This window comes from Loxodonta africana, chromosome 8, assembly GCF_030014295.1.
Source record: "Loxodonta africana isolate mLoxAfr1 chromosome 8, mLoxAfr1.hap2, whole genome shotgun sequence".
In the NCBI taxonomy this organism is placed as follows: Eukaryota; Metazoa; Chordata; class Mammalia; order Proboscidea; family Elephantidae; genus Loxodonta; species Loxodonta africana.
In genome coordinates, this window is record NC_087349.1 from 133,236,026 (window position 1) to 133,308,114 (window position 72,089).

A 72,089-nucleotide genomic window follows, 5' to 3' on the forward strand; every position below is an offset into this window, starting at 1 on the left:
ATTCTCTAGAATAAACCACATATTAGGTCATAAAGCAAGCCTTAGCAGAATCCAAAACACTGAAATATTACAAAGCATCTTTTCTGACCATAAGGCCATAAAAGTGGAAATCAATAACAGGAAAAGCAGGGAAAAGAAATCAAACACTTGGAAACTGAACAATACTCTGCTCAAAAAAGACTGGATTATAGAAGACATTAAGGATGGAATAAAGATATTCAGAGAATCCAATGAGAATGAAAATACTTCCTATCAGAACATTTGGGACACAGCAAAAGCAGTGCTCAGAGGCCAATTTATATCAATAAATGCACACAAATGAAAAGAAGAAAGGACCAAATCAAAGAATTATCCCCACAACTTAAATAGAAAGAGAGCAGCAAAAGAAACCCACAGGTACCAGAAGAAAACAAATAATAAAAATTAGAGCTGAACTAAATGAAATAGAAAACAGAAAAACAATTGAAAGAATTGACAAGACCAAAAGCTGTTTTTTTTAAAAATCAACAAAAATTGATAAACCACTGGCCAAACTGACAAAAGAAAAACAGGAGAGGGAGGAAATAACCCAAATAAGAAATGAGATGGATGATATTACAACAGACCCAACTGAAATTAAAAGAATCATATCAGATTACTATGAAAAACTATACTCAAATTTGAAAACCTAGAAGAAATGGATGAATTCCTAGAAATACACTACCTACCTAAACTAACACAAACAGAGGTAGAACAACTAAATAGACCCATAACAAAAGAAGACATTGAAAAGGTAATCAAAAAACTCCCAACAAAAAAAAGGCCTGGTCCGGACGGCTTCACTGCAGAGTTCTACAAAACTTTCAGAGAAGCGTTAACACCACTACTTCTAAAGGTAAGTCAGAGCATACAAAAAGACGGAATACTGCCAAACTCATTCTATGAAGCCACCATATCCCTGACAACAAAAACAGCTGAAGAACCACAAGAAAAGAAAATTATAAACCTATATCCCTCATGAATGTAGTTGCAAAAATCCTCAACAAAGTTCTAGCCAATAGAATTCAACAACATATCAAAAAAATAATTTACCATGACCAAGCGGGATTCATACCAGGTATGCAGGGATGGTTCTACATTAGAAAAACAATTAATGTAATCCACCACATAAATAAAAGACAAGAATCACATGACTTTATCAATTGATGCAGAAAAGGCATTTGACAAAGTTCAACACTCTCTTCATGATAAAAACTCTCAGCAAAATAGGAATAGAAGGAAAGTTTCTCAACATAATAAAGGGCATTTATACAAAGCCAACAGCCAACAACACCCTAAATGGAGAGAGACTGAAAACATTCCCACTGGGATCGGGAAACAGACAAGGATGCCCTTTATCACCACTCTTATTCAACATTGTGCTGGAAGTCCTAGCCAGAGCAATTAGGCTAGATAAAGAAATAAAGAGCATCCAGATTGGCAAGGAAGAAGTAAAAGTATCTGTATTTGCAGATGACTTGATCTTATACACAGAAAACCCTAAGGAATCTTCCAGAAAACAACTGAAACTAATAGAAGAGTTCAGCAGAGTATCAGGATACAAGATAAACATACAAAAATCAGTTGGATCCCTCTACACCAACAAAAAGAACATCGAAGAGGAAATCACCAAACCAGTGGCATTTACAGTAGCCCCCAAGAAGATAAAATACTTAGGAATAAATCTTACCAGACATGTAAAAGACTTATACAAAGAAAACTACAGTACACTTCTGCAAGAAACCAAAAGAGACTTACATAAGTGGAAGAACATAACTTGCTCATGGACAGGAAGACTTAACATTACAAAAATGTCTATTCTACCAAAAGCAATCTATACATTTAATGCAATCAATCCAAATCCCAACGACATTCCTTTAATGAGATGGAGAAACAAATCACCAGCTTCATATGGAAGGGAAAGAGGCCCTGGATAGATAAGGCATTACTGAAAAAGAAGAACAAAGTGGGAGGCTGTACTTTACCTGATTTTAGAACCTGTTATACTGCCACAGTAGTCAAAACAGCCTGGCACTGGTACAACAACAGGCACATAGACCAATGGAACAGAATTGAGAATCCAGACATAATCCAACCACATATGAGCAGTTGATATTTGACAGTCCCCAAAACCGTTAAATGGGGAAAAGACAGTCTTTTTAACAAATGGTGCTGGGATAACTGGATATTCATCTGCAAAAAGATGAAACAAGATCCATACCTCACTCCATGCACAAAAACTAACTCAAAATGGACCAAAGACCTAAATTTAAAATCTAAAATGATAATGATCATGGAAGAAAAAATAGGGACACTGGTAGAGCCCTAATACATGGCATAAAGAGTATACAGAACATTATAAAGAATGTAAAAGAAAAACTAGATAACTGGGAGCTCCTAAAAATCAAACACCTATGCTCATCCAAAGACTTCACCAAAAGAGTAAAAAGATTACCTACAGACTGGGAAAAAGTTTTTAGGTATGTCATTTCTGATCAGTGCCTGATCTCTAAAATCTACATGATACTGCAAAAACTCAACTGCAAAAAGACAAATAACCCAATTAAAAAATGGGCATAAGATATGAATACATACTTCACTAAAGAAGACATTGAGGTAGCTAACAGATATATGAAGAAATGTTCACAATCATTAGCCATTAGAGAAATGCAGATGAAAACTACAATGAGATTTCATCTCACTCCAACAAGGCTGGCATTAATCCAAAAAAACACAAAATAATAAATGTTGGAGAGGTTGTGGAGAGATTGAAACACTTATACACTGTTGGTGGGAATGTAAAATGGTACAATCACTTTGGAAATCAATTTGGCGCTTCCTTAAAAAGCTAGAAATAGAACTACCACACTATCCAGCAATCCCACTCCTTGGAATATATCCTAGAGAACTAAGAGCCTTTACATAACAGATACATGCACCTCCATGTTTATTGCAGCACTGTTTACAATAGCAAAAAGACAGAAGCAACCAAGGTGCCCATCAACAGATGAAAGGATAAATTATGTTATATTCACACAATGGAATACTATGCATCGATAAAGAACAGTGAGGAATCTGTGAAAGATTTCATAACATGGAGGAACCTGGAAGGTATTATGCTGAGTGAAATTAGTCAGTTGCAAAAGGACAAATATTGTACAAGACCACTATTATAAGAGCTCGAGAAACAGTTTAAACTGAGAAGAAAACAGTCTTTTGTGGTTACGAGAGAGGGGAGGGAGGGAGGGTGGGAGAGGGCCATTCACTAATTAGATAGTAGATAAGAACTACTTTAGGTGAAGGGAAAGACAGCACACAATACAGGGGAGGTCAGCACAACTGGACTAAACCAAAAGCAAAGAAGTTTCCTGAATAAAGTAAATGCTTTGAAGGCCAGTGTAGCAGGGGCAGGGGTCTGGGGACCATGGTTTCAGGGAACATCTAAGTCAATTGGCATAGTAAAATCTACTAAGAAAACATTCTGCATCCCACTTTGAAGAGTGGCATCTGGGTTCTCAATCCACCTGAATCAAAGGAGAATGAAGAACACCAAGGACACAAGGCAATTACGAGCCCAAGAGACAGAAAGGCCATATGAACCAGAAATTACATCATCCTGAGACCAGAAGAACCAGATGGTGCCCGACTACAACCAACGACTGCCTTGACAGCGAACACAACAGAGAACCCCTGAGGGAGCAGGAGAGCAGTGGGATGCAGACCCCAAATTCTCATAAGACCAGACTTAATGGTCTGACTGAGACTAGAAAAACCCCCATGGTCATGGCCCCCAGACCTTCTGTTGTCCCAGGACAGGAACCATTCCTGAAGGCAACTCTTCAGACATGGATTGGACTGGACAATGGGTTGGAGAGGGATGCTGATGAAGAGTGAGCTTCTTGGATCAGGTGGACACTTGACACTATGTTGGCATCTCCTGCCTGGAGGGGAGATGAGAGGGTGGAGGGGGTTAGAAGCTGGCGAAAAGGACACGGGGAGAGAGAGTGGAGGGAGGGAGTGGGCTGTCTCATTAGGGGAAGAGTAATTGGGGGTGTGTAGCAAGGTGTACATGGGTTTTTGTGCGAGACACTGACTTGATTTGTAAACTTTCACTTAAAGCACAATAAAAAGTATTAAAAAATTACAAGTCAAGATGATTAAATTCATTTTGAATTTGTAATGCATTTCTTGTTTGATAGCATTTCGATTCCTAGTCAAGTTTAGGAAAGTAATTTCCCCATGTATGTTTGTTGAAGATTCTTCTTTTTCATGGAGATTTTTCAAACGTCATCCTCATGGCTTCTTGCTGACGCCAGGCAAGGATGCCTTCTGCAGTTTTATCTCATAACTAATTGCTCACTGATACTGTTGAAAAATGAAGATACTGTTTTATCGGGTTTGGAGCAAGTTCAGTGCTTCTCTGAGGAGGTCAGCGGAGGTATCTATGGTCTTTTCAGTCAGTTCATATGCATGTGAAAGCTGAACAGTAAAAAAACAAGACAGAAGAATAATGGATGCATTCGAACTATGCTGGCAAAGAATATTGAATATACTGTGGACTGTCAGAAGAGCGAACAAATCAGTCTGGGAAGTAGAATGGTCCTTAGAAGCAAGGATGGCAAGTTTGCAAAGCTCACTTTGTGCACATCATCAGGAAATGCTAATCTCTAGAAAATGAAATCCTGTTTGGTAGAGGGTCAGTGAAATCAAGGGAAACACACAGGAGATGGACTGATAGAACAGTTACGACGTACTCAATCATATTAAAAATCATGGATTGGCAATGTTTCGTTCTCTCATACATAAGGTAGCTGTAGTAGGAGCCAGCTAGAGGGCAACTAGCAGAGCCAAATAGTTACATTGGCCTGGAAAGTCCAATTTTGCATTCAGTTCTGGGCATCCATCAGGTACATAAGGCAGTGGGAATCAGTGTGGCTACGTGTGATCCTGGGTTTGGCAGAGCTGACTATGGAGTAGAAGGAGCTTGGGCCAGGTTGTGGTGTAGGACCTTGTGAGCTGGGTCAGAAGCTTGAGCTGTCTGTCCAGGGAGGCTTCAGCATAGGGGCATAGTCTGCCCCCAAATCAGGAATATGGGGCTCTCAGCTATTACCACGATGGCTCCCAGGGTGTCATCAGGTCTCAGCTCCAATGTCTCCTCCTAGTGATTCACCTTATTTTATCACTACCTAAAATACTACCTAAAATGATTTTTTCCATTTGTCTCCTTTTAATTGTTATCTGCACCTTGTACCTCCAAGACTCTTGAGCTCCAGAAGGTCAGACTTGGTTGATTTGTATGTAACTGCAGTCCTGGAACACCACCTGGCCCAATGATGTGCCCTGTAATTACTCCTCATGTAATGAATGAAAACATGAGACAACAGACACGTTAGTTATTCCATTTTCTTTTTTTGCCTTTTTGCATTGTTTTCTTTTGTTTTGATATATCTGGAACCTAGCTTTTTCCCTTTCTCTTTATATTGTCTACCTTCCTTTCTATTGTTTTAATTGATGTTGCTTTGTAGGATTGGTGTGTGTATGACTATGATGCTGCCAGCTGGTTGGTCTATGCATGGTTGTGAGGCTGTCAGTTGGCTGGGTGTGCTTTCCTCTTAATCACGGGTATGGTGGATCACACACACAATCTAGTCCTATGTCACTGGGCACATCTGAGTTGCCTTAGAGAGCTTCTTAACGGTGGACAAACCAGTCTTTCCCCAATGCAAGGTACCAGGTGTGGGGTGGTCTCAGTTCTTTCACAGCTCTTGAGGAATAACACATTTGCTCTGCATTGTCATGAGCTACTATTGCAACCCCTGATGTGCAGGATGGCGTGCAGGGAGGGGCGGACAGGATAGGATGTGGAGGCCCACACAGCAGGGCAGGGCATAGGTCTAGCTCGGACAAGGGTGGTCCACAGCACAGGGCACAGAATAACTTTCCTGTGGTTCCCTGGATTTAAAGCTATGTCACACCTTTACTTCACCCTCTCTGGGGTGATCCATCAGTGGCCATGTACTGTCCACCTGGTACTTTCTTTCCAAGGTTGTTTTCACAGGATTTCTGCCAACAGTTGTGCTTTCCTTGAGGTTACTTACCTGGGTTCTCCACTCCAGCCTGGTGCTGAGTGCCATCCTAAAGACGGCCACATTGCACCACGCCAGTAGGCAGGGTGTTATCGATACTTGAATCTCTGTTTTTCATTAGCTCTGTTCTATCTCTTTTTTCCAGTCAATTCTCAGTCTGTTTCTTCAGCTCTTTATTTGATGTTCTGGGATCCAGGGTCGTTACTATGTCTGTTTTACTTAGCTTCTTAAGTCTTTGTTGTCCGTGGTCGTTATGGTGTGCGTACCTAAAATACCACCTCGACTGGAACTCTTTGGATGTTGGTTTTTCATAACTGCCCTTAATCATGTTGAGGGACGTTCCTTTTATTCCTATCTTGTTAAGAGTTTTTATTAAGAAAAGGAGCTGAATTTTATCCAGTGCTTTTTCTGCATCAATTGAGATGATCATGTAATTTTTTCCTTTGTTTTATTAATGTAGTGTATTACATTGACTGACTTTCTAATGTTGAACCAACCTTGCATTTCTAGTTCAGGTGACTTTTCAAACTGCCAGTTCTAGGAATGGTTCATCCTGTTTCAAAGCTCACCTCCACTATCTATCCCAGTGAAGGGTTCCGGGGAGAGAAGAGCAGAATCAATAGGCCTGAGTGTAGAAGGAGCATGGCACTGGAGGAAGAAGCCTAGGGCTAAAGCCTGGAGAATGGAGTGAGTCATCAAGAAGACCAAGGAGGCAGGAGATCATATATGGCCTCATAGGGCTGGGCAAGGGTTTGGATGCAAAATTAACATTACTGAATGTTTAACAATTTATACCTCTCCCTAAATCCTTCATTCTCCTCCAGCTAAAGCCTCATTGCCCTCTAGAGCAAAACTCCTTTAAAGTATTGGTTTCATTCCCCTGTTACCACTATCCCTGAAATCCCTTTCAATCATGCTTTTGTCCCACCCCTTCACCTGCTCTTCAGGGTCACCAGTGACCTCCTATTGACAAGACCAAGAGTCACTTCTCAGTTCACATATTCTTTGACCTTGACAGCATCTGACATGCTTCATCACTCCCTTTTCCTCCTAGCATCCTTTCCTTCACTCTCCAGATCTTCCTCCTACCCCACTGACCTCCTTCACAGACTCCTGTGCTTAATCTTCCTCTCTCCCTGTGGGTGGAGGGCTCCACGGCTCCACCTTCAGACCCTTTCTCTTTCTTTAATGCAAGCACTCTAGGTGATGTCATTGAGGCTTACAGTTTGAAAAACCACCTACAGATGCAACACAACCCTGGATGCTTGAACTTCAGACACAAAAACAAAGCCTCCTCCCAACAGGCTTTACCATTGCACTCAATGGAACTCAGACGCTCAAGCAAAAACTTTTAAGATTCTTTCTCTACACACACACACACACACACACACACACACACACACATCTGATCCCTGAGCAATTCCTGCCAGCTCTACTTTCACTTTAGGTCCAGAAAACGACCACTCTTAGCCACCCACACTGGATTCTTTCAGTGGACTTGTAACTGGTCTCTCCCTGTTCTGCTTCTGACCTCCTCTGGTCTGGTTTTAACACAGAAGTCAGCGATATGCTCTTACAATATAACTCAGAGCGTTTACTTTTATAATCTTACAATGAATGAACAAGTCCTTCCTAAGCAAGACAAAATAATATTTAACTACATTTTTAAAAGAACTATATATTAAGCCAAATGCAAATAACAATTGAGAGAGAAAATTGTAATAAGTTGTCAAATAGTTAATTTCCTTAATTTCGGAAAAACTTAAACAAAAGAGAATCAAAATTAGAAAAATGGACAATGTGGTGCATAAGTAAAATAAAATTCATTGCCTTTGATAGGCAGAATAATACCCCCCCTTTTTCCCATATCAATGTACTAATCCCTGATACCTGTGACTATGTTGTTATGTGAATGGCAAAGGGGGATTAAGGTTGCAGAGAGAACAAAGGTTGTCGATCAACTGAACTTGAGGGGAGATCAACCTAGTAAACCCAAGCGTGATCACAAGGGTAGTTATAAGCAAAAGAGGGAGGCAGGAGAGAAAGTCAGAGTGAGGTGATATGAGAAAGACTTAACCTCACATTGCCAGCTTTAAGTATGGATGGAGTCAAGAGCCAAGGACCTGGGCAGGCTCTAGAATTTGGAAAAGGCAAAGACATGGATTCTTTTCTTGAGCCTCCTGAAGGAATGCAGCCATGGGGACACCTTGATTTTGCCCAGTGAGACTCATTTCAGATCTGATCTCCAAGACTGTGACTCATAGACTTGTATTGTTTTAATCCACCAAGTTTGAGTTCACTTGTTACAGCAGCCATAAGAAATGGGTACAGACACCGACATGGAAAGATGTTCAACCTCACTCACCATGAAAGACATGCAAACTTAATCAAAGAGATGATCAGTGTTTTCCTCTTTTGTTTACTACATTGATATTAAAGAAATATATATATATATCAACATGGTCATTTGGTGGCAAAATAATATTGTGGCACCTTATTGGTGAAATAGTGAGCTCAAACTTTTAGAGGGGTGTTTGGTAATATACATAACAGTATTACATGTACTCATCTTCTGACCCAATAGATTGCTAGGAAAACATGTGCAGGATTTTTTTTTTCCCAAGCAGCTTTATGGAATTACAATTGACATACAAGAAACTGCACATATTTCAAGTGTAAAATTTCATCAAGTTATAAAAACTGTGAAATCATCTCCACAATCACTATAGTGAACATACCCATCACCTTCAAAAGTTACCTTGTTCCCTTTATAATCCCACCTTTCTGTCCCTCCAACCCCTCCCACCACTACCTATGGATTAATTTGCATTTTCTTGAGTTTTTAAATATACATTTTTTAAAACAAAATAGCTTAGTATGTAGTTTTATGTGTTTAGCTTTGTTCACTCAGAATATGATTCATTCATTCTGTAATGCACAAGGTGTCTTAATGGCAGAATTATTACTAATGGAAAAACAGTATAAACCTAAATGTAAAGCAGTAGGATTAATCAAATGAATTATGGCTGCCTACAAGAGAATATCCTGTAGCCACCAAAAAACAAGTAAATTGGACGGACAGTTTCTGATTAATAAGAAGAGTCTCAGGATTTATTAAGCAGAGAACAAGCAGTATAGAATAATGTGTATATTATAATCTTTTTGTGTGTGTATATTATAATCTTTTTGTGTGTGTGTGTGTAGTTTCCTCAAGGAGAATCATACTTGTATGCCTGGGGAAATACACAAGAAAGTGTGAGAAATAATTGATTATCTTTGGGGAAATGGACAGTGGAGAAAGATTATTACTTGAAACGTTTTAAACCTAGCAATGAGTGAGATCAAATCATGTTCTATGTGTTTGGCCCTTAAAGTAGGGCAAGAGAGGTTATCTTTGTGGTGATATTTTGTTCCATTTTTGCCCTCTTTAAGCTTTCCTCTGATGCATGGGGTCGCCATGAGTCAGCACTGATTGGAAGATAATGGGTGTTTGATTTTATGAAGACAACAATAAGATGTTCTTCCTGGTCAAGTGTGCTAATCATCCCCTCCAGCCTCTCCTCTGATGATCCCTTCTGATCCCCTCCAACTCCTCCCTTCTCCTCTGGGCAGCCAGCTCAGTGGGAGCTGGCAGCTGGCCTGACCATTTGTGGTGTCAGTCATTTGTGTCACCTGGACCCTTTGTGAGTTGGCATCTGACAGCACTGAGGACTGGGGTCAGGCAGCTGGCAGGCTTTGTAGGCGATTGGCAGTGGTGGGTGGTGGACGCGTGCAGTGGATTTGAGATTGGTGGAAGGTTACAGAGCTAGTGAAGAGCTTGAACGACTCTTTCTCGGTGAGTTGCTGGAGCTCTGTCCGTGGGATCTCCAAGAGTATGACCTGGGTCCTGGAGGCCCCCGTTTACTGCCTAGGGTTCTAGATTGGGAACTCTCGGGGGGGGGGTCCCAATTTATGTACAATGTCCTGGCTGCCTTTCTTTGGGGGCCTTGGGAAGATTCTGGAGCCCGAGTAGACTGAGTTTGGTTCTGAGAGATGCCCTCGGGGTGCAGCCTGGGGTCCTGCCTAGAGTTCAAATAGGAGTCATGTAAGTTACATAAGGTGTGGGCTGTAGGCAGTGGAATAGGTTCATTGGCCCCCCCAAAAAAGAAAAATTTGCCCAAGAGACTCTAAATTGTCCTCTAAGGCACTTTGTAGTTCATTTTCTTTGAGAGTCATTCTTCCCTCTTTTTGTTTTATCCAGCGACGTGTTGTTGCGGTGGAAGAGTGGTTCTTTCGTTTGCTTCAGCAAAAACATTTTGTAACATCTGCGGATTCTTTTCGGATTGCGCTATACACATAGAGTTTAGAAAATGGCTCCCTTGGGACGTGTGGTCATCATCAGACGGACGGGGATAGATGGTACTCATTTTCCTTTGAGCCGAAATTCCTGCCTATTTGGAAGGTAAGAGCTGTTGTGCCTGCGGACGTTGTCCACTTTAGAAAGGTGGCAACAGCCTCTTAACAGTGAACAGACTGAAAGTCCTTCTTTCCCTCAGATTCCCTGGGTACTTCCTCCATACCTTTGTTAACTTGTCGTAGCTGTTTATTACCAAATGGGATTTTGAAAATAATTTTTGTGTAGTTCTTTTTTAAAACCAAACACAAGTTTTTAAGTTCCTTTAATAGACTCTTCAGATGAAGAAAGATGTAGGTGACCCCCAAATTTTACTGTGTTCATCTAAAATCATCTGCCATTGGCCACGAAGGGTCACTATAGAGCAACTAAGGAAGGCGGCTGCTCTTGACTGCTCTTTTGGGAAAAATGAAAACACGAGGGAAAATCCTGCTGCTTGTTTTTGGGAAGGCTTCCTATTTAATTGCCTTTCTGCTTTGGTGGTGCTAATAACGCAATGCTCACGATCAGATTTTCTTGACGGAATTTCAATTGCTAGATTATGTCACACGTGACTTGATTTTAAAATTTTGGGGGTATTTTTATTTATAAAACAAAATTTCTAACTATTGGTTCTTTACAATCCTAGAGAATAGCAATTCTTCACTCTCAGCATCTCAACACACCAACATTGTGCTTGTGTGTACTGTTAATAGTGGTAGTTACATAAGCATTTGCAGTTTTTGCTTTCTTTTAAGTTGGTTTATACTTGATGTCTCACATTTTTACTTCCCTCAAGCGGGAAAAAAAAGTAGTTGTCTTAGAGCTGGTACCATAGAGATTACACATAACTCTGGGAAACCAAGGGGAGAAATGGCTGTGATTGTTTATAGCTCTCTTGCTCACATCATTCTATTTGCTTCCAGGACTCCCACAGGAGCCTTCTTACTGATTTCCCTTACAGTCCCCTTTGGCTTCTATTGTCCATTTTCTGTACTGCAGCCAGAGGTTTTTTTTTTATTTATTTCAATTTTGGTGTTTGTTATGTCCTTGATGAAACTCCTCAGACACTTCCATTAATGAATAAGATCCAAAATACTCTGGTGGCAGTAGAGCTTAACTGTGAAAGGGGGTGTGGGAGGTTGGGTTCAGACTGCCTAAGTGAGATCCCTTGTTCAAACAGCTGGGCAACTAGGATAAGTTTCTTCATTTACTTAACATCCTCAGTTCCCTAGCCATGAAAAGGGATAATAGTACTAACTTCACTGGGTTATGGCGATTGAGAGGGAAGTTGCCTAATAAAAACTATTTGCATCTTGTAAGTGCATACCCTTGATTCTTCATTTATCCGGGACAGTCCTGGTTTTGCCTGGTGTTCCCACATAACATCCACAATTATTACCAGCACCCCTTCATTCTTTAACACTTTCCAGTGTGGACAAATGATAAGGTTACCTTTCCTGTAGAATCCTCCCTGGCCTGGCCCCTGACTCCCATTCGGGCCTTGCAGTGCCACCAAAGATACACCAGGATCCTGGTGCTTCTAGACCGTTTGGACTTCATCACTGTGTCTGCCCAAGTTTTCTACATGAGTGACCCCTTTCTATTATTCACATTTCAATTTAAATGTCAAGTCAGATGAACCGTTTAATGACCATTGCTCTTGTCTTTCATAGAACCACAGCACTGGTGCTGAGCGCTTGTGCTTTGTCTCTCCCACTAGACTGAGCTCCTCAAGGGCAAGGACTATCTTACTTAATTCATCATTATGGTGTTGTGTCTGACCGACACTGGTGATCAGTATTTAGCACCCTCACCAGTGTTGAGTCGAAATGAGTACTGGAGTATGTGTGTACTGCAATCAGCATCTAGCAGTGCTTCTCAAACAAGGACAATTTTGACATTTGCCAGTGACTGGAGACATTTTTTGATGTCACAATAGAGGTGGGATGTCCCACTAGCATCAACTACTATAGGTCCGGGATGAGGCTGAACACCCTGCAATGCACTGCCTGCACCTCAAACAAAGAACTATCTGGCCTAAAATGTCAACAGTGCAAGGTTGAGCGACAATGATATGCAGTGATTCTAGCTTGAAATCTCCTGACAATCAAATTCTCAGTTCTAATCAGATAGTCTATTTTTTGCCAGAATGTTTCAATACCTAAAAATCAAAGTCTCTCCTTTGCCTTGAAGTAGGTGTTTACTTTCTATAGTTCCCTTTCTCTTCAAAAGAAAAATAAAACACACTTTAGACTCGAATGGCAGTAATTTTAGTTATATACATCAGTGATTATATTTTTATACAAGATTTTATTTTTTTTTCTTTTAATAATATTTGTGTAGTCTGTGAAAGTTTACACAGAAAATTAGGATCCCATTTAAAAATCTCTACACAATTTTTTCAGTGACATTGGTTACATTTTTCACTCCGGGTCAGCTTTCTCAGTATTTCCATTCAGGCTGTCCCGTTCCCAGAAATCTAGTTGCACTGTCCCCGTACTTTCTCCTCTTTACTTTCGGTCTCATACAGATGAGTTCTGTAAAGGAGCACACTGCTCGCAGGTGATGGTGATCATTTTATGAGCCAATCTGTTATTTAGCTAAAAGTTGACCTCACAGAATTGTTTTGATTCACGTTTTAAAGAGTATCTCAGGGCGACAGTCTCATGGAATCCTGCAGTCTCAACTGGTCTAGTAAGTCTGGGCTTTTTAAGAATTTGAGTTCTGTTTCACATTTTGCTCCCATTTTATCAGGATCCAACTACTGTATTCCTGATAGAATGGTTGGTAGCCGGGCAACATCTAGTTCTACGGCTATCAGGGTACTTGAGGCCCTGGTTCGCATAGATTATTAGATCTGTAGACTAGTTTCTTCTCTGAGTCTTTGGTTTCCTTCTTCTCTTTTAATCCAGACATGTAATGACCAATAGTTGTATCGTAGATTGCTACTCTCAAGCTTTTAAGACTCCAGATGCCACACACCAAACTAGGCTGTTGAACATAAACTTTATGTACTACATTATGACAATTGGATGAGTTGGCCCATGAAACTACAGTCCTAAGTCTTCACACTCCTTAAACTAATCCAAAGAGGCATTTGGTGACGTCTAAGAAGTCTCCGTGTTTGTGCCCCCATGTGCTTTTTTGTATATATGAATATATATGGATGCATACAGTTAAATATACATATATACACCTGCATATAGATATATATACAAGGAGCCCTAATGGCGCAATGAGTCAGAATCAACTCGATGACAACATTTTTTTGTTTTCCTTTCTGGTGGTGCAGTGGTCAAGCACTCAGAGGCTAACCAAAAAGTCATCAGTTTGAAACACCAGCCACTGTGTGCCACGGAAACCCTAAGGGGCACTTCTACTCTGTCCTGTAGGGTCGCTATGAGTTGGAATCGACTCAACAGTAGTGGGTTTGGTTTTTGGTTTTGGATACTCATGAGGGATATTGGTCTGTAATTTTGTTTTTTTGTGTTGTCTTCACTTGGCTTTGGTATCAGGGTGATGGTGGATTCATAGAATGAGTTAGGGAGTATTCCTTTCTCTTCTATGTTTTTGAAGTGCTTCAGTAGAATTGGTGTCAACTTTTCTCTGAATGTTTGGTAAAATTCCCTGGTGAAGCCGTCTGATCCTGGGCTGTTTTTCATTGGGAGTTCTTTCATGAGATCTTTAATCTCTTCTGTTATGGATTTGTTTAGCTTTTCTCTCTTTGTTTGTGTTAGTTTAGGTAGATAGTATGTTTCCAGGAATTTTTCCATTTCTTCTAGGTTTTCAAATTTCTTGGAGTACAATTTTTTTTTTTTTAATAGTATCTTGTTTATCTCAGATCTGCTGAAATGTCTCCATTTCACTTTTTTTTTCCCCCTTTGGTTGTTTGCGTCTTTTTTCTTCCTTTATCAGTCTAGCCAGTGCTTTATGAATGTTATTGATCCTTTCAAAGAACCAACTTCTGGTCCTGTTGATTCCTTCCTTTGCTTTTCCGTATTCTATTTTGAGTATTTCTGCTCTGACTTTTATTATTTTCTTTCTTTTGGTAGCTTTGGTCTTCTTTTGTTCTTGCATTTCCATTTTTTCCAGTGTTCTCGTTAAGTTACTGGTTTGGGGTCTTCTTTTGTAATGTAGGCCTTTATTGCTATGAGTTTCCTTCTGAGCACTGCTTTTGGTATGTTCCAAAGGTTTTGGTATGTTGTGTTTTCATTTTCCTCTGATTCAAAGTATTTTTTTTATTTTATTTTTGACTTCTTCTGTGACTCAATAGTTTTTTAGTAGTGTGTAATTTAGTTTCCATCATATATTTGTTTTATTTTATTTTTTTCTGTTCTTCCTGGTTTTGATTTCTACCTTCATACCATATGGTCAGAGAAGGTGCTTTGTATGATTTCAGTTTTTTTTTTTTTTAATTTATTGAATTTTCCTTTGTGTCCTAAGATATTATATACTTTGGAGACTGTTCCATGTGCATTGAAGAAGTATGTTTATTATAATGCTGTTGGGTAGTGTGTTCCATATATTTAGGTCCAATTGGTTAATACTGTTATTTAGGTTTTATATATCTTTACTTATTTTCTTCTTAGAAGTTCCATTTATCATCGACAGTGGTATATTACAACCGCCTATTATTACTGCAGAACTATTTAGTTCTGTAAAAGTTTGCTTTATAAATTTTGGGGCTCTGATGTTGGGTGCATAAATCTTGATAATTGTTATGTCTTCTTGGTGAATTGACCCTTGTATCATTGTGTAGTGCTCTTCCTTGTCCTTTATAATAGATTTTGACTTAAAGTATATTTTGTCAGGTATTAATATTGTCACTTCTCTCTTTTGATTGCTATTTTCTTGGCATTTTTTTTTCCATCCTTTCAGATTTAACCTATTCATGCCTTTGTCCCTAATGGATGTCTCTTTTAGGCATCATATTGATGAGTCAGTTTTTTTTTTTAAATCCATTCTGCCATGCTCTTTCTTAACTAGTGCATTTAGTATGCTTATCGATAGGGATGAATTTGCTGTAGCCATTTTATTATACTATTTTGTGTATTATTGGTTTCTTTACCTTCTTTTTTTTTTTTTACTTTCGGTGCCAAGTTCTTTGTGTATAGATTTTCTGTTTCTTTCATTTGTTACTGTTGATTTTTTATTGGCTATGTCTTTTGTGTTTTTCTCCTACGTTTTGGTGAGGTTTACATTTAACATCTTACAACAGCCTGTTTTACCTTGAAATTACCTTAACTTCCTCATCAGTTCTATAACTGCACCAGTCATTCCACCTTTTGTTTGGATGTTGCTGTCAGTTTCAGCTTTGCATCTCAGATTCCCTGCGGTCGCCGTTTAATTTCATTTTACTGCCGTGATGTCTTCATACGTCTTGGTGTCAGAGTGATGCTGTCATGTACCTTTACCTTAGGTTGTTGTGTGTTTGCTGGAGCCATCTTTTTCTGTCTCCTCATGTGATTTGCAATTGATTGCTGTCCTTGAAGCATTAAAGGTTTTATTATATATAGATAGGTACATAGATAGATATGTATCATACGTATGTTTATTTGACTTTGTTGTTTGGTTCACTGGTTTAATGTATCTGGAGCTTGGCCGCTTCTTCTTCCCTTGAGTTGCTTCCTTTTTATTTGTATTGTTTTAATTGTTGTTGCTTTGTATTCCTAGTCTATGTATGGCTTTGGTGCTATCCGTTGGCTGGGTGTGCTTTCCTCTCACTTATGAGTATGGTGTGTTGCACACAGCTGGGGATGCTATGTTGTTAGGCAAGTATGTCTTCCCTTAGAGGACAGCGTGGAGGTACGAGAGCAGGTCCCTTCCCTGATGTGAGGCACTAGGGGTCAGGTGGTCAGGATCCCTTCACAGCTCATGAGGGATTACTTGTTCTCTCCACTTTGGCACGAATGGTGTGTCTCCTTGAGAACAGGATGAGCCCTGGGCAGGGGCAGAGGAATGGGGGCAAGGACCTGTGCGGGCAGGCCAAACAGGGGTGTATACCAATCTAGTAGAAGCATATAGGGGGTGGGTCAGTGGGGTATGCAAAAGAAGATGGGAAGGGGTGGGGGCAAAGGGCACCAGGACCATGTGGCCGGGCCAAGCAGGGGTGGGGAGGCTGGTGGGAGAGACATGGAGACTCAGGCAGGGGGAAAATTGCTCAAAGGGAGAGAAGGGCAATGGCTGGAGGTCATTTGGGGAGGGTGTTGCTAGTTGTTACTCTGTGGATTACTATTCAAAGGGCATCTCCAGCAAAAATGGATGGGCACCTCTGCTGAGCAGCAATACCAGCCTGAGTTCCTAGTTCCCTCCTTTCTCTGCACTCACCAGGGACACTGGATCTTTCCTTCTCCCTCGTGTTGTTTCCCTTTGCCCCCTGCAGATATGCTCTCCCTGTCCTACCTATTCCTTGTCCTGGGGCTCCAATGATTCAGACTACTGCAGTTTGCTCCAGTAGCACTTACTTGTATTTCCCTAACGTTAAAGTTATGGCGCTCCTGTGCATTGGCCTCTTGGGCTTTGTTGGCCCCAGGACAAGTTCTGCTTACCTGCTTACCGTGTTTCCTTCCAAGTTTGTAAATGTCTCTGACTCTGGGAAGTTGTCTGTCTGGGATTCTTACCTGGGGACGATGAACGCTGCCATCCTAAAATGGCCACCCTGTGCCAAATCGGCAGGCAGGTCACATAGGATGCATGATTCTCTGCATTCCCACTGATTTCTATCCCTCCTTCCGACTGTCGTTCCATCTGATTGTTCAGCCCTCCATTTCATGTTCCAGAGTCCAAAGTTATTTTTGTCTCTTTTGCTTAGTTTTTCAAGTCTTTGTTGTAGGGGGATGTTATGGTGCATCTAGCTGAGCTGTTATGCTTAACCAAAACTTCCACAATATTTGAAATTTAAAAGGCAATTCATAAGTGTAGAGTCATATGAAATGGGCAGGAAGGGATATTCTTTGACTCCAGAGATAGATACTGAGAACAGACAGGGGATCGTGTAGTTTGTTGCAACTTAGTTTATAAATCAAGAGATCGGTAACAGGAGCACCAGAAAATCAAAGAACACTGATTGCTAATAAACTCTGGGTTAGTTTATGTATAGGCTTAGGAATACTACTTTCTGGTGCTTTGTACTGATATTAGCCCTTTATCGAAAGATAAATTCAATCTAGATAATGCTTTTTTACTGCATGCCAATTAATGTTTTTATGATGAAGAGATTCCTGAATCTGTCATCTCAAACAGTGTAGTATTAAAACCTCAGTAAAATGCTCACACATAATGAGCATTTGCTATGTGCAGGCAAATGATTCACATTGACCTTCAAACACCATCAGGCTAATGCTAAAGTAATACCTTTTTTAGAGAAGAAACTGAGGCATAAAGAAAAAAAGCATTTTGGGGATGATTAGATATTGAAACATGCAATGGTTTATAGATCAAAAAGCAGGTAGAGTAGTAACATTTATTAAATTGATCATTCTCCAAACTGAATTAAATTACTCCTTCATTTATGGGTCATAAACATGGCTGTTTTAATCAAATGATTAAGGTTTGTATTCTAGTATATTCTATTATCATAGTTTTTAGTTACTCTAAGTCTTAAATACCTATAATAGTTGTTTAAATAAAAGTTGTAAACATTGCCAAAGGTGAAGTTTATTTACATTGTCCAATTTGTTGTAGCTTAATGTCATTACACTTTGGGATCAACAACACTAGTCAAGTGCTTTTTTATTTTGAAAATTTGAGGTAGTTTTTTTTTTTTTTTCAAAGGTGCAACAGCCCAAAGAAGTCTTCCTTTTCTTTTCCTTTTTTTTTCTTTTTAATTAAGGGGGACAGAGTGTGACATCCGTATACAGCTTCCCATGGTGTCAAAACAACATTGTAAAATTGAGATGCGACAGCAGGGGGTAAGTATTTTTTCTAAGTTGTTTTAACTTTTTTTTTTACTTTTTACCTATTTATTAGTTGCATGTTTCTCCTTTTTCCACTTGTAGGCACTCCTGATTAATTTAAGTGATAGCATTCCTACGCAGTTAAATGGAGCCTACGTTAATCATCCCATAGTACTAAAAAACGGAGATATAATAACAATTGTCGATCGATCTTTCAGGTAGGTAAAACTAATTGGGTTTACAATTAACAGCACATTCTGATTAATCATCAACTAGTTGCAAAGTTCAACTGTGATCTTTCTTTAATGCTGATGATTGTCAGAGTGTTTCTTATTGTCATTCTCAACAATTTCTTAATCTATGGCATACGGATTTAGGAGGTGTGAAAATTGAGCCTTAAATGTGATCTTAATTCAAGGATTTGAGCACACAGGTCTATGCCAAAGAAGGGCAATCTGGTCCTTAGGGAGCTTGTTATTTATTTGAAAAGACTGACTGGATGTGAAGCTCTATGAGTATTTTTGTGTCTTGATAGTAAAATACATGCATAGGAGAGGGCACAAAACAAACTGTATAGCTCAGTTTTCATGAAGTGAGCACCCAAGTGATCATCACTCATCATGAAATAGAGGAGTTCCAGAAGCTTCTTTAATTGTGTATTCTAATCTCTACTTCTTCCCTTCGCCAAGTAAACCACCATTATGGTTTACGAAGTCATAAAAGTTTTTGGTCCTTTACTACCTAAGCATGCATCTCTAAATATGACAGTTTGTCACTCTTTATTAAACTCCATCTAAATGAAATAATATATTTCATGTGTTCTATGTGTTTGAAAAGAATTTGTATTGTACAGTTATCGTGTGTTTGAAAAGAATGTGTATTGTACAGTTATTGTGTGTAGTGTCCTGTCCACATAAGTCCATTACATTCAAACCTTCTATTTTACTCTTTTTCCTCATGTTTATTAATTACTCTCAAAGGAATGTTGAAATCTCCTACTATGGTTGCTACTTTGTTAATGCCAAAATTCTTCACCTTTCATTTCCTTGGGCATAATAAACTTAGTTATTTTAAAGACTGCACCATATTACACTACCTGGATCCTAATGTTTCTTTAGTCTATTGTTTATACCTCCAGAGACAAAACAGTCCCAAAGCTGGTCTAAATTACCAAACTTTCCATTACAGACACACCAAATATATAGGGTGCAACTGTCCTAATCTACAAATCTCCCTGTATCTGTGGTCGAATATCTGCCTTTCCTCTTAAAATGAATTATCTAGGTGCCTTTCTTAAGACAACCTTCCCCTTATTTGTAGATCGGTTCTCTTTGCCTACTGAGATCCTCACTCTTGGAGGAGAAAAAACACAACTCTAGTGATTTTTCCATGTACTGGGTCTGTTCCAATGTTGTTCAGACAGATTATAGCCCTCATTCCCTAGAGCCTATATTCAGTCCAAGAGTGTCCAAGTCATGATTTCCTTTTATGGAAAACTCCATAAAATAGTTTATTAAGATAACCATCACATTGCCAAGTCCAACAGTTAATTTTACATTCTCATCTTGACTACGTCTAACTCAGTTGGTTACTTCTTTCTTTTGAAACTCTTCCTTTGACTCTCACACTCTGTGATTCCCCCGTTACTGGCTATTCCCTAGCTGTTTCCTTCTTTTAGTGCTTTGAAGCTCAGTTCTTGCATCTCTTCTGCTTTCTTTCACAGTCTTTTCTCATGTGATCTCAGTCTCTCAGCAGCACTCTGAACTTCAACCCCCATCTCCAATGTTACATCAAGATGCCTAAGGGGCATGTGAAATATGTAGTCAAAAACCAAAGTCCTGATATCTTCTGTCTCCTGCAATGTTCCCCATATCAGCAAAAGGGCAATTCAATTTTTATTTAAAACCCATAAAGCCATTCTCTTCTTGTCTCATATGTAACATTTTTCACTAAGTGCTAAAGGCTCTACCTCAAAGTATATCTGGAAATAGACCACCATTCATATCCTACATTTCTACCCTCAAACAGGTATCTCCATCTCCAAGCTCCTTAGAATTGTTTCTCTGCTTCTGCCCACACAACCAGAATTATCCTTCTAAATGCAAGTCACATGATTCCTATACCTCTAATTGCTTCCCATCTCACTTAGAGTAAAATCCCATCTCTTTTCCATGCCTTAGGATTCTGGATCAGTTGCCTCCTGCTGACCTCCTTGACCACATCCTTTTTTTCCCCCTTTACAGTAGCCACCAGTCTTGCTAGTTTACCTTCCAAACTAGAAGTAACACGATTATAGTTGCTCTTAATCTCTACTAGATTCACCCACTGATGGTGCCGAGGATATTGTTGAATCATACCCAGTCTAATCAGTGTTCAGAGATTACTCTGGGTCCCCATCCTCTGACAAGGGTGTTCCAAAAGAGACATGAGGCAATGTAGATCTAAGTGTTTATTGTAAACACACTAACTACATTTGCTTCCATCAACAAGGTAATATCTGGAACAAAGTCTTAAGTTTGTTCCTTGACCTTGACACTAACCAGATATGGAAATTTTAACCACAGGACATAACATTTTCATCTGAGGCTCAGTCTGTCATTCTTTGCACTCCAGGTTTGAATGTGGACATGTTCCTGGAGGAAGCAACACAACTGAATATCTGGAACAAAAATGTAAAGAGGTGATGGAAAAGATCATCAAGGTTTGGACTTTGATTCCTTTGCATGACGATATAAAATCCTTTATATGTACTTTAAGGAAAGATTTCTCGCTTTAAGTCAGTGACAGGGAGTTGGCTCATTGGTTATAATATGAGAATATGACTATGGTATTAAAATCAAATTGAATTTAAGCATATTAAAATAATCTAAAACTATAAGACCAAAAAACCAAACAAACCAAAAAAAAAAAAACCCTGTTGCCATCGTGTCGATTCTGACTCATAGCAATCCCATAGGACAGAGTAGAACTCCTCATAGGTTTTCCGAGGCAGTAATCTTTACAGAAGCAGAGTGCTACATCTTCCTCTCGAGCAGCAGCTGGTAGGTTCAACCTGCCGAGCTTTTGGTTACTAGCTGTCTTAGTTATCTAGTGCTGCTTTAACAGAAATACCACAAGTGGATACTTTTAACAAAGAGAAGTTTATTTTCTCACAGTAAAGTAGGCTAAAAGTATAAATTCAGGGTGTGGGTTCCAGGAGAAGGCTTTCTGTCTGTTGGCCTTATCATCCTTCCTTCCCCGAGACTAAGAGCTTCTTTGTGCAGGGACCCCGCGTCCAAAGGACCAGCTCTTCTCCTGGCACTGCTTTCTTGGTGGTATGAGATTCCTAACTCTCTGCTTGCTTCCCTTTCATCTCTTGTAAAATAAAGGTGGTACAGGCCACACCCCAGGAAAACTGCCTTTACATTGAATCAGGGATGTGACCTTAGTTAGGGTGTTACAGTCCCAACCTAATCCTCTTGAAGAGAAAATTACAGTCACAAAATGGAGGACAAACACACAATACTGGGAATCATGCCCCAGCCAAATTGATACACACTTTTTTGGGGTGATGTAATTCAATGCATGACACCAGCCCAGTGCTTAACCACTGCACTACCAGGGCTCCTTATCTATATATTTATTTTGAGTAATAAATACATATTTATTATTCAGAATAAGAGTACGAGTCAGCCTTACAATTTTGGTGTAAAAGACTCCTAGAGGATCCGCTGATATTATTGCTTGCAACCTATGGGTGGAACAACCTCAAAATATAAGACTCAAATTTCTGAAATTTTTTTTATCTTATTTTGTGACTCCTTTTGTCTCCCAGTCATTGCCCCCATCCATCTTTGTGTGTCTGAAGTCAATCACATTATGAAAATTCTGAGTGTCTAAGATGCTTCCCAGTTTTGATTGATAGATGTCCTGTGAAACTGGAGGAGTAATACTATCCTTTCCCAAGTGAGACACTCTTTCATTACTTGAGTGTATCATTGGAGAACAGGTATTCTAAGTGGTGCATTTTATTAAAACACAATTCTGGGCCAATCCTTGCAATGTTCTGATTTTGTATGTTTAGGATTATTCCTGGCAATTTCTATTTTTCACATTTTAGGAAGCTTCCCAGCTAGTTCAATATGACCCAGTAAGAATCAACTGACTTAGGAGACATATCATAGGCGCACCTGATATGAGCAATGTTGTTATTGTTAGGTGCCATTGAGTCAGTTCTGACTCATTGCGACGCTGTTTTTTTTTTTATACAACAGAAGGAAACATCGCCCAGTCCTGCACCATCCTCACAATTGTTGTTATGCTTAAGCCCATTGTTGCAGCCACTGTGTCAATCCTTCTCATTGAGAGTCTTCCTCTTTTTCGCTGACCCTCTACTTCAGGAAGCATGATTTCCTTCTCCAGGGACTGATCCCTTCTGACAACACATCCAAAGTATGTGAGATGTAGTCTTGCCATCCTTGCTTCTAAGGAGCATTCTGGTTGTACTTTTTCCAAGACAGATTTGTTCATTCTTTTGGCAGTCCATGGTATATTTAATATTCTCTTCCAACACCACAATGCAAAGGCATCAATTTTTCTTATGTTTTTTCCTTATTCATCGTCCAGCTTTCACATGTTTAGGAGGTGATTGGAAATGCCATGGCTTGGATCAGGTGCACCTTAGTCTTCAAGGTGACATCTTTGCTTTTCTACACTTGAAAGAGATCTTTTGCAGCAGATTTGCCCAGTGCAATGTGTCTTTTGATTTCCTGACTGTTGCTTGCATGGGTGTTGATTGTGAACACAAGTAAAATGAAATTATTTACAAATTCAATCTTTTCCCCATTTATCATGATGTTGCTTACTGGTCCAGTTTTGAGGATTTTTGTTTTCTTTATGTGGAGGTGTAATCCATACTGAAGGCTGTGGTCTTTGATCTTCATCAATAAGTGCTCTAAGTCATATTCATTTTCAGCAAGCAAGTTTGTGTCATCTGCATAATGCAGGTTGTTAATGAGTCTTCCTTGAATCTTGATGCCCCATTCTTGTTCATATGGTCCAGCTTCTTGGATTATTTGTTCAACAAACAGATTGAATAAAAAAAAAAAAATTTTTTTTTTTACAGATTGAATAGGTATGGTGAAATCATACAACCCTGACACACACCTTTCCTGACTTTAAACCACAAAGTATTCCCTTGTTCTGTTCGAACGACTGCCTCTTGATCTATGTACAGGATCCGCATCAGCACAATTAAGTGTTCTGGAATTTCCATTCTTCACAATGTTATCCATAATTTGTTATAATCCACACAGTTGAATGCCTTTGCATAGCCAATAAAACACAGGTAAACATCTTTCTGGTATTCTCTGCTTTCAGCCAGGATCCATCTGACATCAGCAGTGATATCCCTGGTTCTGTGTGCTCTTCTGAATCCAGCTTGTATTTCTGGCAGTTACCTGTCGATATACTGCTGCAGCCACTTTTGAATGATCTTCAGCAAAAATTTACTTGTGCGTGATATTAATGATAGTGTTTGATAATTTCCACATTCAGTTGGATCACCTTTCTTGGGAATAGGCATAAATATAGATCTCTTTCAGTTGGTTGGCCAGGTAGCTATCTTCCAAATTTCTTGGCATAGATGAGTGAGCACTTCCAGTGCTGTGTCCATTTGTTGAAATATCTCAGTTGGTATTCCATCAATTCCTAGAGCCTTGTTTTCTGCCAGTGCCTTCAGTGCCGCTTGGACTTCTTCCTGGTTCCTGCTCATATGGTACCTTCTGGAATGGTTTAATGTCGACCAATTCTTTTTGGTATAGTGACTCTGTAATCCTTCCATTTTCTTTTGATGCTTCCTACATCGTTTAATATTTTCCCCCATAGAATCCATTAATATTTCAACTCAAGGCTGAATTTTGACTTCAGTTCTTTCAGTTTGAGATATGCTGAGTGTGTTGTTCTGCCCGTTTGGTTTTCCATCTCCAGGTCTTTGCACATGTCATCATAATACTTTAGTTTTCTTCTCGAGCCACCCTTTGAAATCTTCTCTTCAAGTCTTTTACTTCATCATTTCTTCCTTTCTCTTTAGCTACTCGGTGTTCCAAAACAAGTTTCAGAGTCTCTTCTGACATTCATTTAGGTCTTTTCTTTCTTTCCTGTCTTTTTAATGACCTCTTGCTTTCTTGATGTATGATGTCCTCGATGTCATTCCACAACTCGTCTGGTCTTCGATCATTACTGTTCAACTTGTCAAATCTATTTTTGAGACGGTCTCTAAATTCAAGTGAGATATACTCAAGCTTGTACATTGGCTCTCATCGACTTGTTCTAATTTTCTTCAGTTTCAACTTGAAGTTGCATATGAGCAATTGATAATCTGATTCACACTTGGCCCCTGGCCTTCTTCCGTCTGATGATATTGAGCTTTTACATCGTCTCTTCCCACATATGTAGTCAATTTGATTCCTGTCTATCCCATATGAGGGGGTCCACGTGTATAAAAAAAAAAAATTTTTTTCTTAGCCACCTTTTATGTTGGTGAAGAAAGGTACTTGCCATGAAGAAGTCATTCTTGAAAAATTCTATCATGCAATCCCATGCATTATTTCTATCACCCACTACCGATCCTTGTTTCCAAGTTTCGCGTTCCAATCTCCAATAATTATCAATGCATCCTGATTGCATGTTGGATCAATTTCAGACTGCAGAAGTTGGTGAAAATCTTCAATTTCTTCATCTTTGGCCTTAGTGGTTAGTGTGTAAATTTGAATAATAGTCATATTAACTGGCCTTCCTTATAAGCGTATGGATATTATCCTATGACTGACAGCGTAGTACTTCAGCATAGATCTTGAAATTTTTTTTTGATGATGAATGCAATGCCATTCGTCTTCAAGCTGTCATTCCTGGCATAGTAAACCAGTTGTTCTTCGGATTCAAAATAGCCAACACTAGCCCATTTCAGCTCACTAATGCCTAGGATATCGATGGTTATGTGTTCCTTTTCATTTTTGATGGCTTCCAATTTTTCTAGATTCATACTTCATACATTCCACGTTCCAATTATTAATGGATGTTTGCAACTGCTCCTCATTTTGAGTCATACCCCAGCAGCAAATGAAGATCCCTAAAGCTTGACTCCATTAACGTCATTAAGGTCGACTCTACTGTGAGGAGGCAGGTCTTTCCCAGTCGTCTTTTGAGTGACATCCAACCTGAGGGGCCCATCTTCTGGCACTATATCAAGCAACGTTCTGCTGCTATTCATAAGTTTTTCACTGGCTAAATCTTTTCAGAAGTAGACTTCTGGGTCCTTCTTCCTAGTCTGTCTTAGTCTGGAAACTCAGCTGAAACCTGTCTCCCATGACTGACCCTGCTCATATTTGAATACCAATGGCAGAGCTTCCAGCATCACAGCACCATGCAGGCCCCACAGTACAACAAACTGACAGACACGTTGGGGGATATTAGCAATAGGAACTTTAATTTCAAGGTCTCCACTGTTGATAAGTATTGCTTCTTACCTAAGGCATAACCTTAATGATGAGACTGCTGCTCATCAGCTTCTGTGGGACAAAGGTAGTTTTTGAGGAATAGCAAACACTGCCCACCATCTTTCCTTATTTGTACGTATAAGGAAACTGTTATATATTCAACTGTGTCCCCCAGAAATGTGTGTCAAATTGTCTAGGCCTTCATTCCCAGTATTGTGTGATTGTCTGCCATCTAGTCATGTGAAGTGATTTTCCTATGTGTTGTAAATCCTACCTCTATGATATTAATGAGTTCTGATAAGCATTAGTTATGTTAATGGGGCAGGACTCAATCTACGAGATTAGATTATGTCCTAAGTCAATCTCTTTTGAGATTTTAAAGAGAGCAGAGATACAGGGGGACCGTATACCATCAAGAAAGAAGAACAAGGAGAATAGTGCATCTCTGTATTGATGACAAGGACCTTCCCCAAGGCCAACAGAGAGAAAGCCTTCCCCTGGAGTTGACACACTGAATTCAGATTTCTAGCCTCCTAGATTGTGAGAGAATAAATTTCTCTTTGTTAAAGCCATCCACTTGTGGCAGGCATATCTGTTATAACACTACTAGAGAACCAAGACAGAATTTGGTACTAAGAAAGTGGGGTGCTGCTCTAACAAATACCAAAATGTGGAAGCAGTTTTGAAAAGTGAATGGGGAGAGGCTGGAAGAGTTTTAAAGTGCCTAAAATTAAAAGCCTAGATTGCCTTGAAGAGACTGTTGGTGAAATTATGGACATCAAAGAAAATTATGTGAGGACCCAGAAGGAAGTGAGGAGGGCCATTACACTGGAGACAGCACAGAAGCAGCAGCAGAGAAATGGCATTAGCAGTACCTGGAGACTGGTGCAAGATGGCACTGGAGCTGACACATGGAGCAAGAGAGCAGAGTGCCTTTGCACAGGAAGATTCCTGGTGGACTGGGGTGCCTATGAGCACTTATTGGTGGAGCTAGGCTTGACAGCCCAAGGACCAAGAGAGCTGTGTGCCTCCTCGCAAAAGTTTTCTGGTGGAGTGGGGTGCCTCCAGGCACTTAATGGTGGAGCTAAAGAGCTTTGAAACACTGGCCCAAACAGGGCACATGCAAGCAGTGAAGCCAGAGGGGCAAAGAGGCCAAGGAACCAGTAAGCAGAAGCTGAAGAGACGGGGAACACAGAAAGCAGAACTGCCTCAGTCTCAAAGTTTAGAGACATGACTTCTAGGGTCTCAAAGAGTGGAGTCATCACTCAGATGGACTAGGAGAATGGGGCTGCCCATATGCAAGGGAGCAGTGTTGCCTTTCCACTGGGCCTGGAAGGTGGAGCTGAAGCCCAGAGCCCAGAGAGTGTGGCCAATACCAGAGTCTGGAGGGCAGGGCTAATGTTTAAATGGATCAGAAAACAGAGGATTACTTTCAAGCCTAGATTATTTTCAAGGCTAATGTAATGGATTCAGCTGACTTGCTTGGTGCCTGTTATCCTTTCTTTACCTCCAATTTCTCTCATGTGTAATGGAAATGCCTAGCTTGAGCCTGTTCCACAATTGTACTTTGGCAGCAGATAACTAGTAAACTAGATTTCACAGACGAAGAGAAATATTTTGGATTTTGGATGTGGACTTGATTTAAGACCCTTGTTATGATATGATGCGGTGAATGTGTTTTCCATGTGGCAAGGACATGAATTTTTGGGGGCCAATGGGTGGAATATTATGAATTGAACTCTGTTCCTCAAAAATGTGTGTCAGTCAGCAAAAGCAGTGCTCAGAGGTCAATTTATATCGATAAATGCACACATACATAATGAAAAGCCAAAACCAGAGAACTGTCCCTACAACTTGAACAAATAGAAAGGGAGCAACAAAAGAATCCATCAGGCACCAGAAGAAAACAAATAATAAAAATTAGAGCTGAACTAACTGAATTAGAGAACAGAAAAACAATTGAAAGAATTAATAAAACCAAAAGCTGGTTCTTTGAAAAAATTAACAAAATTGATAAACGATTGGCCAGACTGACTAAAGAAATACAGGAAAGGAAACAAATAACCGGAATCAGAAATGAGATGGGCCATATCATAACAGACCCAACTGAAATTAAAAGAATCATATCAGATTATTATGAAAAATTGTACTCTAACAAATTTGAAAACGTAGAAGAAATGGATGAAATCCTAGAAAAATACTACCAACCTAAAATAACACAATCAGAAGTAGAACAACTATATAGACCCATAAAAAAAAAGACTGAAAAGGTAATCAAAAAACTCCCAACAAAAAAAAGCCCTGGCCTGGACAGCTTCACTGCAGAGTTCTACCAAACTTTCAGAGAACAGTTAACACAACTACTACTAAATGTATTTCAAAGCATAGAAAAGGACGGAATACTACCTAACTCATTCTATGAAGCCAGCATATCCCTGATACCAAGACCAGGTAAAGACACCCCAAAAAAAGAAAATTACATACCTATATCCCTCATGAACATAGAAGCAAAAATCCTTAACAAAATTCTAGTCAATAGAATTCAACAACATATCAAAAAATTAATCCACCACGAACAAGTGGGATTTATACCAGGTATGTTTTTTTTTTTTATGCAAGGTTGGTTCAATATTAGAAAAACCATTCATGTAATCCACCATATAAATGAAACAAAAGACAAAAACCACATGATTTTATCAATTGATGCAGAAAAGGCATTTGACAAAGTCCAATACCCATTCATGATAAAAACTCTCAGCAAAATAGAAATTGAAGGAAAATTCCTCAACATGATAAAGGGCATTTATACAAAGCCAACAGCCAACATCATTCTAAATGGAGAGAGCCTGAAAGCATTTCCCTTGAGAACAGGAACCAAAGAAGGATGCCCTTTATCACCGCTCTTATTCAACATTGTGCTGGAGGTCCTAGCCAGAGCAATTAGGCTAGACAAAGAAATAAAAGGCATCCAGATTGGCAAGGAAGAAGTAAAATTATCTCTATTTGTAGATGACATAATCTTATACACAGAAAACCCTAAGGAATCCTCAAGAAAACTACTGAAACTAATAGAAGAGTTTGGCAGAGTTTCAGGTTAGAAGATAAACATACAAAAATTACTTGGATTCCTCTACATCAACAAAAAGAACATCGAAGAGGAAATCACCAAATCAATACCATTCACAGTAGCCCCCAAGAAGATAAAATACTTAGGAATAAATCTTCCCAAAGATGTAAAAGACCTATACGAAGAAAACTACAAAGTACTAGTGCAAGAAACTAAAAGGGACCTACATAAGTGGAAAAACATACCTTTCTCATGGATAGGAAGACTTAACATAGTAAAAATGGCTATTCTACCAGAGGCCATCTCTACATATAATGCACTTCCAATCCAAATTCCAATGACATTTTTTAAAGTGATGGAGAAACAAATCACCAACTTCACACGGAAGGGAAAGAAGCCCTGGATAAGTAAAGCATTACTGAAAAAGAAGAAGAAAGTGGGAGGCCTCACTCTACCTGATTTTAGAACCTATTATACAGCCACAGTGGTCAAAACAGCCTGGTACTGGTACAACAACAGGCACATAGACCAATGGAACAGAACTGAGAACCCAGAAATAAATCCATCCACATATGAGCAGCTGATATTTGACAAAGGCCCAGTGTCAGTTAATTGTGGAGAAAATAGTCTTTTTAACAAATGGTGCTGGCATAACTGGATATCCATTTGCAAAAGAATGAAACAGGACCCATACCTCACACCATGCACAAAAACTAACTGCCAGTGGATCAAAGACCTAAACATAAAGACTAAAACGATAAAGATCATCGAAGAAAATATAGGGACAACATTAGGAGCCCTAATACAAGGCATAAACAGAATACAAAACATTACTAAAAATGTCGAAGAGAAACCAGATAACTGGGAGCTCCTAAAAATCAAACACCTATGCTCATCTAAAGACTTCACCAAAAGAGTAAAAAGACCACCTACAGATTGGGAAAGAATTTTCAGCTGTGACCTCTCTGACCAGCACCTGATCTCTAAAATCTATATGATTCTGTTAAAACTCAACCACAAAAAGACAAACAACCCAATTAAAAATTGGGCAAAGGATATGAACACACACTTCACTAAAGAGGATATTCAGGCGGCTAATAGATACATGAGAAAATGCTCTCAATTATTAGCCATTAGAGAAATGCAAATTAAAACTACGATGAGATTCCATCTCACTCCAACAAGGCTGGCATTAATCCAAAAAACACAAAATAATAAATGTTGGAGAGGCTGTGGAGAGATTGAACTCTTATGCACTGCTGGTGGGAATGTAAAATGGTATAACCACTTTGGAAATCTATCTGGCGTTTTCCTAAAAAGTTAGAAATAGAACTACCATACAACTCAGAAATCCCACTCCTCGGAATATACCCTAGAGAAATAAGAGCCTTCACACAAACAGATATATGCACACCCATGTTTACTGCAGCACTGTTTAGCAAAAAGCTGGAAGCAACCAAGGGGTCCATCAGTGGATGAATGGATAAATAAATCATGGTATATTCACACAATGGAATACTAGGCGTCGATAAAGAACGGTGATGAATCTGTGAAACATTTCATAACATGGAGGAACCTGGAAGGCATTATGCTGAGTGAAATTAGTCAGATGCAAAAGGACAAATATTGTATAAGACCAGTATTACAAGATCTTGAGAAATAGTTTAAACTGAGAAGAACACATTCTTTTGTGGTTATGAGAGGGGGGAGGGAGGGAGGGTGGGAGAGGGTTATTTACAGATTAGATAGTAGATTAGAACTACTTTAGGTGAAGGGAAGAACAACACTCAATACAGAGAAGGTCAGTGCAACTGGACTGGACCAAAAGCAAAGAAGTGTCCTGAATAAACTGAATGCGCTCTTGAAGGTCAGCGGAGCAAGGGTGGGGGTTTGGGGACTATGGCTTCAGGGGACTTCTAAGTCAATTGGCAAAATAAATTCTATTAAGAAAACATTCTGCATCCCAGTTTGAAGTGTGGCGTCTGGGGTCTTAAACGCTAACAAGTGGCCATCTAAGATGCAGCAATGAATCTCAACCCACCTGGGTCAAAGGAGAATGAAGAACGCTAAGGTCACAAGGTAATTATGAGCCCAAGAGACAGAAAGGGCCACATGAACTAGAGACTTACATCATCCTGAGACCAGAAGGACTAGATGGTGCCCAGCCACAACCGCAGACTGCCCTGAGAGGGAGCACAACAGAGAACCCCTGAGGGAGCAGTAGAACAGTGGGATGCAGACCCCGAATTCTTATAAAAAGACCGGATTTAATGGTCTGACCAAGACTAGAAGAATCTTGGCGGTCATGGTCTGCAAACCTTCTGTTGGGCCAGGACAGGAACCATTCCCGAAGTCAACTCAGCAGACATGGATTGGACTGGACAATGGGTTGGAGAGAGATGCTGATGAGGAGTGAGCTAGTTGCATCAGGTGGACACTTGAGTCTATGTTGGCATCTCCTGTGTGGTGGAGAGATGGGAGGGTAGAGGGGGTTAGAAACTGGCAAAAAGTTCACGAAAGGAGAGACTGGAAGGAGGGAGTAAGCTGACTCATTAGGGGGAGAGTAAGTGGGAGTATGTGGTAAGGTGTATATAAGTTTATATGTGAGAGACTGACTTGATTTGTAAACTTTCACTTAAAGCACAATAAAAATTATTTTTAAAAAAATGTGTGTCAGCTTGGCAAGGCCATGATTCCCAGTATTATATGATTGTTCACCATTTTGACATCTGCTGTGATTTTCCTGTGTGTTGTAAATCCTACGTCTATGATGTTACTGGAAACCCTTGTGGCATAGTGTTTAAAAGTTGGGCTGTTTAGCAAAATGTCAGCAGTTCGAGTTCACCAGGTACTCCTTGGAAACCCTACTCTGTCCTACAGGGTCACTATGAGTCAGAATCAACTCGACGGTAACGGGTTTTTGTTATGATATTACCGAGCTGGGATTATCAACAGTTAAGTTAATGCAACAGGACAAAATCCACAAGATAAATTGTGTCTTAAGCCAATCTCTTTTGAGATATAAAAGAGAGAAGCAAGCAGAGAGACAGAAGGTCCTCATACCACCAAGCAACAAAAGCCAGGAGAGTAGTGCATCCTTTGGACCCAGGGTCCCAGCTCCTCGACCTGGGAAGATTGATGACAAGGTCCTTGTCTAAGAGCAAACAGAGATAAAGCCTTCCCCTGGAGCTGGCACCCTGAATATGGACTTGTAGCCTCCTAGACTGTGAGAGAATAAATTTCTGTTTGTTAAAGCCATCCACTTTTCGTATTTCTGTTGTAGCAGCACTAGATAATCAAGAACAGAAACAAACCCAAAATTTAGCTGAATTGTGGGTAGAAGTGCCACCAGCTGGTGTGGATGAACTCTTTGTTACTGGTGTGCTATAAAATAAGTATTACAAGTGAGTACTGAGACAGTATTATAGCAAATTGACAGAGTAATTATTTGGCAATTGAGTATAATAATAAAAATGGGCTTCTATTGCCTCCTTTTAAATTTTTGGCAATTCATATGTATTTATTGTAAAATTATTAGTTCTCTTCATATTGGAAATAAAATACTGCTCACTCACATTGATAGTTTGCGAAGCCAAAAAATTTGAAATTGGATAAAGAAATACATTAAATTATTTGCTTTGGTAGATTTTTGAATTGCCCTCTGTAATAATTCAGATGATATAATTTTCCTCCTTTGAAACCCCATTAGATTTTAACATGTTTTTTAGGATATCCTTTAGTTGCTCCGTCTAACCCCCCTCAAAATTTACATATGCAAAAATGTGAAGGTACTATTTATGGGGTGTGCCAGGTAATGTTCCGGAATCTGACTCATATGTTCCACGATTGCAGTGCCTGGGGATACACAGTTTTCACTCTTGCATTCACTTCTGGGAAGAAGCCCTGGTTGCACAGTGGTTAAGGCATTCGACTGCTAAACAAAAGGCTGGTGGTTCAAAACCACCAGAGGCTCCGTGGGAGAAAGGTGCGGCAGTTTGCTTACATAGAGATTACGACCTGCAGTCAGCTACAGGGTTGCTGCTGTGAGTCGGAATTGATGGGAGAGATTTTTTTTTGTTTTGGTTTTGGTTTCACTTCTGTTCATATATACACACACTAAATGGACCTAAACTTATGGGTCCTATAGACAGTTACTGATAACCCTGATTATTAAGTTCTAATTCTGTGCCTATGCTGGGTGAACAGATAATTACTGTTGGTGATGATTAATTTTAGCTTTGCTTCTTTCATATATTGGAAGACATATTTAAGGAAGTTATGAAAATCTTTGAGGTTTTATTTAAATAATTTTAATCCAAGTTTGTTTTTCATTACACCATTGAATATTTAAAGTCAGCTAATAAATGCTTGTATTATTTCTCAAGTGAAGTTTCTAAAAGTCAATAGGAGCAGTTTGGTAAAGAAGATAATCAAAAGCAAGAACATTTTCATAATTATAACTTTCTGTATTTGGAAGAAATTTTTATCGCTGTTCTTATTTTGCCAATTCTCAGGAGCCACGAAGTTTACTTGTGCCTGCAAACTCTCCAGAACTGTCTGAAGAGAACAGTCCTACTGATACAAAAGTTCCACTGCACCAAGAAGATTTCATAAGGAAATTACTAATAAATATTGATCAAAAAGTTAACAGTGCTTCTCTGCAGAAGTCTGCAATGAGCTTGGGATCTCCTATTATCAGTGTAGCTGACGTTAGCAGCTCTTATGATTCTTCATCAGGCATTGGTAAGTTTACTTTACCTTAAATGTATTTTTCCCAAAATTTTACACATCTAATTTTTTTTTTTTTTACCTTATATATAGAAAAAAAAATAGACGTGAATTAATAAAATACCTTAATTCATTCAGTACTGGTTTGCTGCATGGTAGACACTCTACTAGGCATCAAGGGTACATGATTCTTGTCTACAGTGATAGATTATTAGTGAAGACATAGATAATTCTAACCAGGTGTCACAGAGGAAGTGCAGGTGGTTAGGGAAGTAAACAGGAGGGAATGAATATCCAGGGAGATAAAAAAAAATAAAAATAAAAAACAACCATTGCTCTTGAATCAATTCTCACTCATAGTGACCCTATAAGAAAGAGGAGAACTGCTCCATAGGGTTTCCAAGGCTGTACATTTTTTACAGAAGCAGACTCTGACATCTTTCTCCCACGGAGCTGATGGGGTGTTTGAACCACTGACCATTCAGTTAGCAGCCAAGCACTTAACCACTGTGCCACCTTTCCATCTCCTATGACCCTTTGCCGTCGATTCAATTCTGACTCATAGAGACCCTATAAGACAGTGTAGAACTGTTCTATAGGGTCTCCAAGGAGCTGCTTGTCTATTTGAACTTCGAAACTTTTTGGTTAGCAGCTGAGCTCTTAGCCACTAGGCTACCAGGGCTCTCTTTCATCTACACCAAAGCAGAAAGGAGACTGCAATATTTTATGCAAATAACAAATGCCTTCTATATTTCTTTGCCAAAGGCTCCCTCCCCTTGGGATGTATTTTCAGAAGCCCTGATATGCCATTTTTTCCACATGTTGCTGTAAAAAAATTAGCATAATGTGCTTATGAAAATACATTGCAGGGTAGGGAAAGGTTGGCAGACAAATATAGATCGTGGGTGTTATTTTCTTAAAAATATAGTAATTGCTTTTAAAAGGGGATATGAACTACAAAGCAACCTTATCATGGGAGTTTAATCCTAGGGATCAAGTCAAAAGAAATCCTTGGGAATCTTTGAATTTATGTGTGGCTCTCATGTTTTTTACATTGTATTCTCAGGCTACCCTACAAACAGTTTCTTGTAAAACAGTGAATTAGTATGGTATACCATGGATACTTTCAATTAAAATAGGAGATAAGACTTACACAGTGGTAACTGTGTGCTAGGCACTCTTCCACATGCTTTACGACTTGAAACTTTTTGATCCTTAGTGCAATAGGAATTATCATGTGGTAGGTAATGCATTTATCTCCATGTTACAAATGGGGACACTGACAAGTCACACAGTAAGTGGCAGTGATATGACTTTGACAGTAGGCTTGGTAGCTCCTTGACATCTGCTGTATTTATCAGGGATAGTAACAATGGGCTCAAGCATAAACAAGGATGTGAGTGTGGAGCAGTACCCGACAGTGTTTCCTACTGTAATACACAAGGTTGCTATGAGTCGAAACTTTCTAGATTGGCACCTAACAACAGCAACAGCTTTTAGAAAGGAAAGATCTCCAGTGATCCTAGTGCAATGATCCCAGTATAAAGTCCTCTGGCTCCCCAGAGGGCTAGTATATGGGAGACATGTGTTTGTCTATCAGATAGACAAGTACATGTCAGTCAAAGTTTTCCTAGTAGTCTACAAACGGGAAGCATCACTTAGACAAGGGATTTATGCTGACCAGTCCTTCACACGGATCATGTGGTGGGGCTGAAGTTGTGGGAGGTGCCTGTCAGATTCATCTGGAGGACTTTTCACAGGTCATAAATTCTCAGGCCCGAAGGAGCCCTGCTTGCCCAGTGGTTAAAGGAGTTGGCTACTCATCAAAATATCAATCATTTGAACCCATAAGCTGCTCCTCAGGAAAAAGATATGGCAGTCTTTCTTTACATAAAGATTTCTGCCTTGGAAACAATATGGGGCGTTTTCTACTCCGTCCTATAGACAGGATTGCTACGAGTTGGAATCGACTCAATGGCAAAGGGTTTGGTTTTTTGGGTTTGGTTAGAGAGGATTGGGGTGAGGCCCAAATACATGTCTTTTTCAAAATCTCTCTGAGGTCACTGCTAAAGCAGGCATCTTCATCCTCCTCCTTCCTCCAAGGTGAAAACCACTGCTTTGGATTAATCAGTTTATTAAGCTATGTCTAGCTAGGATGTTTTGGTATTCTGCACAAAATCATCGTCCTGTCCAGTTGGGATTGAACTCTTAGTAGTTTGTCCTCAGATCCCTCGTGAACGCTTGAAGCAGTTTTACCTTCATCAACATTACTAAAGAGTGAAGCTGTGCTGTTGATTTTAGGTTTTAATAAATTTTAAATAGAATAGTTATAAATAGTATTTTATAATTTTTGTAATGTTTTAATTAGTACCATATACATGATTTTTTTGTAAGTAATCATGATAAAAATTGTTTTGGTACTTATTTTAAAATTTTTATTGTGTAAACAAGTAACAAAAAGCTCGTCATTTTAACCATTTCTAAGTACATACAATTCAGTGACATTAATGACATCCACCATATTGTGCTACCAATAATTAATAGTAATTTGGTATAAATTATAAGTTTATAATTGTAATTGTTATAAATTAAAGGAGCCCTGGTGGTGCTAACGGTTAAGCACTTGTCTGCTAACCAAAAGGTTGGTGATTCAAACCCACCTTGAGTCTGTGGACAAAGATCTGGCAATCTGCTTCTGTAAATAAAGATTACAGCCAAGAAAACCCTATGGAGCAGTTATACTCTCTCACATGGTGTCACTGTGAGTTAAAATCGACTGGACATCATCTACCAACAAGTATGGATTTGTTTTTTTCATTGCATTTTCCATGCTTTTTTTTTTCCTTTATTATTTAAGAAGAAAAGAAGAAAGAACAAATACCTTTACAGAGAAAGAGGGTCTCCTTTGGTGGCACCCTTAGACCAGAAGTATTTGATAAACAAATGCCATCAAACATGCCTCTGAGAAGAGGAGAAACACCTAAGAAAAACAAATTTCTTGGGACCCAGCTTCCGTCTATTCTAAAGAAGACCGTTAAGGTAAATTTTCCCTCATATTTCATGTGTACATACTTGGTACAGGGTCTTTCCAAACTCCTGACACAGGAAGGGTTTCAATTAAGTCATTTTTTGACAAAATAAATAAATTACAAAAAAGTCTAAAGGAAAGCTCATCCATTTGGACACTGGACAATAAAAATCTATGTTGTTAACTATGGTTGTAATACAGGCCAGGCACAGATAGGCCATGGAGCCTTTCCACTGAATAGCAAAGCTTCGTTAGGTCCCCTGACAGCCACTCATACGGGGACACATAAGTGGCCTTGCAATTCTAGTAAAAATTTACCACTGAAGATAATTTGGGTGTATCTTAAAAAAAAAAAACATAAAACCCGTTGCCATCGAGTTGATTCTGACTCATACCGACCCTATAGGGCAGAGTAGAACTGCACCATAGGGTTTCCAAGGTGGATTTGAACTGCTGACCTTTTGGTTAACAGCTAAGCTCTTATTCACTGTGCCACCAGGGCTCCAAAACATAACCATATGGACTTTTGTATCATTTTGCTTTAGAATTTTGAGACTATTTTAAAGTCTTTAATTGTTGGGTGAAGAAAAGGAACCTTGTATGACCAAACACGTCTACTATATGTCATCAGCTATTTAGAACCTTTTATCACCTATACCTAGGTTATGTTGTCCTCTCTTGTTTTTAGATGTGTATAAAGGTCTGGCTCCATAGCTCATCTTCATCTAGGGCCTATGAAGTCTCTGCTTTCTTTTTGCACCAAAAGGAGTGGTGAGGGATGGGTGGTTTCCTCCCATTTTGGGGGGACTTAGAAGTGAGCAGCCCACCTTCCATATAGACCAAAGGGGATCAAATAGCCACGGGAGATATTTCTTCTGATCGGGACCAGAGCATTCTTGCCCCTCGCTCATCAGGAGGCTCCTTCCATCTTCCTCCCTGAAATTCCTCTATTAGAACCTGCTTGCTGCTATTGTTTTCTTTCTTTTTCCTCTAATGAGTGGGAATGACAGCCATCTCTACCTTGGTCTTCACATACAAGGTAAAAAAAAAAAAACATGTGTTCCTTTATGATTAAAAAAAAAACTGAAATTCTTAGTTAACTAGGCACTAGCAAACCACACATTAAAGCTGAAAAACAGGACTTTCAAAGACACATAAGGATATAAGGAAAAAACAAAGAAGCAATCATACTCCACAGATATGAGGTTACAATATGAGTGGCTTTTACTCGTCAATGATATTATTATTTAACGTAGTATTATGTGTGCTTTTATGTTCTGAGTTTTGTTAATTTTGTTATTTATTTATTATTTATGTACAGCTGCCAATGGACCAGGTTCCAAATGTGTTCAGTACAGGCTATGGAAACACTTCCTGTACGACAACAGCAGGGACAGCTTCTGTGGAAAATCTAAAAGTTCCTGAAGATTTTTCAGGTAACAAAGTATTCCCTCCCCATTTCTGCTGTTATGACACCCCCCCCAAAAAAATCCAGTGCCTTTGAGTCGATTCAGGCTACATCATTATACTTTGTTAGTATAAGTCTGTGCTTATTATTTATGCATTTGTTGTTGCATTGCTTGTGGAACTTAACTGCTAAGTTTGTTGTTGTGTGCTGTCAAGTCAATTTTGATTCATAGAGACCCTATTAAGTTTACCCCGTGAGAATACACACAACTGGTCCTTATATTTGCCTATACTATATAGGGTCGCTGAGTCGGAATCAACTTCACGGCACTGGGTTTGGTTTTTTGGTTTTATCACCTTTATTGGAGATCTCTTTTTCTTTTTTTTTCTACTTTCCCACATGCAGAAGAATAACTGTGTAGTCTTCTTTTTCTGTCTTCAAAACTCCGTTAATTTTTTTTTTTTTTCAGAGAAGGTATGGTGGTTATGAATTCCCACAACTTTATTTGGCAATGTCTTGATTTCATTCTAATTTTGAATGATAGCTTTGCTGAGTAAAGAATTCTTGGTTGATAAGTCTTTTCTTTCACTACTTTAAATATGTCATTCCATTGCTCCTGGAGCCCTGATGGTGCAGTGCTTAAGAGACCGGCTGCTAATCAAGAGGTCAGCAGTTCAAATCCACCATCCACTCCTTGGAAATCCTACGGGGCTGTTCTACTGTGGCCTATAGGATCCCTGTGAGTCAGAATCAACTAGATAGCAACAAGTTTGGTGTCATTTTCCTCCTCGCCTCCAGGGATTCTGAGGAGAAATCCACACTAATTCTTATCAAGGACCATTATATGTTATATTGTACTTTACTCATGCTGCTTTCAGGACTCTCTCCTTGTCCTTGGTTTTCAAAAATTTTATTAAAAATATATCTTTGTGTAGACCTCTTTGTATTCCTTCTTTTTGGAGTTCACCTGGCTTTGTGTATTTTCAGGCTTGACTCCTCATTCAGGTCTGGGAAATATTCTGCCATTATATCTTGGAAAATTTTTATAGCTCTTTCTATCATTCTGGAAATCCAAAAATCCTAATGTTGGCTTCCTTAATTGAGTCCCACAATTCATTTGGCTTCGTTCGCTTTTTGTTGCTTTTTTTCTCTTCTTTCTCTTGAGGCTTGATATGTTTAGTTACCCTGTCTTCTAGTCCACTTATTCTGTCTTCTGTCTGCTTGAATATAATTTGAATCCTTCCCTTGTATTTTCCATTTCAAGTATTTATTTCAATTCCAGTGTTTTTTTTTTTTTTTTAATTATTTCTGTATTCTTCTTTTGAGTTTCTTGTTTGTTTTTTCCTGCTTTTCATTAGTTTGTTTCCTGTGTGTTCTTTACTTTCTGTGAGGATATTTAACATTGTCTGAAGGTCCTCTGTTTTTCACACTAACCTGGCCTACATAAAACTAATTTTTGCTTTTTTATGGTTTTCTTTTAATTCAGACATTTTCTCTCATGTTCATGGATGTCTTTTTTTGTGTTTTGTTGTACTTGAGGCATTTGAGTATATTATTGAATTAATTCCAAGACTCAATCTTCTCTTTTTCTAAATCATACAATTTTCCCGCTTTCTCCTTATTTCCTTGCTCTTCTCCAAATATCAAACTCACTCTTGCTATCAAGTTTTCCAGCACCGACTCAACAGTTCTGGGGACTTGTGTCCCCTCCCCTCTTCAATGGGAGTGAACCAGGTAGTTTTTTTGTTTGTATTTCATGGACTGTGCTTGCTTTTTCCATCTTGTATGCTGGCAGGATAGGAGGGAACCCTTTAATGAGATACAGAGTTTCCTTAGGCACCCAGTTTTAGGTTTGTGTGTAGTCTTCTCTGCCTCCGGTACCCATACATATGGCTGTCTGGCTAGCTACAGAGTCCAGGTCTCGCTGTATATCACACTCTCTTCCTTCCCAGGAACCACATGGTCCCAGATTTGACATGTCCCTTCTTAGGTCTGAGTGCACTAGCTTCACTGTTGTCGGTGCCCTCTCAGGTGGCTGGCTGCCTGTAGAGCCCTGGTCTCACTCTGTGCTGCATGATGTTCCCTTCCGGGAATGCCAGGGCACCAAGGTATCAGTGTGCCAAGGTGCCCTTTCCTAGGACCACTTTCCTATGCTTGCCTGTCTATGGGGCCCCAAATGGTGCTTGAATGTTTGAAAATTCCAAGTCTCACTGTGCTCTGTACTGGCTTCCACCCTCCCAAGTTGGCCGTGCTGTGCCTGGGAGGAGCGTGGGGTGAAGATACTCTGTGAACCCTGCTCTCTGGCAGTTAGCGTGTTACCTTTTACTTGATTCAGACTTCCCTTTGGTCCTCTAGTCCTTCATCAGTTGTCTGGAATTCTGAGGGTATTTAATGTTCCAATATGTTGTTTTATTATAGTTGTAGGGAATTTGAGGCATGGACTGCTTATACTGCATCTTGCTCTGACCCCTGCTTAACTGTTTCTTGAAACAAAGTCTTGTGAAAAGGTTTCCTTAAAACATTCATAGTTGAGTCATTAACAATAGTTGGCACTTGTATTCCACTTTCAGTTAAATATGTGTCTTAGTCATCTAGTGCTGCTGTAACAGAAATACCACAAGTGGACGGTTTAACAGAGAGAAGTTTATTCTCTCATAGTCCAGTAGGCTAGAAGTCTTAGTTCAGGGTGCCAGCTTCAGGGGAAGGCGTTCTCTGTCAGCCCTGGGGGAAAGTCCTTGTGATGGATGCATTAGCCTTCCCTCGGACTGGGAGCATCTCAGCACTGGAACCTCGGGTTCAAAGGATGTGCTCTGCTTCCGACATTGCTTTCTTGGTGGTATAAGTTCCCCAAACCTCTGCTTACTTCCCTTTCCTTTTATTTCTTGAGAGTTAAAAAGTAGTGCAGGCCACACCACAGGGTAACTCCCTTTATATTGGACCTGGGATATGACCTGGTAAGGGTGTTACAATGCCACCCTACTCCTCTTTAACATAAAATTACAATCACAAAATGGAGGACAAACACAGAATACTAGGAATCATGGCTTAACCAAGTTAATACACATATTTTTCAGAGGACATACTTCAATCCGTGACATTGCGATATGACTATACAATGGGAGATTGTATCATACTAGTACCATGGCAAGTACACAGACTTTAGTTTTCATGTTACATTATTTTACCTGTGGCTTCCACTGTGAAAATATTTGGAGGAAGTTGAGATTTAAATCAGTGCAGAGAATCTTTAAATTTTTTTTTCCTGGCAGATTTTAAGTTGGAAGAGTTGTTTTACTGTTCAGTATATCCTATGCCAGTTTGGTTTCTATCAGAATCACATTTGGATTAATTAATCTTTAAAGAAACTCAAAAATCTAGAGACAGAATTTTTGATAGCATGCCTCATCAGTAAACAAATTTTGAGCATATTCCATCTAATACTACCCTAGCAGCTGTGAAGAGATGGTTGAAACCACATATAGTAAGCCTAGAGCTCCAAGATCTCAGAAAAAGTACGAAAACTGAGAAAAACACGCGTGAGTCAGGAGAAAAGAAAAGAATATTCCCAAGACTATGGAGACATAATAAAGTATTCCCAGAGATTCCAGATCACCTAGAGAATCAGAAAAGTACAAAAAAAGAAGAGAAAAAAACACTTCAGTTAAGAAAAACATCAATATTTCCAAGACTCTGAAGTGCATTAGTATAAGCCTGTAACTCACGACAGACCTGGCCAGCATAAAAGATGGTATGAACTCACTACAATAACCAGGTGAACCAGTGAAGCAGAAAACCGATTCCTTAGTAAGCCCAAAAGGCAAGAAACTGATGAGATCATCATTAAAGTCAAAACATCCCCAATGACAACAGCGATATTAAACCGTTTAAAAACTACACAACAAATTGTGCAATCAGATCACCAGCAGTCAACAAGAAACTTGGTAGTGCTCCCAGAGAGAAGCCAGAGCCTCTGAGGAGCATCAGTAAACATCTAAGGAGGCCAGGTGGATGGAAATCTGGCAGGTTAAAAGAGCCTTGTGAAGACTCCTTGGGTATACCCAGAAGATACACAGATATTACCATGCTGTGACAGAAGCTGATCCAGGCATTCCCATCAATGCAGACACATTACAGGAAAGGCAGTTTCCTAAAAGACCTGTCATAAAAGAATTCCAGTTGAAGCCTTGAGGATGCAAAAGCCAACGGAAGGTGACTCTACCGAGTGTAAAGAAAGGTTAATTCACCAACTAAAAATAAGGTAAGAGCATTAAAAAAAAAAAAAAAAATTTTTTTTTTTACCATTACATCATCATAAAATGTCATCTTGAGTGTATATTCTCAATTTCTGTATATTAATTTGTAAGAATATAATTTATAATAATTGGATATCCCTTTCCAGAAGAATTTGAATCCAAACTAATTCCATGTGATAGTAAAGGAAAAAAAATAACAGAAAAATGTTTGTGATTTTTAGAGGGACTATAGTAATTTGAAAAAAAAAAAAAAAACCTAGCTAACATTATTTTTCACATTTTAAGAACTTGTGGTCGCCAAGAGTCGAAAACGACTCGATGGCACTAGTTTTTTTTTTTTTTTAAGGAAGGGGAGGAATGGTATTTATCCTCAAATGTGTGAAAAAGGGCTCAGAAAAAGGGTGGGCAGATCAATTCTGTGTATTTCCAGTCACTGCTACCAGGACCACTGCCTAGAAATAGTATAACAAATCCCAGGAATTTTTTAAAAATTAGAGCAATATAAATAAAGGGTGGGTATCCTTGAGAAGTACGTATCAGGATTGTTATAGAGATTTCTCCATTATGAGAAGTCTGATGAAATTCCAGAAATCAGGTTTTTCCTATTTAGATTTAGAAATTTTTTTTTTTTATAAATGATTTTTAAACAATTAGGAGTTCATGTATTGTCCATCTAATATGGCATTTTACTACAGTGGAACTTGTTATAATTAGATTTGACTTAGATCACATTCAAGCATGGTGATTGAAATTTATCTGAAATTCCTTATTTCTGGTTTATCAGAGATTTTTTATTTTCATTGCTTTGTAGGAACATACTGTCAAGGCATTACCTTGAATATCTTAGATTACTTAGAAAATAAATTAGTGTAAAGTTTTGAAATGAATTCCTCCTTGAATTTACATATGATTAGGTTGTACTTCATGTTGGGTTTTGAAAATTCCTTTGCCTATGATCAGAATTTTCTAGACATCTTCTGGTATCTTTGGGATGGACAAGAAGACATCAGTCAAGAAAACTCCTTTTGTAATCTTTGTGAAGATGGTAAGTAGTCAGTTTCCTTTACATGTTATTTTTCTAACACCATATTTACGAGTTTGGGCAAAATTGGAGGGGTTTTTTTTTTTTTTTTTTGGAATCACTGAAATCCCCGAGGTATAGGTTACCGTTGTAGCGGTTCATCTGTAATCTCTTGTCCCCAGTGTGCGCTCCCTGCGATTTCCAGGGACTAGCTGAAATCAAAGACGAGTTGTCATTCCTGTATGATGCTTTTGAGAAATTTACTGTGTATTCAGCATTCGGCAAGGCAGGCTGACCCTGTTTCCTTAGACTCCAGCCCACCCACCTCCCTCCTTCCTTCCTTCCTATGTTACTGTGGAGCACATCCTGGAAGCCTTGCTGTTGCATCTGTAAATACTCTGGCTATATCTGAAAAGTAAGCCTCTTAATGCATAGAACATCATTATCATACCTAAAACATGAGCAGTAATTCCTTAATATCATTAAATCGCCAGTCAGAGAACAACTTTACAATTTTCCAGTGAATATCAGGATGCAAGTAAGTTTCACACAGTGTAAGTGGCTGATATGTTTCTGAAATCTCTCTTTGTTTAAATCTCTTCCTCCCTCTCCTCTCTCCAATTTATTTTTCTATTTAAGGAGCAGGTTTATTTGTCCTGTGTAGTTAGTCACATTTTAGATTTTGCTGTGTCCCTGTGGGGGTCTTTTACACCTTCCTCTGTTCTCTGTATTTCTTATGAGTGGTACATAAAAGTAGGACTTGTTCATTTGCTTTTTTCTTGTTACCAAAGGAATTATTCAGTGTAACATTACAGTCCATTCAGAAGAATAAAAAAAAAAAGTGTAACAGGACGTATTCTTGTATATATTTTATACTATCAGTGTTGTTCTTGTTTTTAATTGTGGTTTAAATGAATTTACAACTTCAAGTCAGTTTCTCATTCAAAAAAGTATACACACATTGTTATGTTACCCTAGTTGCTCTCCCTACAATGTGGCAACACGCTCCTCCTCTTCAACCTGTATTTCCCTTGTCCATACAACCAGCTCCCATCCCTCTCTGCCTTCTCGTCTTGCCGTCAGACAGGAGCTGCCCACATAGTCTTATGTGTCCACTTTAGCTAAGACCCGCACTCCTCACCAGCATCATTTTATGTCCTATAAAAAAAAAAAAAAATTAGTCATGTCTAATCTTTGTCTGAAGAGTTGGTTTCAGGAATGGTTTTAGTTTTGGGCTAACAGAGACTCTGGGGGCAATGACCTCTGGGGTCCCTGCAGTCTCAGGCAGAACATTAAGTCTGGTCTTTTTGCAGAACTTGAGTTCTGCATCCCACTTTTCTCCTGCTCCATCAGGGACTCTCTGTTGTGTTCCCTGTCAGGGCAGCATTGGTGGTAGCTGGGCACCATCTACTTCTTCCAGTTTCAGGCTGATGGACTCTCTGGTTTATGTGGCCCTTTCTGTCTCTTGGGCTTATATTTTCCTTGTGTCTTTGGTGTTCGTCATTCTCCTCTGCTCCACGTGGGTTGAGAGCAATCAATGCATCTTATATGGCCACTTGCTAGCTTTGAAGACCCCAGACACCACTCACCAGAATGGGATGCAGAACGTTTTCTTAATACACTTTGTTATGCCTGTTGACCTAGATGTCCCCTGAAACCATGGTCCCCACACCCCCAACCATGCAACTCTGTCACAGTGTTTGGTTTTATTCAGGAAACTTCTTAGCTTTTGGTTTAGTCCTAGCCAAAAAATTTTTTCCAGTCTGTTGGTTGTCTTTTTACTCTTTTGGTAAAGTCTTTGGCTCCATTTTTAGGAGCTCCCAGTTATCTAGGTTTTTTTTTTTCCCCGTTATCTAGATTCTCTTCTGGTGTTGGTATATTGTTAGAAATGTTTTGTATACTCTTCAAGTATTAGGTTTCCTAGCATTGTCCCTATTTTTTCTTCCATGATATGTGTCATTTTAGATTTTATATGTAGGTCTTTGATGCATTCGAGTTAGTTTTTGTGCATGATGTGAGGTATGGGTCTTGTTTTCTTTTTTCTGCAGATGGATATCTAGTTATGCCAGCACCACTTGTTAAAGAGACTGTCTTTTCCCCATTTAACGGACTTGGGGCCTTTGTCAAATATCAGCTGCTCATAGGTGGATGATTTTATGTCTGGATTCTCAATTCTGTTCCACTGGTCTATATATCTGTTGTTGTACCAGTACCCGGCTGTTTTGACTACTACAGCAGAATAATAATTTCTAAAATCAGTTAGTGTGAGGCCTCCCACTTTGTTCATTTTCGATAATGCTTTACTTCTCTGGGAACCCTTCCCTTTCCATATGAAGTTGGTGATTTGTTTCTCCATCTCATTAAAAAATGCCGTTGGAATTTGCATCAGGATTACATTGTATCTATAGATTGCTTTGGGTAGAATAGACATTTTCACACTGTTGAGTATTCCTACCCATGAGCGAGGTGTATGCTTTTCCAATTATGTAGGTTTCTTTTGTTTTCTTGTGGTAGTGTCTTGTACTTCTCTTTGTATAGGTCTTTTACATCCCTCGATAGATTTATTCCTAAGTATTTTGTCTTCTTGGGGGCTATTGTAAATGGTATTGATTTGGTGATTTCCTCTTTGACGTTCTCTTTGTTGGTGTAGAGGAATCCAACTGATTTTTGTATGTTTATTTGTATCCTGATACTCCGGCTCAACTCTTCTACTAGTTCCAGTAGTTTTCTTGTGGATTCTTTAAGGTTTTCTGTGTATAAGATCATATAATTTGCAAATAGAGATACTTTTACTTCTTCCTTACCAATTCGGATCCCTTTCTTTCTTTTTCTAGCCTATTTGCTCTGGCTCGGACCTCCAGCACGATGTGGAATAAGAAGAGTGACAAAGGGCATCCTTGTCTGGTTCCTGTTCTCAGGCGGAATGCTTTCAGACTCGCCATTTAGGATGATGTTGGCTGTTAGCTTTGTATAAATGCCTGCTATTATGTTGAGGATTTTCCCTTCTATTCGTATTTTGCTGAGAGTTTTTATCATGAATGTTGTTGGACTTTGTCAAATGCCTTTTCTGCATCAATTGATAAAATCATGTGTTTTTTTCTTTTGTTTTATTTATGTGATGTATTACATCGATTGTTTTTCTAATGTTGAACCATCCCTGCATACCTGGTATAAGTCCCACTTGGTCATGGCGAAATATTTTTTTGATATGTTGTTGAATTCTATTGGCTAGAATTTTGTTGAGAATTTTTCCATCTCAGTTCATGAGGGATTATTTGTCCATAATTTTCTTTTTTGTGTGCAGTGTCTGTGCTTGGTTTTGGTATCAGGTTATGCTGCCTTCATAGAATGAGTTTGGGAGTATTGCATGGTTTCCTTTGCTCTGAAATACCTTTAGTAGTAGTGGTATTAACTCTTCTCTGAAAGTTTGGTAGAATTCTCCACTGAAGCCACTGGGGCCAGGACTTTTTTCTTGCTGTTGTTGGGAGTTTTTTAGTTACCTTTTCAATCTCTTCTTTTGTTATAGGTTTATTTAGTTGTTCTATCTCTGTTTGTGTTAGTTTGTGTAGGTAGTATGTTTCTAGAAATCTGTCCATTTCCTCGAGGTTTTCAAATTTGTTAACAGTATAATTTTTTGTAGTATTCTATTACAACTCTTTTAATTTCATTTGGGTCTGTTGTGATATCACCCATCTCGTTTCTTATTCAGGTTATTTATTTCCTCTCCTGTTTTTCTTCAGTCAGCTTGGCCAGTAGTTTATTGATTTTTTTGGTGTTTTCAAAGAACCAGTTGTTGGTCTCTTAACTCTTTCAATTGTTTTTCTGTTCTATATTTCATCTACTAATTCTCTAGTTTTTATTACTTGCTTTCTTCTGGTACCCGAGGTCTTCTTTTTCTGTTCTCTTTCTATTTGTTCAACTTGTAGAGATAATTCTTTGATTTTGGTCCTTTTCTTCTTTTTGGATGTGTATTTCTATTGCTATAAATTGATCTCTGAGCATTGCTTTTTCAGTGTACCAAAGGTTCTTGTAGAAAGTGTTTTCATTCTTATTTGTTCTATGAATTTCTTTATTCCATCTTTAACTTCTTCTATAACCCATTAGTTTCTGAGCAAGGTGTTGTTCAGTTTCATGTGTTTGATTTTTTTTCCCTTACTTTTTCTGTTATTGATTTCTACTTTTGTGGCTTTGAGGTCAGAAAATGTGCCCTGCAATATTTCGATGTTTTAGATTCTGTTAAGGCTTGTTTTATGACCTAATATGTGGTCTATCCTGGAGAATGTTCCATGCGTGCTGGAAAAGAGAGTGTACCTGGCTGCTGTTGGGTGGAGTGTTCCGTATGTGTCTAGGAGCTCAAGTCGGTTGATTGTGGCATTTAGATCTTCCATGTCTGTACTGAGCTACTTTCTGGATGTTCCATCCTTCCCCAAAAGTGGTGTGTTGGTCTCCTGCTATTAATGTGGTGCTATTTCTCTTTTCAATGCCGTTAGAGTAGGTTTTATGTATTTTGGAACCCTGTTGTTGGGTGTGTAAATATTTATTATGGTTATATCCTCCTCGTATATTGACCCTTTAATCGTTACATAGTGTGGTGGATTTTACTTTAGTCTACTTTGTCTGAAATAAATATTACCACTATTGCTCTTTATGATTGATGTTTGCTTGATATACATTTTTCCATCCTTTAAGTTTGTTTGTGTCTTTAAATATTAGGTGTGTCTCTCGTAGGCTGCATATAGACAGATTTTTTTAATCCATTCTGTCATTCTTTGTCTCTTGATTGGTGCATTTAGTCCATTTACATTCAAGGTAATTATTGATAGGTATTTTTTTTTTTATGAGTTTAGTGCTGTCATATTGATGTGGTTTTTTGTGTCGGTTGTTGACTTTTTCCACTTAATTTTCTGTGCTGAGTTGTTTTTCTTTATATATTGTCTTTTCCTCTTTTTCAGTGTTCTTGCTTTTGTATTTGCTGAGTCTTTATGTTTCTCTTGGTTTTTTAAAATTTTTATTTTGATGTGTTGTAGGATTGTTAGTTTTCTTTGAGGTTGCCTTAATATTTACCCCTACTTTTCTAAGTTTAAGTTCTAAGTTTTCTTTATATCACCTTGATTTCCTCTCCATATGAAAGATCTATGATGATATTTTTTAGCCCCTCTTTTTTTGATTTAATGCTGTCATCTTTTGCATAATGTCATCTCTCTTTCCCTGCTTTGAGTGTTTTAGCTTTATTTTTGTGATTTCCCTAATTGCATTGCTATCTGGTTGCTCTGCCCTGTGTTCTAATTTTGGTTTGTTATCTGATATTGATTTCCTAACCAGAGGACTCTATTATTTATTGTAATTTTGGTTTTGTTTTTGCAAATTCTCAAATGCCCTAATTTTGCCTTCAAATTGCTGGACATACAATTTTTGGCTGGCAATTTTTTTTTCCTTCAAGTCTTTATATATATGGCATCACATTGTCTTCTTGCCTGCATGGTTTCTGCTGAGTAGTCTGAGCTTAGTGTTATTGACTCTCCTTCGTAGGTGACTTTTCATTTATCCCTAGCTGCTCTTAAAATTCTCTCTTTATCTTTGGTTTTGGCAAGTTTGGTTATAATATGTCTTGGTGACTTTCTTTTGGGATTTACCTTGTGTGGGGTTCAATGAGCATCATGGATAGCTATCTTCTCATCTCAAGTTTTCCGCCAACAAATCTTCAGCAATTCTCTTTGTATTTTTTGTTATCACCCCTACTTCTTGTATTCCAATCACTCATAGGTTATTTCTTTTCACAGAGTCCCAGATAATTTTTAGAGTTTCTTTTTTAAAATTCTTTTATCTGATTTTTCCTCAAATATGTTGGTTTCAAGTGCTTTATCTTCAGCCTCACTAACCCTGACTTCCATTTCCTCAGTTCCACTCCTATGACTTTCTATAGTCTAATTCTGAAATTTTATTGTTAATCTTCTGAAGTTCTGTTTGCTGTCTCTCTATGGGTTCTTGCAGCCTATTAAATTTGTCATTTTGCTATTCTCTAATCTTCTTACATTCCTCTAATGTTATGTCTGTGTGTCCCTTGGCTTATCCTGCGTTTTGCCTGATCATCTTCCTGATCGTTTGAAAAGCTCTGTATATTAATCTTTTGTATTCTACCTCTGGTAATTCCAGGAAGTTGTCTTCATCTGGGAGATCTCTTGATTCTTTGGGAGCTTGCTGAAACCATCATGGTCTGCCTCTTTATGTGATCCGATATTGACTGTTGTCTCCAAACATCAATAAGTTGTATTTATTTATTTTGTTTGCTTACTGTGTCCTAGCTTCTTGTTTTGTTTTGATATGCCCAAATAGGCTGCTCAAGTGAGCTAGTTTGATTATTAGTGCCCTTGTAGCTCTAACGTCTTGTCCCCAGATGATTAGAGCTCTTACTAGGTTTAGGAGCCCAGGAGTCTGTTTACTTTTCTTGTATGGGTTCAGCTCAGGTGTCCAGGAAGTCGGTCACAAAGTGTGTGGTGCTGGCTCTCACCTACAGTCTTAGACAAGCAGGGGCGATTGTTGTAGGCACAGGTATTTGGCTGCAGTAGGCAGTCACATACTAAACAAGACAGGGGGTGAGAACTGTCCCTGTGTGTGAGGAAAGCATGTCCTTGTTCCCTAGAGCACCTAGGTTGGTGGGTTTTGCCACCAGATTATGGGCACCCAATGCTGCTGGTTTTAAGGACTGGGAGGCACCACTTATCCTTGGACCCCTATTGCGGATGGCTATGTGGCACGGGGAAACCACCAGTCCTCAAGCCCCTGATGTGGGTAGATGAAGACCCTGCTTAACAGGCAGAGCAGTCTGGAATGTCACAAACCTGCCTCTATGCCATATAGCTGAAACAGCTGAAGTCAGACTTCAGGTATATACCCTGTTGTACCATGCTGATGAGGGCCTATGCTGTTGAAATGGGCTCACCCAAGACTATGCAGGGGTGAAGGCATTCAAACTCTGTGGGCTGCTTATGCCTGTGCCTAGGCAAAGGAGCTGTTTATGCCCTGAGTTCCCAGCTTAAGGGAGGCCAAAGATTGTTTTTTTTCCCCCATTTGTTAATTTGTTTCTTCTCCAAGGGCAGGAAATGGCTCAGGAAATGCAGCAGTTCCTATTTTCTGTCCAGAGAAAGCTTCTATCACTGATGCCAGTGTGGGACTTGGTGCAAAGCAAGGCACGGTCAGTTAAATGGGAGAGAATTTATTCCAAAGGGGTGTTTTTTGGTCTGCGTGTTGGATTAGACAGAAGTACTTGTCTTTTACTGAAAGCATCACTTTTTGCTGATTCTGGAGGCATGACTGAACTCTCCACCGCTCAGTCTCTCCCACTGTGGAAAATGCGTCCTGAATGTCACACTTGTGTTACTGCGCTGACGCCAGTAGATCCAGCCTACAGGGTGCCAGTTCCTGCAGGGTCGGGTCTGGCCATTCCTCCCTGCTTCTGAACCATCTCTCCTTCCCCTTGCCACTTAGTCTGATTCCTCAATTTTGCCTTTGATGTTCAGGGCTCCTAGATTGTCATATATAACCAATTCACTTGTTTTTCTTGGGTCTTTGTCGTAAGAGGGCCCACCGGAAGCATCTACTACCCTGCCGTCTTGGCCCAGCATCTCTTTTTCTTTTTTCATAAAATACAATCATACAGCACATGCTTGGTTTGGAAATTGAGTTTCCTTCACATAAGAAAATAGCATCTGCATTGCTCATTTAATCCTCTCATTCTCCCCGAGCTGGGAAGAATGGACTTGGTGGTCTTTTTGATTCTTCATTTTATTATAGCAGCTTCTCAATATGAATTTGAGTTTGAATAGGTTGTCTGTGTTGATACCACAACTTGTATCAAATTGAAGAAAAATTTCCTAATTTGTACATTCCAGATTTCAGCATTTAAATTAATAAATGTCATAATTTCTTTTGAGTATGGGTGATGGTTTCTTATACATGATGAGAAAATAGTGGCCTAAGCCTTGTGTGGTCACATCTGCTTTTCCCTTCCCCCCTACTTATTATTCCCATCCTAATTGTTTGCAGGCATTTACGTAACATTCTGGCTGCAGGGGAAGTGTGATGGTCAGAGCCACGGTGGACACAGCTATAAGGTAGGTCTAACTAGAGGATACTGAGCCTGAAATGCTGGACCAAGACGACAGAATTTCATTTCACGTGCACTGGGGGCTGTTGAAAGGTTGTGAGGAGCAAAGTGGCATACAGAAAACCCTGTTCTAAAAGCCTTAATCTGGGAGCCTTGCGTGGGACTCAGGAGAAGACAGATGTCTAAGAAGGACATTAAGACTGTCCAGATTTGTGGCCACGAGGGCCTGAGCTGACAAGGGAACAATGTGATGAGAAAATGGGCAGACTGTATGGGACTGTGGATGGAGAAATGTCCAGGTTTTGCTGAAGAGTAGACAGCATGCCCTTCCCATTGGGCACCACTGGAGAATTACAGGAGGCTGACCCTCCTGTAAGAATGGCATATGGGTGAAGGGTGGCACTACAAATGAACACAGGGAAGTTCAAGGAAGCAACTGACCTTCCTTACGGTTGATGGATTAGATTTTGGAGATAGACCCATAAACCCAATGAGTGCAAAAATTGCTAAGGATGTTAGGATTCATTTGGGCTAGTGGCCGCTGCAAGTGTTCCTAGGACCCCCACGGTCCTCTAGCGAGGACCAACCTGGAGCTGTGGGACACAGCTACCAAGGAAAGGCTAAAATGCCTGGGCTCTGCTTCTTGCCCCCTCTGTGACCTCACCCCACTCAAAACACACCCATGTGTTTATTCATTTGAATAAAGCACTATAGGTTAAAAGAGGACATTTAGAAAACCACATCAAATTTTAAAGTTTGGAATCTGACTTCCTTGGAGGAGAATAATTTTTTCAAAATCACACAGGGCCAGTCCTTCCTCCCCTAACACAACTGATTTGGGATAATTTCAAAAGACCCAGTGAGAATGCCCAGGAGTCAGTGTGAAACACACAGCTGACCATTGAGGCAGCCATGGTGTCCTTGTTTGTTTCATCACAAACACAGGATGTGAACCTGCTATTCCCTGTCCCTGCCAGGAGCTAATAGGATCCCAGACACTGTGCTTATCCTACCACAGGAAGGCTCAAAAAACCCATGCCTGCAGACAAGTGAAGAAGAATGTGAAAGAGAAAGGGTACTTGAGAGACAGGAAGCTTAATGAGAAAGTGGGGGATGAGGGAATGGTTTCAACACTTTTTTTTTTTGCTTGTTTGTTTCAACCCTTTCGAGCCTAATTTCATTTTTCTATGTTTTCTTCTGTGCAAGAATTTATAGCATATCCCCTTTTCAGGAAGGAGCTGCAGCAGAGGACAGGGTTCATAGGCATGATTTTTCAAATCAAAGAGTTCACTAAACTGCACCCCTACTTTGAAAACTCAGATCTAGATTATCATTTCCCAGCACCATTTTTTTTCTTGAGAAATAAAGTAATTATACCTAATGCCCTATACCCCTTGCTGTCGAGTTGATTCCGACTCATAGTGACCCTATTGATATTAAAACATATAACAAGTTATACACAAGGAATCAGAATTTCTAAGGAAGGAACCAGATATAGACAGAAAAATGACAGAGAGCTAGATATATATAAAAAAAAGAGACAGATTGACTGACTGACAGATATGCTTATCAAGTGAGGGAGTGGTTTCAAAGTCTGGTAGGGAAAAGAAAGAATTTCTGTGCTGAAAACACTCTTAGAGTTGCTTGCGATGAATTTAAAATTATTTTATTGTGGATATAAACATTAAAAGTTAGTTTTTTAAAAAAGACTTTTAGGTCAACAAAAAATCTTGTAATTCTGTTCATAAAACTAATAACTATTACAAATAATAATAGTTTACTTTTCTTACTACAGGCATGCCTCAGAGATATTGACGATTTGGTTCCAGACCACTACAAAAAAGCAAGTCACGTGGTATTTTTTGGTTTCCCGATGCAAATAAAAGATATTTTGACACTATGATCTATTAAGTGTGCAATGGCATTACATCTAAAAAACAATGGACATACCTTAATTAAAAATACTTTCTTGCTAAAAAAATGCTAACCATCATCTGAACCTTCAGCAAGTCATAATCTTTTTTGCTGATGAAGGGTCTTGCCTTAATGCTGATGGATGCTGACTGATGAGGGTGGTGATTGCTGAAGGTTGGGATGGCTGTGACAATTTCTTAAAGTAAGACAACAGTGAAGTTTGCTACATCAATTGACTCTTGGTTTCATGAAAGATTTCTCCGTAGCATGCGATGCTGTTTGTTAGCATTTTACACACATAAAACTTCTTTTAAAATTATTGATAATCCTCTCAAGCCCTGACTCTCCTTTATTAACTAAGTTTATGTCATATTCTAAATCCTTTGTTGTTATTTCAACAATGTTCACAGCATCTTCACCAGTAGATTGCATCCTAAGAAACCATTTTCTTTGCTCGTCCATAAGAAGCAACTCATCAGCCATTAAAATTTTATCATGAGATTGCAGCAATTCAGTCACGTCTTTAGGCTGCACATCTAATTCTAGTTCTCTTGCTAATTCCAGCACATTTGCAGTTACTTCCTCCACCAAAGTGTTGAGCCCCTCAAAGTCATCCATGAGGGTTGGAATCAGCAACTTCTGAACTCCTGTTAATGTTGATACTCTGACCTCCTCCCGTGAATCACAAATGGTCTTAATGGCATTTAGAATAGTGAATCCTTTCCAGAAGGTTTTCAATTTACTTTGCCGAGATCAATCGGAGGAATCACTCTCTATGGCAGCTTTAAAAAAAAGCCTTAACAAAATGTATTTCTTAAATAAGACGACTGAAATTCAAAATTACTCCTTCATCCTCAGGCTGCAGGATGGATGTTGTGTTGGCAGGCAAGGAAACAACATTAATCTCCTTATACATCACCATCAGAGCTTTGGGGTGACCAGGTGCATTGTCAATGAGCAGTAATATTTTGAAAGGAATCTTTTTTTTCTGAGCAGTTGCTCTCAACAATGGACTTAAAATATTTAATAAACCATGTTATAAACAGATGTACTGTCATCTATGCTTTGTTGTTCCACTTATAGAACACAGGCAGGGTAGATTTAACATAATTCTTAAGGGCCTTAGGATTTTTGGAATGCCAAATGAGCACTGGCTTAAACGTAAGGTCCTCTAATTAAAAGGTTTATTTTTTTTTTTAAAAAGTACTAATGAGCCAATTTCATACGTATGTATTAATATCTATTTAATATATATCTATTTTCAGAATTAGTAGGCAAACTTTTTCTGAGGACTAAAATTGTAGATCTAAAATGTCAAATATAAAAGTACAGTATATCACATTTCTTAGTCTATGGATTTAACTGCCTTACTGTAGTGTATCATTTTTATTATGAGCAGAAAAATCTGTTTTTTTGTTTGTTTCAATAACCACTTTTAAATATACTATGTGAAATTTCCCTTTCTTACTGGGCAGCAGGTTCATTGATCGTATCTTGGTCCTATTTCATGGGTTTTCTGTCTTTTTGCATGTCATGAGACTCAGTCCAGCTCATTTGTAAGACTGCACAGGATGCTCCAATTCCACTCCACACTCTTTCTCGTGCCCTCTAATTTCTGTCTTGGGGTGATTCGAGGAGGCCTTGTTTGTTCTGAGGTGCCCCCCTAGATGCTTGCTCCTCTAGAGCTGTGAGCTGGAAGAAGGGTCCTGAAGGAAAGCAGCAGCAATTGCCTCTCATGACTGTTCAACATGCTAGAGATATGGGTGTATCCCGAGCCCTACTCTGGTTCTGACTAGTTTCCTTCAATGCTGCAAGCCTCTACTAACACAGTCTGGCATGCATTGTGCACCCAAGCCTCTCCACTGCTGGAAATCAGGGACAGATTACCCAGTAAGCACAGTAGGCATGTGCTTAGAGCATCAACAAAAGTGGCACCAGAAAAATCAAAAGCCACACTTCAGGGGACTGGCAGGACACTCAATTAAATTGATACCATTTTGCAAATTTGGTATATGACAACAATTATATTTTCTTTGTCATTTGGGACTGAGCGAGTATAACCTCACATTCAGCTCTCTCTCATCAGCCACATAATGTGCCGGCAGCGCTATAATCACTTGACTCGTGAGGTATCTGGTCCTGCCCAAAGCTAACGAGAAAACGTCTTTAGATTGAGCACACCCTCGTATTTGTATCATGGTCTTTGCGATCGCTCTCGTCTCCTTTGAGTATCAGCAGTGCTCTAGTGACCTGTGAAGATGCAGCATCAAAGGAAGGAAAGTGAATGCACAAGTTCTTAAATATTATTTCAGGACAAAAAACACTTGTAGAGACCAGCAAACACTGTACCGCAAACAAATGAAATTATATCCCACTGTATTGTAACTACTATTTCTTTTGACTATCGCAGAACTGAAGAAAAAAAATTATGCTCCAAATCAATTTTTTTTAATTACAAATTTTCAATTCAAGCCCTGGTGGCTCAGTGGTTAAGAGCTTGGCTAAAAACCCAAAGGTTGGCAGTTTGAATCCACCAGCTGTGCCTTGGAAACTCTATGGGGGCAGTTCTACCCTGTAGGGTCACTATGAGTCAGAATCAATTCAACAGCAACCGGTTTTTTAATTTTCAGATGTAAATTTTTGTGTTAATGTCCAAATTCGAATGTAAGTTTTATTTTATAAACTGTACTCATTTTATAAATTTATTTTCACTCATTCAAATCTATTTTTATGGTAGAACCAAATTTAAAAAATGACAATTATATATCCAGGTGAAATGAAACAACTAAGTAGAGACCAAAAATGAGAGCTTACAGAAGAAAAGCAGAATATCAGAAAGACGTTTACCTGTGTTTTATTGACTGTGCAAAGGTGTTCAACTGTGTGGATCATAACAAATAACATATAACAGTGCAGAGAATAGAAATTCAGGCACACTCAATTGTGCTCATGAGGAATGTGTACATGGATCAAGAGGCAGTCATTGGAATAGAACAAGGGGATACTGCATGGTTTGAAGTCAGGAAAGGTGTTCGTCAGGATTGTATCCTTTCACCATACCTACTCAATCTATATGCTGAGCAAATAATCCGAGAAGCTGGACTATATGAAGAAAACGGACCATGAGGATTGGAGGAAGCCTGGTTAACAACCTTCATTATGGAGATGACACAACCTTTCTTGGTGAATATGAAGAGGACTTGAAGCACCTACTGATGAGGATCAAAGACCACAGCCTTCAGTATGGATTACACCTCAACATAAAGAAAACAAAAATCCTTACAACTAGACCAGTAAGCAACATCAAATAAACAGAGCAAAGACTGAAGTTGTCAAGGATCTCATTTTACCTGGATCCACGATCAACACCCAGGGAAGTAGTAGACAAGAAATCAAAAGACACAGGAGGCAGGGCCAAGATGGCAGAGTAGTCAGACGCTTCCAGTGGTCCCTCTTACAACAAAGACCCGAAAAAACAAGTGAATCGGTTATATATATGACAAGCTACAAACTCTAAGTGTCAAAGGCAAAGTTAAGAAATCGGACTGAGTGACTGGGGAGGGAGAGACAGTGAAGAAGCAGTGAGGCGAGGCTAGTGGTAGTGTTCCAGGACGCCACTGCTTCAGCAACAGAAAGCAAGTGAAGTGGGGCACCCCTGACCCACTCATGTGACTGCCACAGGGCTGGCAGTGGCATTTAGGACACGGCTGCTTCAGTGAAAGAAGGCAAGCGAGGTGCCACAGCCCCACCCCCTGGTGCGACTGCAGAGCCAGCGCACACCATCTGCACACGCCTCTGGAATCTGAGATAAATCAGAGGTCCCAGCACATAAGTGATTTTCTCTAATTTACAACATGGATCTAATAGCTCCTCCTTTTGACAGAACTCTCTCCTATCTATCTGATCCCTCCTCCCTCTGCCCCAGCCAGCTTCATTAACATTTGATTTCCCTGGGCCTGAGATAGGTCCTGCTGCTCTCTCTGAGCCATTCTCCTGGCCTTGGAGAAGGAACAAATTAACCAAAGGGGGAAAAATATTCTGCTGACTCCCCTAATCTGGAAACTCAGAGCAGAAGCGGCCCCAGTCCAGGCACAGGTGGACCATAGATTTTGTCTTCACCCCAGCATAGATCCATGTGGTCCCATTATAGCAGATAGGATCTGGCAGTTATATTGCAATGGCAAATCTGTTTGAGGACTGACTGTAACTGTTTCACCTGTGCGGTGGAGTGTCAGGGTTTTTGATGTTTGATACTGCTCTGCCTATTAAACAGGGCCCTCACCTACCCACCGCACACAGCAGGGGCCTGAGGACTGAACGCCACCTAGCCACCTGTGACAGGGCTCCAAGGATAAGCAGTGCCTACCAGACCTCCAGACCTTACAGTTAGAAGCACTGGATACCTAGAGTACGGCTGCAGAGTCCACCCACCAGAGCTCTGTAGAGAACAGGAATGTGCTTTCCTCACAGGCATTCGGGGGAAGATTGTCAGCCCCCTACCTTCCTCAGAGTATGACCCCTTAGAGCTACCAGAAACCTGTGCATACACCAATCACCACTGCTCCTCTAGGATCGTAGATAAGAGCCTGTACCACACACTTGGTGAGTGACTACTGGGACACCTCAGCTGAATATATTCAAGAATAGTGAATGGACTCCTAGACTCATATACCTGGTAACAGCTCTAGGCATCGGGTAACAGGACAGTGCTTCAAAGACTCCAGTAATCAAGTGAGCTCACTCTAGTAGCCTATTTGGGTATACCAAAGCAAAACAAAGCAAGAAGCTAGGACACAGTGAGCAAACATAAAATAAATTAATACAATAATTTATAGATGGCTTGGAGACACCTGTCAATATAAAATCACATAAAGAAGGAGACCATGATTGTTGCAACAAACTCCCAAAACAAAGAATCAAGGACTCTTCTGGATGAAGACGTATTCCTGGAATTACCAGACGTAGAATACAAAAGATTAATATACACAACTCTTCAAGACCTCAGGAAGGAGAACAGGCAAAATGCAGAACAAGCCAAGGAGCACAAAGATAAAGCAGTTGAGGAAGTTAAGATTATTCAAGAACAGAATGAAAACTTTAATAGGCTGCAAGGATCCATACAGAGACAGCAATCAGAAATTCAAAAGATTAACAATAAAATTTCAGAATTAGACAACTCAGTAGGAAGTCAGCAGAACAGAAGAGAGGAGATGGAAGTCAGAATTAGCAAGATTAAACATGAAACATGTGGCAACAATATACTCAAAGAAAAATCAGATAAAAGAATTAAAAAAAATGAAGAAACCCAGGAATCATGTGGTACTCTATCAAGAAGAATAACCTACGAGTGATTGGACTACCAGAACAGGGAGGGATAACAGAAAATACAGAGAGAATTCTTGAATATTTGCTGGCAGAAAACTTTCCTGACATCGTGAAAGATGAAAGGATATCTATCCAAGATCCTCATCGAACCCCATATACGGTAGATCCCAAAAGAAAGTCACCAAGACATATTATAATCAAACTTGCCAAAACCACAGTTAAAGAGAAAATTTTAAGAGAGGCCAGGGATACACAAAAAGTTACCTACAAAGGCGAATCAATAAGAATAAGCTCAGACTATGCAGCAGAAAAACCACAGGCAAGAAGGCAATGGGATGACATATATAAAGTACTGAGGGAGACAAACTGCCAGCCAAGAGTCATATATCCAGCAAAACTGTCTCTCAAATATGAAAGTGAAATTAGGATATTTCCAGATAAACAGAAAGTTAGGGAATTTACAAAACACCGGATCAAAAAAAAAAAGAAATACTAAAGGGAACTCTCTGGTAAGAAAGTCAATAATATCAGATATCAACCCAACACTGGAACACAGGACAGAGCAACCAGATATCAACCCAGATAGGAAAATCACGAAAATAAATCAAGATAGAAAAGCGCTCAGAGAATCAGTGATGTCATTATGTAAAATATGATAACATTAAATCAATCAAGAGGGACTACATGAACTAGTTATAGATCTTCCATATGTAGAGGAACTCAGGGTGATATAGGGAGATACAAGTTAGGTTTAAATTTACAAATATAAGGGTAAATATTAATGTAACCACAAAGGAGACGAACAGTCTTACACATCAAAATAAAATATAAGAAAAACATAAAGACTCAGCAAAAACAAAATCAACAACAATGAAAAAGAGCAACACCCAATTTACAAAGAAAAACTACTCAGCACAAAAAACTAAGTGGAAAAATGAAACTGTCAACAACACACAAAAAAAGACATCAAAATGATAGCACTGCACCTATGCCTATCTATAATCACGCTGAATGTAAATGGACTACATGCACCAATAGAGAGTTGCAGAATGGATTAAAAAAAAAGATCCGTCTATATGCTGCCTACAGGAGACACACCTTAGACTTAAAGGCACAAACAAACTAAAGCTCAAAGGATGGAAAAAATATATCAAGCAAACAACAATCAAAAAAGAGCAGGAGTGGCTATACTAACTTCTGACAAAACAGACTTCAAACTTAAATCTACCACAAAGGGACAGTACACCAGGAGGGTATTACCATATTAAATATTTATGCTCCCAACGACAGGGCTTCAATATACATAAAACAAACTCTAACAGCATTGAAAAGCAAGGCAGACAACTCCACAATAATAGTAGGAGACTTCAACACAGGACTTTCAGTGAAGGATAGAATAACCAGAAATAAGCTCAATAAAGACATGGAAGATCTAAATGCCACAATCAACCAACCTGATGACCTCATAGACATATACAAAACACCCAACAGCATCCAAGTATACTTTCTTTTCCAACACACATGGAACATTCTCTAGAATAGACCACATATTAGGCCATAAAGCAAGACATAACAGAATCCAAAACATTGAAATATTACAAAGCATCTTCTGTGGCCAGAAAGTCATAAAACTAGACGTCAATAGCAGAAAAATCAGGGAAAAGAAATCAAACACATGGAAACTGAACAACACTTTGCTCAAAAACAAATGGATTATAGAACAAAATTAAGGATGGAATAAGGAATCCAATGAGAATGAAAACACTTCCTGTCAGAAACTTTGGGACACAGCTAAAGCAGTGCTCAGAGGTCAATTTATGTATAAATAAATGCACACATACAAAAATAAGAAAGGGCCAAATCCAAGAATTATCACTACAGCTTGAACAAATAGAAAGAGAGCAACAAAAGAAACCCTCAGGCACCAGAAGAAAGCAAATAGTAAAAATTAGAGCAGAATTAAATGAAATGGAGAACAGAAAAACAACTGAAAGAGTTAACAATACCAAAAGCTGGTTATTGAAAAGATTAACAAAATCAATAAACCATTGGCCAGACTGACAAAAGAGAAACACGAGAGGAAGGAAAAAACCCAAACAAGAAATCAGATGGGTGATGTCACAACAGACTCAACAGAAATTAAAAGAATCATAACAGAATACTATGAAAAACTGTACTCAAATGAATTTGGAAACCTAGAGGAAATGAACAAATTTGTAGAAACACATTACCTACCTAAACAAACACAAACAAACAGATACAGAACAGTGAAATAAACCCATAACAAAAGAAGAGACTGAAAAAGTAATAAAAAATCTCCCAACAAAGGGAAGCCCTGGCCCTGACAGCTTCACGAAGAATTCTACCAAACTTTTAGAGAGGAGTTAACACCACTGCTACTAAAGATATTTCAGAGCACAGAAAAGGATGGAATACTCGCAAACTCATTCTATGAAGCCAGCGTAACCCTGATACCAAAACCAGGTAAAGAAACCACACACACACAAAAAAGAAAATTACAAGCCTATATCCCTCATGGACTTAGACAGAAAAATCCTCAACAAAATTCTAGCCAACAGAATTCAACAACATCAAAAAATAATTCACCATGACCAAGTGGGATTCATACCAGGTATGCAGGGATGGATCAACATTAGAAAAACAATTAATGTAATCCATCATATAAATAAAACAAAAGACAAGAACCACATGATCTTATCAATTGATCCAGAAAAGGCATTTGACAAAGTCCAACACCCATTCATAATAAAAATTCTAGAGGAGGGGGGCCAAGATGGCTGACAAGGTAGATGCTACCTCGGATCCCTCTTGCTACAAAGACTCGGAAAAACAAGTGAATCGACCACATACACAACAATCTACGAACCCTGACCAACAAACACAGATTTAAAGAGTTGACCTGAGTGACAGAGACCGAGAAGGAACAACTACGGGGAAGCAGCGACTGTTTTGAGAGCCTGGAGCCAGGGTCCCAGCCGAGGAACCGTGGCGTGGGGCTTTGGACCGGGTGCAGGGGAGCTGAGCACTGCATCCTGTGACGGCACAAACATGGGGTGCAGCCCTACCCCCCTGAACTGAACTCAGGAGGGGGCCCAGCTAGTATGCGCGGGTGGCGCGGCGACGCGGCTGGTGGGAGGAGAAGTCGCCGGGAGGCAGCGACTGGTATTGGTGCCGGGAGTGCAGCGTCCCAGCTGGGGAACCTTGGCGCCGGGCTTTGGACTGGGAGCAGGGGAGCTGAGCTTGACATCCTGTGACGGTGCAAACACGGGGCGCAGCCCCAGCCCCCTGAACTGACCTGGGGGGGCCGAGGCGATCCGCGGGGATGGCGCGGCGACGCGGCTGGCAGGAGGAGAAGTCACCGGGAGGCAGCGACTGTTTTTGGAGCCTGGAGCGCAGCGTCCCAGCCGGGGAACCTTGACGCTGGGCTTTGGACTGGCAGTGGAGGAACTGACCCCGGCTTCTGAGACAGCGCAAGCCGGGGACGTGGGCCTGACCCTCGGGGGCAATCTCTACACAGCCAGCACACACAGGCGACGCGCCCCTCGGGAATCAGATAGAACAGTCATCTCAAGCAAGATAAGTAACTTTGTCTATATTCTGGGGTGCTACTCTCTCCTGTTTTTCTGAACCCTCCCCTACCCTTCTCAGGCAGCTTCATTAACATTGGAATTTCCTGAGCCAGAGGGAGAACTGCTTCGTGGTTTTTCTTTTCCTTTTTTTTTTTCTTTTTTGGTCTTTTCCTAACCCATTCTTCTGGCCTGAGAGAAGCAACCACAAAAAACCCAGGGACCAAAAATCCTTCCCTAATTGGACTAAAAACACAGAACCAGCTCCAGCCAAGCACATGTGATCCACAGTCTCGGGCTTTCATCCCTACAGGGAACAAGGTAGCTATTATAATGCAAAGGCATTTCTGATAGGGATCTGACTGCATTTGTTTTAGCGGATTTACTGGAAAGACAAGTTTCCCAGGTCTGATATCTCTGGGTATTCAACAGGGCCCTCACTGACCCACAACAGGGAACTGAGGGCTGAGGCTCACCCAAGACCACCTAGCCTCCTGCCTTAGGGTTCTAAGGAGGGTGACACCTACCCATCTCTAGAGGTACTTGCATTGGGGGCCTAAGGTACAGCTGCAGAGCCCACCCACCAAGGTGCTTTAGGAATAGAGACACACCTACCTCACTGACACTTGGGGGAAGCCTGTCAGCATCCTGCACCCCTGGAATGTGAACCCCAGCTGCTACTAGATTCTGGTGCACACAACTATCACCACTACTTCTCAAGGTGAATAGGTGACAGTGTGCATCACACGCTTGATGACCCAAAATGAGATTCTACTCAAGAATAGTGAATGGACTCAGGCATATATATCTGGTAACAGCCCAAACCAGCTGGTAATAGGTCATAAGTAAGTCAAGGGCAACAACAATCAAGACAGCACAATCTCGTAGCCCATCCACGTATATTGAAAGAAAACAAAACAAGATAAGACTCAGGGAGCAAATATAGAAAAAATCACTACAATATCTTAGTGATGGCTAAGAGACAGCAGTCGATATCAAACCACATAAAGAAGCAGACCGTGACTGCTTCTACAACCCCCCAAACTAAAGAATCAAAATCTTTCCCAAATGAAGATACAATCCTGGAATTATCAGATACAGAATATAAAAAACTAATTTACAGAATGCTTCAAGACATAAGGGATGACCTCAGAAATGAAATAAGGGAATCTGCAGAAAAAGCCAACGAACACACTGATAACGCAGTTGAAGAACTCAAAAAGATTATTCAAGAACAAAGTGGAAAAATTAATAAGTTGCAAGAATCCATAGAGAGACAGCATTCAGAAATCCAAAAGATAAACGATAAAATTGCAGAATTAGACAACGCAATAGGAAGTCAGAGGAGCAGACTCGAGCAATTAAAATGCAGACTGGGACATCTGGAGGACCAGGGAATTAACACCAATATAGCTGAAAAAAATCAGATAAAAGAATTAAAAAAAATGAAGAAACCCTAAGAATCATGTGGGACTCTATCAAGAAGGATAACTTGCGTGTGATTGGAGTCCCAGAACACGGAGGGACAACAGAAAACACAGAAAGAATAGTTGAAGATATGCTGACAGAAAACTTCCCGACATCATGAAAGACGAAAGGATATCTATCCAAGATGCTCATCGAACCCCATTTAAGACTGATCCAAAAAGAAAAACACCAAGACATATTATCATTAAACTTGCCAAAACCAAAGATAAAGAAAAAATTTTAAAAGCAGCCAGGGATAAAAGAAAGGTCTCCAACAAGGGAGAATCAATAAGAATAAGCTCAGACTACTCAGCAGAAACCATGCAGGCAAGAAGGTAATGGGATGACATATACAGAGCACTGAAGGAGAAAAACTGCCAGCCAAGGATCATATATCCAGCAAAACTCTTTCTGAAATATGAAGGCGAAATTAAGATATTTACAAATAAACACAAACTTAGAGAATTTGCAAAAACCAAACCAAAGCTACAAGAAATACTAAAGGAAATTGTTTGGTCAGAAAACCAATAATATCAGATACCAGCACAACAAAGGTCACAGAACAGAACATCCTGATATCAACTCAAATAGGGAAATCACAAAAACAAATGAAGATTAACTAAAAAAAAAAAAAAAAAAATGCTCAAAACAGGGAATCATTGAAGTCAATATGTAAAAGATCACAATAATCAAAAAGAGGGACTAAATACAGGTGGGATAGAACTGCCATATGGAGAGGGAGACAAGGCGATATAGGACAACAAGTTAGGTTTTTACTTAGAAAAAAAGGGGTAAATATTAAGGTAACCACAAAGAGATATAACAACTCCATAACTCAAAATAAAAACCAAGAAAAACGTTAACGACTCAGCAAACATAAAGTCAAATACTATGAAAATGAGGAACACACAATTTACAAAGAAAAACTTCTCAGCACAATAAAGTAAGTGGAAAAATGAAACTGTCAACAACACATAAAAAGGCATCAAAATGACAAATCTAAACACATACTTATCTATAATTACGCTGAATGTAAATGGATTAATTGCACCAATAAAGAGACAGTCTCAGAGTGGATAAAGAAACACGATCCGTCTATACGCTGCCTACAAGAGACACACCTTAGACTTAGAGACACAAACTAAAACTCAAAGGATGGAAAAAAATATATCAAGCAAACAAGAAGCAAAAAGAGCAGGAGTAGCAATACTAATTTCTGACAAAATAGACTTCAAAGTTAAATCCACCACAAAGGAGAAAGAAGGACACTACATAATGATACAAGGGAAAATTGACCAGGAAGATATCACCATATTAAATATTTATGCACCCAATGACAGGGCTGCAAGATACATAAAACAAATTTTAACAGAACTGAAAAGTGAGATAGACACCTCCACAATTATAGTAGGAGACTTCAACACACCACTTTCGGAGGACAGGATATCCAGTAAGAAGCTCAATAGAGACAAGGAAGACCTAATTACTACAATCAACCAACTTGACCTCATTGACTTATACAGAACGCTCCACCCAACTGCTGCAAAATATACTTTTTTTTCTAGCGCACATGGAACATTCTCTAGAATAGACCACATATTAGGTCATAAAACAAACCTTTGCAGAATCCAAAACATCGAAATATTACAAAGCATCTTCTCAGACCATAAGGCCATAAAAGTGGTAATCAATAACAGAAAAATTAGGGAAAAGAAATCAAATACTTGGAAACTGAACAATACCCTCCTGAAAAAAGACTGGGTTATAGAAGACATTAAGGAGGGAGTAAGGAAATTCATAGAATGCAATGAGAATAAAAATATCTCCTATCAAAACCTCTGGGACACAGCAAAAGCAGTGCTCAGAGGCCAATTTATATCGATAAATGCACACATACAAAAAGAAGAAAGAGCCAAAATCAGAGAACTGTCCCTACAACTTGAACAAATAGAAAGTGAGCAACAAAAGAATCCATCAGGCACCAGAAGAAAACAAATAATAAAAATTAGAGCTGAACTAAATGAATTAGAGAACAGAAAAACAATTGAAAGAATTAACAAAGCCAAAAGCTGGTTCTTGGAAAAAATTAACAAAATTGATAAACCATTGGCCAGACTGACTAAAGAAATACAGGAAAGGAAACAAATAACCCAAATAAGAAACGAGATGGGCCACATCACAACAGACCCAGCTGAAATTAAAAGAATCATATCAGATTATTACGAAAAATTGTACTCTAACAAATTTGCAAACCTTGAAGAAATGGATGAATTCCTGGAAAAACACTACCTACCTAAACTAACACAATCAGAAGTAGAATAACTAAATAGACCCATAACAAAAAAAGAGATTGAAACGGTAATCCAAAAACTCCCAACAAAAAAAAGCCCTGGCCCGGATGGCTTTACTGCAGAGTTCTACCAAACTTTCAGAGAAGAGTTAACACCACTACTACTAAAGGTATTTCAAAGCATAGAAAATGACGCAATACTACCTAACTCAATCTATGAAGCCACCATTTCCCTGATACCAAAACCAGGTAAAAAAAAAAAAAAAAAGACACCACAAAAAAAGAAAATTACAGACCTATATCCCTCATGAATATAGATGCAAAAATCCTCAACAAAATTCTAGCCAATAGAACTCAACAACGTATCAAAAAAATCATCCATCATGACCAAGTGGGATTTATACCAGGTATGCAAGGCTGGTTTAATATTAGAAAAACCATTCATGTAATCCACCATATAAATAAAACAAAAGACAAAAACCACATGATTTCATCAATTGATGCAGAAAAGGCATTTGACAAAGTCCAACACCCATTCATGATAAAAACTCTCACCAAAATAGGAATTGAAGGAAAATTCCTCAACATAATAAAGGGCATCTTTTTTTTTATACACAGCCAACAGCCAACATCATTCTGAATGGAGAGAGCCTGAAAGCATTTCCCTCGAGAACGGGAACCAGACAAGGATGCCCTTTATCACTGCTCTTATTCAACATTGTGCTAGAGGTCCTAGCCAGAGCAATTAGGCTAGACAAAGAAATAAAGGGCTTCCAGACTGGCAAGGAGGAAGTAAAATTATCTCTATTTGCAGATGACATGATCTTATACACAGAAAACCCTAAGGAATCCTCCAGAAAACTACTGAAACTAATAGAAGAGTTTGGCAGAGTCTCAGGTTATAAGATAAACATACAAAAATCACTTGGATTCCTCTACATCAACAAAAAGAACATCGAAGAGGAAATCATCAAATCAATACCATTCAGAGTAGCCCCCAAGAAGATAAAATACTTAGGAATAAATCTTACCAAAGATGTAAAAGACCTATACAAAGAAAACTACAAAGTACTACTACAAGAAACTAAAAAGGACCTACTTAAGTGGAAAAACATACCTTGCTCATGGATAGGAAGACTTAACATAGTAAAAATGTCTATTCTACCAAAAGCCATCTATACATACAATGCACTTCCGATCCAAATTCCAATGTCATTTTTTAATGTGATGGAGAAACAAATCACCAACTTCATATGGAAGGGAAAGAAGCCTTGGAGAAGTAAAGCATTACTGAAAAAGAAGAAGAAAGTGGGAGGCCTCACTCTACCTGATTTCAGAACCTATTATACAGCCACAGTAGTCAAAACAGCCTGGTACTGGTACAACAATAGGCACACAGACCAATGGAACAGAATTAATAACCCAGATATAAATCCATCCACATATGAGCAGCTGATATTTGACAAAGGCCCAGTGTCAGTTAATTAGGGAAAAGACAGTCTTTTTAACAAATGGTGCTGGCATAACTGGATATCCATTTGCAAAGAAATGAAACAGGACCCATACCTCACACCATGCACAAAAACTAACTCCAAGTGGATCAAAGACCTAAACATAAAGACTAAAACAATAAACATCATGGAAAAAAAAATAGAGACAACCTTAGGGCCCTAATACAAGGCATAAACAGAATACAAAACATTACCAAAAATGACGAAGAGAAACCAGATAACTGGGAGCTCCTAAAAATCAAACACCTATGCTCGTCTAAAGACTTCACCAAAAGAGGAAAAAGACCACCTACAGACTGGGAAAGAATTTTCAGCTATGACATCTCCGACCAGCGCCTGATCTCTAAAATCTATATGATTCTGTCAAAACTCAACCACAAAAAACTAACAACCCAATCAAGAAGTGGGCAAAGGATATGAACACACACTTCACTAAAGAAGATATTCAGGCAGCTAACAGATACATGAGAAAATGCTCTCCATCATTAGCCATTAGAGAAATGCAAATTAAAACTACGATGAGATTCCATCTCACTCCAGCAAGGCTGGCATTAATCCAAAAAACACAAAATAATAAATGTTGGAAAGGCTGCGGAGAGATTGGAATTCTTATACACTGCTGGTGGGAATGTAAAATGGTACAACCACTATGGAAATCTTTCTGGTGTTATCTTAAACAGTTAGAAATAGAACTACCATACAACCCAGAAATCCCACTCCTCGGAATATACCCTAGAGAAATAAGAGCCTTCACACAAACAGATATATGCACACCCATGTTTATTGCAGCTCTGTTTACAATAGCAAAAAGCTGGAAGCAACCAAGGTGTCCATCAATGGATGAATGGTTAAATAAATTATGGTATATTCACACAATGGAATACTACGCATCGATAAAGAACAGTGACGCATCTGTGAAACATTTCATAACTTGGAGAAACCTGGAAGGCATTATGCTGAGCGAAATGAGTTAGAGGCAAAAGGACAAATATTGTATAAGACCACTATTATAAGACATTGAGAAATAGTATAAACTGAGAAGAACACATACTTTTGTGGTTACGGGGGGGGGGGGCCGGGGGAGGGAGGGTGGGAGAGGGTTTTTTACTGATTAGTTAGTAGACAAGAACCACTTTAGGTGAAGGGAAGGACAATACTTAATACATGGAAGGCAGCTCAACTGGACTGGACCAAAAGCAAAGAAGTTTCCAGGATAAACTGAATGCTTTTTTTTTTTCAAAGGTCAGCGGAGCAAGGGCGGTGGTTTGGGGACCATGGTTTAAGGGGACCTCTAAGTCAATTGGCAAAATAAATCTATTATGAAAACATTCTGCATCCCACTTTGAAATGTGGCATCTGGGGTCTTAAATGCTAACAAGGAGCCATCTAAGATGCATCAATTTGTCTCAACCCATCTGGATCAAAGGAGAATGAAGAACACCAAGGTCACACGAGAACTATGAGCCCAAGAGACAGAAAGGGCCACATGAACCAGAGACCTACCTCATCCTGAGACCAGAAGAACTAGTTGGTGCCTGGCCACAACCGATGACTGCCCTGACAGGGAGCACAGCAGAGGACCCCTGAGGGAGCAGGAGATCAGTGGGATGCAGACCCCAAATTCTCACAAAAAGACCAGACTTAATGGTCTGACTGAGACTAGAGGAATCCTGGCAGTCATGGTCCCTAAACCTTCTGTTGGCCCAGGACAGGAACCATTCCCGAAGACAACTCATCAGACATGGAAGGGACTGGACAATGGGTAGGAGAGAGATATGATGAAGAGTGAGCTATTTGTATCGGGTGGACACTTGAGAGAGTGTTCCATCTCCTGTCTGGAGGGGGATCGGAGGATAGAGGGAGTTGGAAGCTGGCAAAATTGTCACGAAAGGAGAGACTGGAAGGGCTGACTCCTTAGGGGGAGAGCAAGTGGGGGTATGGAGTAAGGTGTATATAAACTTATATGTGACAGTCTGACTTGATTTGTAAACGTTCACTTGAAGCTCAATAAAAGTTAAAAAAAAAAAAAAGTTGGGGCATAAGGAGAAGCCATAACTTTAGAAATGTCTCAACTTTACATGTGAATGTAATTGCATTGCGACTACACTTGCTAGGGAAATTCAGTTAGACTTGAGGGCCTTTGCCCTGTTGAGCGATTGGGAGTATGCTAGACTTGCTCTGGACCTGAAGATTTTTGAAGTATAAAGCAGATGTGTGTGGAAGAAAGAGCATCTGGCGAAGAGAACTTGCTTCACTGCATGACACTATTTTCCTGCACTCTAGTGGAGTATCTGTTGAGCAGTGGAATTTCTGTGGAGCCACATGACAGAGAGCATGTGTGTTGGATATATGTCAGCACAGGATGGGAAAGCCAAGCACACATATGACTAGTCCAGTGCAAATCTCATTTCTAATCCTTGAGTACACTTTTTCACTCTAGTACATTTCTTGATGTCATATATGTAAGATTTGAAGGTACGTTATCTTCAATCATCTTCAGCAGCCCCTGAGACGTCGTGGATTCAGTCTCCTGGTGCCAGCAGATCCACTTGGGCTCACTGTCTCTCCAGGTTCCCAGGAGCCGTCCCAGAAGTATGCCAAGAAATTTGGAAGACAGCTACTTGGCCAATGGACTGGAAGAGATCCATATTTGTGCCAATGTCAAAGAAAGATGATCCAACAGAATGTGGAAATTATCAAATAATACCATTAATATCACATGAAGTAAAATTTTGGTGAAGATAATCCAAAAATGGTTGCAGCCGTACATCGACTGGGAACTGCCAGAAATTGAAGCCAGATTGAGGAGAGGATGTGGAACGAGGGATATCATTGCTCACATCAGATAGATTCTGGCTAAAAGCAAAGAATATCAGAAAGATGTTTACCTGTGTTTTATTGACTATGCAAAGGCATTCAACTCTGTGAATCGTAACAAATTATGGATAACACTGTGAAGAATGGGAATTCCTGAACACTGAATTGTTCTCATGAGGAAACTGTACATAGACCAAGAGGCAGATGTTCAAATAGAACAAGGGGGTACTGCATGGTTTAAAATAAGAAAAGGTGTGCATCATGGCTGCATCCTTTCACCATACTTATTCAATCTGTATGCTGAGCAAATAATTTGAGAAACTGAACTATATAAAGAAGAACATGACATTTGGATTGGAGACTCTTTAAGAACCTGCAATATGCAGATGACTCAACTTTGCTTGTGGAAAGCAGAGAGGACTTGAAGAACTGATGAAGATCAAAGATTACAGGCTTCAGTATGGATTACACTGCAACACAAAGAAAACAAAAATCCTCACTAATGGACCAATAAGCAACATCTTGATAAATGAAGAAAATATTGACATTGTCAAGAATTTAATTTATTTGAATCCACAATCAATGCCTATGGAAGCAGCAGTCAAAAATAAAACAAGGTATTGCAGTGGGCAAATTTGCTGCAAAAGATCTCTTCAAAGTGTTAAAAGGCTAAGATGTCACTTTGAGGACTAACATGCTCCCAGCCCAAGCCATGGTATTTTCAATTGCCTCACATGTGTGTGAAAACTGTACAATAAATAAGGAAGACCAAAGAAGAATTCATACCTTTGAAGTATCATGTTGGTGAAGAATACTGAATATACCATGGACTGCCAAAAGAACAAACAAATCTGTCTTGGAAAAGTACAGCCAGAATGCTCCTTAGAAGTGAAAATGGCAAGACTGTCTTATGTACTTTGGACATTTTATCAGGAGACACCAGACACTAGAGCAGGACATCATGCTTGGTAAAGTAGAGGGTCTGCTAAAAAGAAGAAGACCCTCATCTAGATGGATTAACGTAGTGGCTGCAACAACGGGCTCAAACATTGGAACACTTGCGAGGATGTCGGAGGACCAGGCGGTGTTTCATTCTGTTATACATAGGGTTGCTATGAGTCAGAACTGACTTGATGGCACCTAACAACAACATCCAAACATTGTTGTATACATTTTAAGAAATAGGTTATGTTATGTAATATTGTGTAAGCTTAATTTTTTTACAGAGCCTCACAGACAAATGAAAATATGTAGTTTTTCTGCTTCATTTTGTTCTAAAAGCTTGCTTCAGTCTCGAACACGGTTTCTATTTTGTTATCAAGTTGCGAGTCATGAATACTGTGTTTTCATAAAACTGTTCTAAGAATCTCAATACTTTTTTTGAGAACTATTTCTTCTTGTTCTAAGAAACTTTGAAATAAATCAGTCTATTTGAAAAAAAAAATCTAAGCAAAATAGGAACAGAAGGGAAATTCCTCAACATAATAAAGGGCATGTATACAAAGCCAACAGCCAATACCATCCTAAATGGAGAGAGACTGAAAGCATTCCCCTTGAGAATGGGAACCAGTCAAGGATTCCCTTTATCATCATTCTTATTCAACATTGTGCTGGAGGACCTAGCCAGAGCAATTAGGCTAGATAAAGAAATAAAGGGCATCCAAATTGGTGAAGAAGTAAAGGTAACTCTGTTTGCAGATGACATGATCTTATACACAGA